The sequence below is a fragment of the Schistocerca serialis genome, chromosome 2, assembly GCF_023864345.2.
Source record: "Schistocerca serialis cubense isolate TAMUIC-IGC-003099 chromosome 2, iqSchSeri2.2, whole genome shotgun sequence".
Taxonomy (NCBI): Eukaryota; Metazoa; Arthropoda; class Insecta; order Orthoptera; family Acrididae; genus Schistocerca; species Schistocerca serialis.
This window is the reverse complement of record NC_064639.1, coordinates 743,434,727-743,506,815: the sequence shown is the minus strand read 5'-3', so window position 1 is coordinate 743,506,815 and position 72,089 is coordinate 743,434,727. Positions and strand designations below refer to the sequence as shown.

Sequence of the window (72,089 nt, the reverse complement as noted above, 5' to 3'; positions counted from 1 at the left end):
GTGATCGATCGTGTTGCAAGATACGATTGCCATCCCCGAATTTCTCTTCAACAGTGGGAAGAAAGAAGGTGCTTAAAACATTAATGTAGGGGTGTGCTGTGACAGTGCCACGTAAAACAACAGGGGTGCAAGCCCCCTCCATGAGAAATACGACCACACCATAACACCACCGCCTCTGAATTTTACTGTTGGCACTACAAACGCTGGCAGATGACGTTCACCGGGCAGTCGGCATATTCACACACTGCCACCGGATCGCCACATTGTGTACCGCGATTTGTCACTCCACACAACGTTTTCTCACTGTTCAATCGTCCAATGTTTACGCTCATTACACCAAGTGAGGCGTCGTTTGGCATTTACTGGCGTGATATGTGACTTATGAGCAGCCGCTTGACCATGAAATCCAAGTTTTCTCGTCTCCCACCTAACTGTCAGAGTACCTGCAGTAGATCCTGATGTAGTTTGGAATTCCTGTGTGATGGTCTGGATAGATGTCTGCCTATTAGACATTTCGACCATCGCCAACTATCGGCGGTCTCTGTCAGTCAACAGACGAGGTCGGCCTGTACGCTTTTCTGCTGTACGTGTTCCTTTACGTTTCCACTTCACTATCACATCGGAAACGGTGGATCTAGGGATGTTTAGGAGTGTGAAATCTCGCGTACAGACGTATGACGCAACTGACACCCAGTCACCTGTCCATGTTCGAAATCCATGAGTTCCGCGGAGGGCCCCATTCTGCTCTATCACGATGTTTAATGACTACTGAGGTCGCTGATATGGAGTATCAGGTAGTAGGTGACAGCACAATTCACCTTTGCATAAAAAAGGGATTTTTTTGAGGGTGTCCGGATACCTTTGATCACACAGCCTGTTTCTCCAAAAAGTAACAAGTAACAGGGCAGCTGAGGTCCTAATAATAATGGTGACAGTCACTTATGGTGTCCTTAGGATCTACGTCTTTTTCAGTACGTCACAGAGATAGTGCCATGAATAGGAAAACTTATCGCCAAATATCACTGAACGACTTTTGATGTTTGCTTGTAGAGTCATTACAAATGAAAATTGAACAGTTCCTTTCGTATTTCTGATAGTTTCGCCGGCCGTTGTGGCCGAGCGGTTCTAGGCACTTCAGTCTGGAACGCGCGACCGCTACGGTCGCAGGTTCGAATCCTGCCTCGGGCATGGATGTCTATGATGTCCTTAGGTTAGTTAGGTTTAAGTAGTTCTAAGTTCTAGGGGACTGATGACCTCAGATGTTAAGTACCATAGTGCTCAGAGCCATTTGAACCATTTGATAGTTTCCCGGCTGGAATTAAGATTTTGCTGGTCGCATGGTATTGTTAGTACCAGATAGAACGTTTCCCGGTAAGAGCTGCGGTGATACGGGTATTACTCCCTAGAATATTACTGATTACGCATCATGAAAATAGCTGGAAATGAGAAATCCAATATCTGCCAAGTTGTAATCATTGCAATGAAATCTTGACCTTACTGAGGTCTGCACTTGCAGCTAAGAAATGTTTATAACATTAATGTCGACTGCTGTAGTGAACTTAATTAACCATCCATCGGAACCGTGGTATGTCTTTTATGGTTGCACCTTGTCAGTCGTAATTTATCTACTTGTATCCGTAGCCCGCTTTCATGGCATAGTTAGTGTTAGCTAGCCTACACCAATAACAGAATGAGAAATTCTCGTATCGTAGCATAAAAAAGGTGAATATCTCCTCGGAAGAGTAATGATGTAACAGAAGCTAGCTTTCCGATTTATCTAGTAGCTTCAAAGCACCATTTGACGTATTAGCGCTTTTTTACTTGTTAGTACTTGTAGCATTGTCATGAATACAATGCATCCTGTCAAGCAAGGTAACATAGCACATGGTGTCATATCGCATAACATGGCACATCCCCTCATGTCATCCAACACGCCATTTGTCATGTCGTGCAATATGACACAACGTGTCAGTAAAGTTTAGGATGGCAGAATCCTGACTTGAGGTACTCCCTATTATGGAATATAGAATCAACTCCCCCCTCCGCCCCCCCCCCCCCCCGCGTCTCTCATACTTCTTATTGCGGATGTATCCCACTCTCTAAAAGCACATAAATATGTGACTGTTTGTTCTTTCACCGCTCCCGACACATGTAACAGGAGGAGGATTTGGGGCAAAAATCTTTCCCCCACTCTCACTCCCAGAGACAAGAACCCGCCACACCGCCCCCCTCCAGATATCAAAAATTTGTGTTAGCGTCCCCACGAAACTTTAGCGCACAGAAATAACTTTTTTAGCTATCGCATGTTTGTCGCCTTTCTTGTGCTACGACAGAAACGTTTTTCATTATTATTCCTGATTTTAAATCTACCATATGTTTGACATTAGGCCGCAACAGCCTGGCAACCACTTTAAAGTTTATTTTTAAATTATCGTTATTATTAAAATTATTATTATTTGGATGACCACAGATCGGTATATGTTTTTTTCTGTCTTTCAAACACGTTGCTTATATCGTAGCAAACGATAAACCTTTTACAAAACAACAGGAAGACCATTTGTCTACCTTCTAACAAAATTTTAACCGATTCGCACAAATTTGAAGTACAGAAGCGACGTGCGTGAAAAAATCGCAAAAACATGCTTTTGTGCTTAAACTCCGAATGAAACTAGAGTTTTGAAAGAAAGTTTTCCATTTTATCGCAAAAAAGAATTTTTTATTTGTCTCATTCAATTCCACAAATTCAGTTGAGGTAAGAAGGAATTTTACTTGTGCACGCGACTTAACACATCGTATTTACACAATGGATATATTAGAGCATTAAAAAATCGTTTTGACTTTATCCATTTTTCTACGTTCGTGCTAACTTTGAACCGAATCGTACAAGTTTAAAGTACAAAAGTGGCGTACTTCAAAAGCGCCCAGAAAAACGCGCGTAAAATCAGGCGTATATAAAAAAAAGTTAAAAATTTGCTTTTGGCACGTAAGATCCGAATGAAGCAAGATTTTTGAAATCTAGTTTTTAAATTTATCGTAATAATAATGCATTATTTATTTGTTTGACTCACCGTTATCGCGCATTCAATTCACGGAAGAACTAATCTTTGGTGCTACATTTAGCTAGACTTTAAACCGTCGTATCTCAACAACGGGTAAAGATTATTCCATGACAGACAGGTCACTATGACTTCACGCATTTATCTACCTCCGTGCAAAGTTTGAGTCAATTTGTACAAATTTAAAGAATAGAGACGGTGCGCTTCAGAAACCTCTCATAAAAAAGTGTTTTGCAGGTAAAAAGTGAAATATAGCTCTAATTTCAGGCCTATGGCTGCCAGTACATTAGGACTTTGTTTTTATGAAACAGATCTGATGATGGTCATTAAAGACCAAAACCGAAACCGGTAATCTGTTAACAAAAAGTTTGTGACCATAGACGTAAATTAAAGGAAACTTATTACATGTACGGTTCACAGCTTTTTAGCGACGATATAGCAGCTTGTGATATTAAATCTTTTGTAGAAGGAATTAATCGATTTGCACAATTTGCCTGGGCGTGAGCTCCGGTTCGTCGTACAAAACATTGCTTTATATACCGTAACATAGCTACAGTAAGACGAATTGTCGAGTGGCTATACAAATGGCTGCTGGTTCGGGGTAAACAAGAAACATAGCATCCCACACTCGTAGCTCAAATGGGAACCGAGTACCAATAACCTCCTACACGTGTCCTTTTCAGACATATTTGATGCAGCACTTCCGCGCTGTAGCCATAAATCTGTAAAACCTTCGTGTCTGTCTGTCTGTTTGATAACGCCAATCTCTTAAACTACCAGACGAATTTTCAAGAGGCTTTCACTGGTAAACTAAGCGTAGCTTGGGACAGCATTTAGGCTTTATTTCGTCGAAATTGTTTTATCTGACAAAGTTATGGAGCAAGATAGGTGTGCAACTATCCAGGCGAAAGTTTAAACTCTTTTAGTGCACCTGGTCTTTCATCATACAAAATTAATTTGAGAAATGGTGTCCTCATTATTCTGTTGTGAAATCTGTATGATCGAACGAGGCTTTAAGTTATTTCTCCTCCACGTAACATCACAGAAGCGAAAATTTTGACAGGAAGTGGTGCAGGCGAGCGAGTTTTAGAGTTATACCCCGAATCACTTTTATTCCTGTCAGTTTACCATGTCGTTTTAATTGTGTACAGTTACCGGTGAAGGAGACTTATGTCATGACTGTAAAGAAAGCACAAGAGCTGACGCTGCTTGTTGGGAGTTGGTTTTTCACGGCTAGATCAACATGACTCTCTCCCATGTTAGTGAAGCAAAAAAGATCTTTGTTCATGCTGCCAGTTGTACTAGATCAAACGTTGTATATAATGAGGCTTTAAAAGTCAAAAATTCCAGGCGAGCACAGCTATAAATAAATAACCGGCCGCGCTGGGTTTCTCAGATAGTTAAAAAATAAACCGATGTCTGGTTGCCCTGCAATCCTAATTCAATTTCGTCCACGTATAAAGTTTCTTGATACAAAGCAGTCAGTTCGCTTTTGTAGATGAGCTGTTATTGCGTCTGCCATGTAGAGGCCGAAGTTTCAGCTCATCGTAGTTCCAGGCATTTTCCCTCAGTAAGATAATTGGCATAGTGTGCACTCAGTATGGTGATGCCACCTGAGGACTTACTTGAACGATAAGCAGTGGCTCCAAACCAATAACGTCTGAGACAGTGGTATCCTGAGTCCACGCCTGCCCATGCCACGTGTTAACGAATCCGTATGCTAGAGGACAGCACAGCGGTAGGTTGGCAACACGTGGTCATGTGGGCCTCATCGCAGAGTTTAGCTTGTAATATTAAAGTCATGTCATTATCACAAACGATGCGGCCTTTCATCTATAAAGCGTGTTGCCGCGGTTCGTGTAGCATTTTTGCTTTTCGATTTGACAGATTCTGCAATAAATGGCTTTAGAAATATATTTTGCGCCGCCTCTCCCCACCCCCACCCCCCCACCCCCACCCCCTCGGCATGAAGCATGACGATTAAGGGGCTTAACATACCACAGTCCGATCCGGAGACTGTCAGTTTTTTCTTTCTCTTGATTACGACATACTCCTGAGTAGCCTCGTCCTGAGATTCGAATGGGAGATTATTTTATCTCCGGAACGTTTTACCAAAGAGGATGCCATCATCATTTAACTGCACAGCAGAGCAGCACGCCCTCGGTAAAAATTACGGCTGTAGTTTCCCCTTGCTTTCAGTCGTTCGCAGTACCAGCACAGCAAGACTGTTTTAGTGCGGTGGCTTGATGGCTTGCGCGCCTCAGTGATACAGATAGCAGAAATGTAGGTTCAACCACATCGGGGAGGTGTATGCCGAGACGATAGACAAACGTCCGGTTGTTGAAGAACTAGCCTTTTCAGTAGTTGCAGGGGCGCAGGGACAACCGTAAAGGTGTACTGTTTGAAAGGCAGAGTCAGGTACTGGAATTCGGTCTGAGTCACACTCTGCAAATGGCCCGCAGCGTCCCTGCGTGAGGGGTTGAACAGTTAGCACCTAGCGGCAGTAGCGCAGTCAGTTCTGGGCAAGGTGACATACGCAGCGGGAAGCAGAGGAGCGGACAAAGATCTTTACGCTCGCTGTCCCTATCGTCCGCTCTCACCTCCTATACGTAAGTGCCTGCATCTTTTATACTTGTATGTAACGGTCATTATTACGTCAGTTGAATTATTTTTCTTCACTACTGTAATAGACAACCGAATTGGCTCTGAGCACTATGGGACTCAACTTCTGAGGTCATCAGTCCCCTAGAACTTAGAACTACTTAAGCATTGTGGTGTCACCGCCAGACACCACACTTGCTAGGTGGTAGCCTTTAAATCGGCCGCGGTCCATTGGTATACGCCGGACCCGCGTGTCGCCACTGTCAGTGATAGGAGACCGAGCGCCACCACACGGCAGGTCTAGGGAGACGTACTAGCACTCGCCCCAGTTGTACAGCCGACTTTGCAAGGAACGGTTCACTGACAACTACGCTCTCATTTGCCGAGACGATAGTTAGCATAGCCTTAAGCTACGTCATTTGCTACGACCTAGCAAGGCCCCGTATTCAATTGATATTGAGATTCTATTAATGTATCATCAAGAGCGAAGTTATACAAATGTAGATTAAAGTTGAGTATTCCAGAAGCTACGTACTTTTCTTTATAGCATTCATTACGTATCCTGTTTCAGACCTCACGCCAGCTTGCGTGAGTTTAAGCGCGTGCCTTTCGGCTTCCTCTCATTGTGTCTAGGTTGTCTTGTCTAGACACAACAAGCATAACTAACCTAAGGACATCACACACATCCATGCCCGAGGCAGGATTCGAACCTGCGACCGTAGCGGTCTCGCGGGTCCAGACTGTACCGCCTAGAACCGCACGGCCACTCCGGCCGGCTCAACCGAACTGAATTTGGACTATCATCCTTTGAATTTTCATAGGGACTGGGACCATCTCTTCGTTATACACTGCAGACAGTTCTCCAGAGGCAGGTTTTTTTTATCACTATGAGTGTTACCCGACGCCGGGTATAGTGACATCGAAGGGCGCAGTGACAGTCGCAAATAGTTTATTAAAAATGTTGACCTAATATCGCTTCAACACTTCAAGCTGTTCACGTGATTAAATATATAATTCATATTGGTTCAAAATAACCTTACGTAAATAAGAAATGATTATAACTGCAGTTGTGCAGTTGGTGGTTATTGCCAAATTAATAGATTCTTTTTCAGAGAGAAATTAAACATCGAAAGACGTTCGCTTGCAATAGGATGAAAAGATTACTAGTAGTACCTGTAGAAAGACAGCTAATGAATGTGTGGAGTTCTAGAGTTAAGTATGAAGATAAAACAAGAAGGTTTGCACCTTCGTTAGTTATTTCTTTTTTTTAGTAAGTTTAGACTTGGTGAATATACAGTGATCTGTCCGTATTGATATTGGCAGGAATGTATAGAAGATAGATTAACCGGCAAGACAGAATGTAGAATTATACACGGGTTGTTCTGTTGTCACTTTTCGATCTCTCGATTTCCTTTTTTTCTTTTTTTTTTAGCTTAAGGTTGTGAAAAATAAGAGTGGAAGAGTTAAAATCAACATAAATTAAAGCTTTGTTCGTTTTCAGTTAAGAGACTGTAGAACAAATTACAACAACTGCAGGCAGAGTATTACAAAAAGGAACACATTTCAGGTGGCGAATCAGCACATAGGACCCCTTGCAGACAGAAAACGTAGCAGAAACTGAACATGGGTCTGTGACAATATCGGATGATTCAGAACTAACAGAAGTGAAAAATCATTTATTCTGAAAGTATTGGTAGTACCACGACACAGTTTCCTAGGAACGATACAAAAGCAAGAGCAATTTATTTTAGAAATGAAATAACCTGTACTGTAACGGTTGTAGAGACGTGGGGCGCTATAGTACTCTTAATTATTGTATACACAGATCACGTAGTTGCCGTTATTCATATCGTGTGTGACAGCGACCATCGGTTACGTTCTAGTAACAGGGATTTAAGCTTCGGTTATGGTGTATAGTGATGCTAAAGTTTGCCTCTCAACATTTTTCACGCAAGTTATATGCTATGTTCAGGTGATGTATGCTATTTTTGCCGAATAAAGTTCTTTTAATGAAAGTCTAATAAACTGCAATCAATTAGTCCGCAATCATATCAAATAACATACCTCTCTCGAACACTTTTTTAAGTTTTTATGTATCGATTAATCAGCAAATCTGCAGAAAAATGGTTTCTTATATTGGAAACTTCTTCCATATTCACAGTATCTCTTCTTATAAATTTGGTGGAATGATGAGCTAAACTGACTCTTGTTGCGGAAAGTGACATAACAATTGCACTGGAAAAGTAAACGAGTTTACAGTCTATCGGAAACAACAATAATTATACTGGAACTTCGGATCATTATTGTATTTTCTGGATAGAAGTACTGTAAAAGTCCCATGTTTTAATGAACTGTGAATTTTCGAAACTGACTTATGGCAAGTGGCATACAAAATTATCAGAAGAAAGAGATGCAGTTTATGCCACTAATAACTAACTATATAGTAATGTAGGATATCGTGTACATCGCTTCAGCAACCTATAAGGAGCATAACCAAACACAGAAGTTAGCATACACGTTGAATCAAATTCCAGATACCCCTGATGTGTTTCTATAGAAATGTCTGTCAGGCTTCTCCGATTCAACTCTTATTCCATTTAGTAAGTGACACTAAACAATCAAATCACATGTATATCTAGATATTCAGTCAATGTACGAAACATAGTGATGAACCTGTGCCTCTCACTGTGTACTCTAAATACAGCTCCAGATACGCTCCTGTAGAGAACTTTAAAACAACGGCGCTCTGCAAAACTAATGGTGTTAATTGTCCTGTATGACACAAGATACGGGCTGCAATATTACAATGACCAGTCAACGATTCACAATAAAATGGGAACTCTAAATCAGTCTTACGCGAAAGGAGTCATCAGATGATTCATATCCAGAAAATTCATACTCTTACTGTGTTCTAAATTTTTCGCGACTTTTAAGTGGTTCAGTGTGCCATATACATTTACAATGCATACTTGTTTCTTTGCCTGAATACAAACTGACGTTTTCTTTTTTTAAGTTATGTGGTGAATGCGAATGGTGAAAATTTATTTCTGACGCTATCGCTTGTTCGTGTTTCCAGTCATTTAGTGTCAATAATTTAATGAAACAGGACTGGATCTTTTCACCTATTTTCGCGCAATATGTCACATTTGTTTACGTCCAGGGTCAACCTCCAATTCCTGCACCAGTCATCGATCCCCTACAGGTCTTTCTTTTTCTTCTCTGCAGTGTTCTGTCGTTGAATCTTCCCTACAGAAAACAGTACTGTCCGCAACAGATTCACGGAGCTGTCAATGTGATATCCCAGATCATTTATGTACATCGTTTGTCCAGAAAATCTGAATTAGTAATTAAAGTAAAAAGGCCTGTACTATCTTTATACGTAAATCCTACCATTTTATAAACTTTTGTAATAGCGTCACATATAATTACAAACTATGTAGGAAAACTAATCCAACGGCAATAGAGAGTTTCTTAAACCTCGTTAAGGAACAAGAGTGGTAGGATGTTTATAGCGCCGATAACGTAGATGACAATTATAATGCTTTCCTTAACACATTTTTTATGCTCTTTGAGAGTTGATTTCCATTAGAACGTTCTAAACGTGATACTAGCAGTAAACGGCAGCCTGGGTGGCTTACTAATGGGATTAGGATATCATGTAGAACAAAGCGGGAATTATATCAACATGTTAGAAGTAGTCATAATAAAACTACAGTACCCTATTACAAAGAATATTGTAAGCTACTTAAAAAATGTTATTTGGAAGGCAAAGAGTATGTGGTACACAAACAGAATAGCTAATTCACAGGACAGAATTAAAACCTTATGGTCAGTTGTGAACGAAGTGTCTGGTCAGCAGCACGATATATATTTCTGTTACTGATAAGTCAGATATAGTCAGAAATATGTACAGTGTTTAGCAATCATTATCACAGCATTACTGGTGAATTAAATAAAAATTTAGTTTCTTCAGGGAATCATACAACTCTCTTGGCAAATCGAAATCGATGTCTGAAATGCTCCACTGTGATACTGACAAGAGGGAGATTGAGTCAGTTATTAAATCACTGAAGACTAAGGACTCTCATGGATATGGTGGAGTGCCTAGCAGAACATTATAGTAGTGTACTGCACATTTTAGCCCTGTACTTAGCCGTATTTGTTACTTTTCCATTAAGAATGGTGAGTTTCCTGAACGGTTAAAATAGCAGTAAAGCCGTTTTATAAAAAGCGAGAAAATGTAGACAATTTTAGACCTATTTCTATGCCATCAATGTTTGCTAAAGTTATTGAAAAATCTGTGTATACAAGGACAAGTGATCATTTTAAAACACATAACTTGCTATCAAATATACAGTTTGGATATAGAAGTCGTTTAACAATTGAAAATGCTATATTCTCTTTTCTCTGTGCGGTACTGGATGGGTTAAACAAAAAGTTTCGAAAGATAGGCATAGTTTTCGATTTAACTATGGATTTGATTGTGTTGATCACAAAATATTGCTCCAGAAGATGGACCACTACGGAATACGAGGAGTAGCTCACAACTGGTTCATCTCTTTCTTTTGCAACAGATAGCATAAGGCCGTTATTCACAGGGTTGAGAATGGCTGTGATGTGGGCTCTGAGTGTGGTATGATCAAATGAGGAGTGCCCAAGGGATCAGTGTTGGAGCCACTCCTGTTCCATATTTATATAAATGATACGCCCTCTAGTATTAAGGGTAATTATAAAATATTTTTGTTTGCTGATGACACTAGCTTGGTAGTAAAGGATGTTGTGTGCAGCATTGGCTAGGTTTCAAATAGTGCAGTTCATGACATAAGTTCATAGCTTGTTGAAAATAAACTAACGCTAAATCACAGTAAGACCCAGTTTTTCCATTTTGTAACACACAATTCAACAAAACCCGACGTTTTCATTTCACAGAATGGGTATATGATTAGTGAAACTGAACAGTTAAAATTTCTAACTGTCCAGATAGTAAATGTGTGCAGTATACTGCTCCAACCATTTTCGATTAGTTACCACAAGATTTAAAAATCTTAGCAATAGTGCACGTGCTTTCAAATCGGTCACTCCTATTCTGTTGAGTTCCTTGAAAAATTATGCGGATTCTTCTTTTATATTGTTCATTGCATTTATTTAAACTGATGGCTTGGCTTTTTTTGGGTTCATAAACATTTTAATTTTATCTCTTATTACTTTTATGTTGTAATTTCATTTACTGGCAAGTTCCATAACCTTGGAGATTTGCTCCTCAATTTGGACCCATGGAAATAGACGTGTAAATAAATAAAAAAAAACAATTAAAACGTTTTTGTACGCTTTACTCACAGAACGTCACCGCCTGTGTTGTAAATCATGTGGTAACATGTTCTTCGAGTTCGTCATCGATTTATTCTGAAGGCAGGTTTTCAGGTGCAAAAAGAATAGATGTCGCTATAGGTGAGGTCAGGGTTGTATTGAATGTCGTCATGTTGGCTCCAGCCAAAGTCATGTAAAAATTATTATATCGTGTTCACAGTGGGTGGTCGGGTATTGACCTGTATCAACGCTGTACCCTATGTAGGTTTGTCGGCAATGCTTATTCTGTATTGTGCGACGCAGTTCCATAAGCCTATCAAATGTTTGAGTTGACTGTTTCACACCACGGTAGAAATTGCACCAGAAGAATGAGATGTATGTGCTAAAATATTGCACACATGGCTCTTTGAGGTGCCAAGAGATGCTTGTCGATAGTCTAAAGGTGACGCAGTGTGTCTTCACTCCACTGATTGTCTTTTCGAGTGAGGCGTTTCATTATCATATCAAATTTCACCCCCAGATCAGTATCTTGCACCTTTGTTGTAATATGTCAAAAAGTCCAGTGCACTGCCAGGCGCTGTTTTTGCGTTGCTCTATAACCCTTTCTTCCACACAATAGGCACACATTTGTTGACAATTCAGCAGATGTCAACATGAAAATCTCAGAAATTTGTTAGAAAGATCGGATACTATAAATTTAAGGTATATCTCTGCGAGTTGTTCGACTGCATGAACCTATTCTCATTAAAGAACCATGAACACCAACTTCGTTCACAATTGCGCGCTTGATCACGGACCTCATTAAATTGCTGGACACATCTCCTTAACACAGAATCACTCACTGAACTTTCTCCGTACATCTTGCAAAATTGTCGATTAATGCAGACTAGATTAGTGTTCTTCACATTCAGAAAACGAATTACTGGTCAAATGTCACAAGCAGTGGCATTTTCAGTCATCTTCGCCATTCTAAACAAGCGCTATACAGAATAAACAGGTCACAGAGAACTCAAAATGTTAGCAACTCCTTCTCTTTGACTAAAAGAGACAAACTGCAATTTTGGCGCATCTGTGGAAACAAATACGCATGAAACTTACATTAAGGACGTGCCTAGTATATGGTAAACAGAAAGGAACCAATAACGCTCTACTTGGGTGCCACTGAAATTACTGAAGCAACTTCGGATTGAGTCCTATTAAGGGCGAGATTTTGAGTTCTGTTTGTTAGCAGGTACTGAATCCAATCACAAACAGTATTCAGTTGTTTCTTTTATTATATTCACTACCAGCCCCTAGGAAACATGCCATAATAGTTTTGCTGAAATCACGAATCTGTATCAAATATTTGTGATAGTTCCCTTGAAACCCATGGTTTCCCATTAACATCTTCCACTTGGGAATTTTTCTTTTGGCCTCTACGTACCAATAACATCTTTTCTTGTTTGACAAATACTTTCCTTAAATAAAACGTATACCTGAATTTCTTCTTTGCTCTACAGCTCCCAATTTACTTTCGTCATTGGTTTCCCTGCTCTTTTCACATAAATCCATTACATTCTATCTGATGTTCTTAATTCCTTTTCCATGTACTCTTATCTATCTTCAGAACCTACACTCTTCAATGTATTGTCCTCGAATAAAATATGTGGCATGCATTTAGGTTCCTGAGGCCCATATTATTATTTTTGCACAGTTTGTACAGCAAGGTGTTTGTGCAGAAGTAGGTAGTCTTTCTTCGCAGCTTAAAGACACTGACAGAGTTTTAGGGCACTCAAGCAACTCCATTTCTCTCACAGTTTTTCTCTCGATCTGGAATAATGACGCTCCAGACATTTTCAGGTGCTAGTCCCTACCTATGGTAAACTAGACTGTCAAGACCTCATGACTGTCAACGGTACGCGAACAGTGCTGAATCCTAACTGAACAAGCCTTACAGAACTCGCAGCTCGCATCTGGGTGCTTCAGAAACTCGACCAGCGACCTGCATCCTGATCACGTGACTGCTCAGCCCTCCAGTCACCAGTGAGAATCGTCATTTAACAGCTGCTCAGTATTTCTGTCCCAAGTAACGCGTTTTGTGGAGATTGTATTGAACTTAGTTAACGCCTCGCTTCTTCGATGCAGGTGGAAGGGCAACTAATTCATAGCTCCTCCACGTAAACTGATCCAGTAGCATTGTTACTTGATGGATTCTAAGAACTGCATGGAGTGGAAGTCTAACCTGAGTGGCTCCATTAATCTTCATCAAGAGTAATTAAGGAATTATTACCCCCTCCCCCAACCACCAACCCCCACTCCGAACCACATCTCCCTAAGCTTTCAGTGGAATAAGCGAAAACCTCACTTTGTTTAGCATCATTTAACTTCTGTGTTCTTGATTTCACTTTTGAGCGCGCTGTCATATAAATGACAATTGTGATATGCTCTCCATTTAAAATCGTAGTTAATATAGAGTGAAATTAATTGTGGGTATTCTACAATGCAATGATTTGCCTTGGACTTCATACAAAAAATGAGAAACTTTCCGTTCAGTTTTCTTCTTCAAATACTGGTTCGTAACTAATAAAACCACTATCAAACGGATTGGGTCAGGTTGATTAATACATATTTTTACTGTCTTTGGTAGCTGTAGTCTAATGGTGAGACGACTGCTGAAGCAGAAGACAGATTCTGAGCCTGAAAATCAGATGGGAAGATTATATGGAGGTCACATATTCATGATCAGTTTCGAAAGTAAGATGTCGGCCCCTACACGATTTGAATATTGTCCTCATTGAATCACTGATGCTACAATTGACATGGTTTACTTCAAATACTTTTACACACGATGGTCGCTTGTGTTCACTACTGTTTTGACGAGCCATCTGGGCCGCAGATGGCTTTAGTTCCCTAACCTGATATAATTTCTTACCCGAACGCTGGCGATTCTTATAGTAACGGCGTAACACAACTGCTCGTTCGGAGGGGGGGGGGGGGGACAAGAAATACTTGTTTAATAGTAACTGTAACTTCTATTCAGCGTGCAATAGGTGAAGCACTAGTTGCTAAAATGTTCAATGAAATATGTTGCACTTAGCGACATACATTTTCGATGTGTTCCGCATAAAGTTAATCGCCGTGAGTGTCAAACACGACTACTTCAAACACGTGTAAAAGGCCTCTAACCCGGAAATTTATTGTGTTCCCTGCCAGAATATTTAGTTATTTTACGGTAAAAAAAAGATGTGGGATTTTCGTGGTTTTCCCAGATACTTCATAAGTAGTACTGTAATGGTTCTTTGTACGAATCCCTGACTATCACCTTTCACCTTAGCTTCCAATTATTTAGATTTATAAAATAACTAATTATTTGGACGCTCATTAGTATTACTGTAGTGATTGTTGTTGTGAAAAGTCCCCTTTTTGAAGAATTATACAAGACTGTGCTTTAACTGACACACAATATTTTTTTAGCGCAACCCAATCTGACTTTCAGAAATCCCTACAAAAGAATGGCCCTGACTAACATTAACCTATACGTTTCACAAGTCGCTTACCTCACAAAAATCTTGGTTACTCGAACTACTGCAAGACAGCGAGCGCCACTACTGCCAGCTAAACAAAAGATTCAAACTACGGAAGGCACTAACTACTAATAGGCGTAGTTAGCAAATGAAAGATTTTAATAGAGAACAAACAATGTATTTACCTTAATAGTCATCATATATATAGCAGTTCATGACAAATTACAAAACTCCGCCATCTCTCTCCCCACATCCACCACTGCTGACGGCTCATCTCCAACTGCGCAACGCTACGGGCTGTTCACATCCAGCTGCCGCTGCCCAACACTACAATGGCAGACAACAGTGCAAACTAGACACAGACAGCACACACCACAGCCGGTGATTTTTATGCAGAGGTGGCGTTACCAATAAAAAAACCTAAACAGCCTACTTACAGTTGTTCTGTTGTTATTCTTGTTTCTTTACCTGTTCTGAAGTTCATAGTTAAACGACTTAGCCCTTTAATATCGAATATTTTATCACTCGTTCTTGTTAAATGTAAGTACAATCCAGTAAAGATAAAATGGACGATTAAAAACTATTGTTTGCACCCAAGAACGCTGAAGGTCTCTGTTCTATCCTAGGAGTCTGACATACCATAACCAATGCGTCAAAATGTTGATGAGCTAAGTAAAATTATCCAGAAAATTCTAGTAACAGTGGGTGGCGTACCCGAATTTAAAGAGTGTGACAGGCAGTAGTTCAGAAAAATGTCACGTTTCTCTATGGTACCATGACAGAAAGCAAATAGTACAGAAGCTCCAATAGACAGGAATGTAACTATATTAAAGTGAAACTGTAATCGTTCATTTGTGTCACGTTTAGAGCTGTGAAGCCTTAGCTTGCGCTTTCTGGCTGCTAAAGAGTGTAAATGTTATAAAGAGTTGCAGAGGCGGATAGCTGGAGATGTGGACGTGGTCGCTGCTACTGTTGACGGTGGCTGTCTGGGGTGCGGCTGGGGAGGTGCTGCTACACTGCGACTGCGCGCTGCGCGGCACCAACAACCAGCACGTCAGCATACAGTGCCTCTCGCAGGTATGCCACAGAACGCCCTCCCTCTCACGGGTGCACTACATCACACCACAGCAAAACACACAGCGCCTCTCGCAGGTGAATCACGAAATAGCACAGCACACGGTGCCTCTGACAGATACACTGCATAGTGCCTCACTGGCACATCACATAATAGCACGAAGTTCCTCTCCTAAGTACCCACATCACACCATAGCCCACGATGCCTCTCACAGGTACACCACGGCATACAGTGCCCTTCACAGGTACAACGTATCACACCATAGCAAAAATCACAGTACCATGTCACAGGGAAAATCACGAAACAGCACAGTACACAATTCCTCTCACAAATACACCACAGCACAGTGTCTCTGACAGGTAGATAGAATCATGGCACAGACAATCACACAGCGCCTCTCACAAGTGAATAACAGCACAGCACACAGTGCCTGTCACACAAAATGAACTGATCGTGTGGCGCTGTTGGCCGCCAGGCCCAATCTGGGAAAGTTCGGCCGCCGAGTGCAGGTCTTATTTCAGTCGACGCCACATTGCCCGACTTGCTTTCTAGTGATGAGGATGAAATGATGATAAGGACAACACAACACCCAGTTCACGAGCGGTGAAAACCTGCAGCTCGGCCGGGAATCGGCCCTGGGGCGTTGCATGGTAGGCAAGCACGTTACCACTCGGCTAAGGTGGCGGACATATAGCACACAGCTAGGATGTGTATAGTGCCTGATAAAACAAAAACAGGGGGTGAAAAGACACAGCCGGAGTAAAATTAGAGTGCAGCACATAAATCACATTCAACACACAATTTCTTAGGATTACACTGGTAAGACATAGAAGAGGAATTATTACTTGAAGTATTATGCAAAAACTGTCCTGCCTGTAATGTAGACCTATTCCTAGGAGAATTGTGAATTGTGAATTGTGGTTTATTAGTCTCATAACGTACATAATCTAGATCATTTCATTCAGGTTTAGGAGACAAGTAAAAATTTTGGTAAAGTTTTACCATATACATACAACACCTGATTTTAACAAATGGTAACATAACTATAATACAATATAAAAATACACATACAATAAAAACTAACAATTAATTACAACAACTGATTTTAACAAATGGTATCATAATAATAATACAATTTTGTTACACATACAATAAAAGACTAACAATTAATTACCCCTTGCTCAAATTATCATGTCATCCTCTATGAATTCTTCCACTGAATAGTAGCATTTCTCCAACAGAATCTGCTGTAGCCTTATTTTTAGACTCTCTGGCTTCATATCAAATACATTTTTGCCCATTAGCTTGTTATATATTGTCATCCCCATATATTGTGGAGTTCGTGTATATAATTTCAAATGGTGTGTGGATAACATAAAATTATTTTTATTTCTTGGGTTGTATGTGTGGTTAAAATGATTTTCCTCAAATAATTTTTGTATGCTGTGTACAAAGATTATGATTTCATAAATGTATATGGAGGGAACTGTTAGTATTTGCAGGTTCCGAAATAATGGGCGACAAGATTCTGTTAGTTGTGCACTACACATGTATCTTATAATTTTCGTTTGCAGTTTCAGTATTCGAGATACACTACTTGAATTTCCCCAGAAAATGATACCATACCTAATGACAGATTCAAAATAACTATGATATGCTATTTTTCGTGTACTCATGTCAGTAAAGTTTGCCAGTATTTGCATTGCAAATGCAAAGCTGCACGAAGCCTTTCATGCAAATAAAATACGCTGTCATTCATTATACATCCAAAGGATACACCCGTAACTGGAGACATATTACTCTCACTTAGTTGAATGGTCAGTCAGTAGGCTTTCTATATAAGGGGTCAGATGTTCGATTTCGTGTTAAGTTGCAACCGTTTTTTTTCCTCATTTTTTGTGTGCAAATCTTGAGGGTCAATTGAGGTGCAACTGGCGGTAATATTTGCTGTAAGCTGATCCATATGGGATGACTCTGACATCTGCGGAAAGTTATGATAAAATAAAGTAATAATAAATTAATACTAGGACAGCTGAGCATAGGAACAGTCACAATGAACAGTACTAATATATTATGTAGAACAGTCTTGACAGGATAAAAACCTTCTTTTCAGAAATGGCGTGAGGTTTATATCCAATGTCGATCATCGTCAGTACCATACTCCACTGACAACGTGTGGAGACGATAGCATGGAGCATGAACTGTTGATACCGCTTGCTTATGTAACTGCACCGGAGTATGGTCCGAAAATGATCAACATCAGGTCGAAACCAATCACCGCTCATGAATAAAAGTGTTTTCATGCAGTGCAGACAGTTTTGCATAATATTTTACTAACGCCATGACAGTACACCAGAAGGGTGTAGACTGTCAAATTGCGGTAGCGTGAGTACTGACATTACTTATGATTACGCGAGTATTACTGAATTCTAGTAACATATGATTACAAATAAAGATTCGCCTATTTCGCTGACCGGTGTGGCCGAGCGGATCTAGGCGCGTCAGTCTGGAAGCGCGCGACCGCCTCGGGCAAGGATGTGTCTGATGTCCTTAGGTTAGTTAGGTTTCAGTAGTTCTAAGTTCTAGGGGACTGATGACCTCGGATGTTGAGTCCCATAGTGCTCAGAGCCATTTGAACCATTTGATTCGCCTATTTCGATATGCTTTAATATGTAATTGCTCACCAACTACATTTTCTTTGGTTCAAAGGGCTCTGAGCACTATGGGACTAAACATCTGAGGTCATGAGTCCCCTAGAACTTAGAACTACTTAAACCTAACAAACCTATGAACATCACACACATCCATGCCCGAGTCAGGATTCGAACCTGCGACCGTAGCGGTCGCGCGTCTCAAGACTGAAGAGCCTAGAACCGCTCGGCCACACTGGCGGCCCACATTTTCTTTCTGGATTCTTTCTCATACGCAGATGATATGTTAAAGACTAGATTAAAAATTGTACACAGCTAGGATGTGTATAGTATTAATTTGTCAGTTTCGTGTTCATGTATGTGTAGTAGCAGTCACAAAACGCACTAAACGCAACGAGAATACAGCCTCAGTCGCTGATTATTAATGGTACTTCATATATGACTCAATAACAGGACTACCCCAAACGAACACTGTACACAATCTTCCAGAATAACGCTAATCATCCTAAAAACTAACAGAATAATCGTTTCCATTTTGAATACCGCGCCTAGGTCATTACGATGCCATTTGTCAATGCTATGCTTTCTTCTGAACGTGCAAGTCCATTGAGGTATGCAGTAGATAACAAGTCTCCATCTCTACTCACTTTAAATTAAATTACAACCACGTCATTCCCCCCTTTTTTTTCCAAGGATGAATGTTTATCCTGTGCGAGAATGTAAATAACCAGGCAAAAAAATGTTCAAATGTGTGTGAAATCTTATGGGACTTAACAGCTAAGGTCATCAGTCCCTAAGCTTACACACCACTTAACCTAAATTATCCTAAGGTCAAACACACACCCATTCCCGAGGGAGGACTCGAACCTCCGCCGGGACCAGCCGCACAGTCCATGACTGCAGCGCCTCTGACCGCTCGGCAAATTCCGCGCGGCCGTCATTCCCTCTCTTTTTTTAAGGTTCTTTCCATTATCAAGTACAAAGAGACTTTTCTGTAGGCACGTTTACCTTTTAAGGAATGAAGCTCATCTTCATCCATTATCTCTCCACTTATTCTTTCTGACGTTATATATAGCGTTTAGACTTCAGATGCATCATGTGCATCTTGTACTTTTCATATTAATCCACTTGCGCTCTCTTCAGTAACGAGATACTGAAACCTTCCTTTCACTGGTTTTTTCATCTAGTCGAGTCACTTTATAATTCCTCTGTCTGCCACAAGTTCCGCTGCCACTTGGGTGTATCATCGACTCCTGCTGGTTTGTCTGAACACATATCACTCAGCACTCTACCAAATTGTGTTCATGTCAGTGTTTCACTTACATTATCATATCCTGTATTTCTTTCGCATCACCCTCATTCTTGTCTTTCGTTACAGTTCCGAATGTACTAATGTACTCAGACCATTTACATGTCCTAATTCGCACAGTTAACAGAGCTCTCTTATCCTTACCTCGTGGATTGATACCTTTAGTTTATACTTGTTCGAGGTTATGTTTAACGTTCCTGTATGGCCCATCGAGTTTTGCTGTTGTCATCTCTATACGATCCTTGCTTGTTAGGGCCTTGGCTCGATGCTCAGCAGGATAATCTGATCACTAACCTCGTAACGTTCTCCTCATGGCAAGCCCAACATCTGTAATACCATTCGCTGATACTGGTACTGCCCAGTTACCAGCTTACCGGAAATCTCTCGCTCTCTTCCAAATAACTTCCGGGAATTCAGCCAGGTAACACTTTCAGCGACCGCCGATATTTCGGCGGGAGAACACCCCGCCATTTTCAAGGCAAACTGCTTGAAAATGGCGGGGTGTTCTCCCGCCGAAATATCGGCGGTCGCTGAAAGTGTTACCTGGCTGAATTCCCGGAAGTTATTTGAAAGTTGTATACGCCAGGAGAAACTCAGGTCTCATCTCGCTCTCTTGTTTGCATTTCACTTAATTAATTTAACTACAGCCTGCCCACCTCTTTTTTTTCCTGTTTGCACACAACAATCAGATTTATAACACTCCACACTCTGATCATAGAACGTTAGTGATATCTTTTCTTGAAGAAGTAATGTACATTAAAATAACAGAAAAGCCTCTTCTCAGGTGGATAAACTTTTGTGTCTTTAATTCCCTAGTGTAAATTGCTTTCTGCTTCTTACCATACATTACTGATGACTCATTTGCCTTCAGAGGCAGGTTGTGTAGCACTGCATTTGTCGATTATGACAACGATACAGAGTAAGTATACATCGAGTGAACGAATCACCATCGATAGAGTTACGACTTCTTACTCCCTGACAGTTAACTTCATCACTTCCTACCATTACCAATCATTTGAAAATATTGTTTAATCTCGGTAAGTATATTTAATAAGGGATGTAAAAAGGAAGTAGGTTGCAGTTTCTCCCTGAACATGAGAAACCTATCTCACTGAAAGGCTATGCATGAGTGTGTGGACGCCTACAAAACAAAGGAAAAATTAATTCGTGAGCTGCAACAATGAGCTGCAAGTTGCAGTTGAGCAAAACTTTCATTCTTGAAATCCGGAATTCACATCCCTAACTGAGAAGCTACATATGTATTATTTATGTGAATAATAAGAAATTCTCGTCAGGAATTATTTACTGTACGACTGGCATTAAGTTTCGAAGAAAATATGGAACTTGTCATTAACTTAGTTCCCTTTCATGAATTATATTTTAGCTCACAGACCACACAAAGTAAGTTTCTATTACGAATACCAAAGAATTCGACATTATCTGGATATATTTTTGCATTCACTTTATCACGGAATTTTGCATATCTGTTTAAACACGAGTCACGCTACATGAAAGATGTAAAACAGGTCCCAAACCACGTTCCTACAATGTGAGTGCGAGGTCGCTAAATTATATTGTCTCGTTAAGACAGCGACATTTCGAGACGAATAAAGTTTATGACTGGATTACTAGACGGATAGTCGTGAAAATTCTTTACTTTATTGCCTTCAGTTCTCGTGACATATTCGAGAGAAGGAAACAGCACATGAGAACAGAATCCAGACGCGGCTATAAATTTTGTTATACCTTTATGGTGTCACAAAAGAGAAGGTAATTGACACAGGTAGTAAAAACTGGAATGTGGTATTTTCAGAAGTCGTGAAACGAAATAGCTCAGTCTGATAACTCATCTCACCGAGTACACTGCTATGTCCTTGTGACCCAAGTTGGCACCATTGTCCAAAAACGTAGTTTCGCCCAGCAGATAGAGATCAGTTGGGATTTTGCTGAATATCTTGTCTGGATTAGGAACATCCAGTGATTAAGTCAAATATAAGTGATCTTTTAAGATTCCAAGTATGCTTTCTCTCTCTCTCTGTCTCTGTCTCTGTCTGTCTCTCTCTCTCTCTCTCTCTCTTTCTCTCTCTCTCTTTCTGTCACATACGTGTATTTTTGTGAGAGAGTACGCGTCTTACGATGAGTAATGAGATGTATCTCCCATTTGCTTTTAGACAGTAAGCCTTATACACTTTTCTTCAGCTCACTAGAAGCGACAAAATAATCAATTCATTTTATGTGCCATTATTTAATTTTGTAAATATTAGATAACGGTTTAGTTATTCGACTGAAGCACATAAGTAGCTTGCGTTATTGAAATCAGCTACCTACCGTCACAACTATAACAACCAGTTACTTCATAATGTTATTAAAAAAAATCAGTGCTCTACTTTGCTACTAGTAGGTTATGTGTAACTAGCTAAAAATTTTTCTTTAGTGATAACATTTTTAAGGGTAGAGATATTGTCTAAGAGAATTAAAATTTCGGTTTACGAAGAAGAACTGATTATTTACTACAGCGACAACTGGCGCTTAATTAAGACGGACAGTACCACTTCTGGGACCCGTATCCTGACGCGTTCTTCATGGTTACAACTTATATAAAATCTAAAACTTCAATAATTACGATCCACAATTCTGTAAACTTTCTTTCGCAAAAACAAAATACTTTAACGAACAGCGCTGTGGGTTTTCTTCCTTTTCTACTGTTCGGAAAATCTCACCTAGTTACTGATGCCCTGCTGTCATAAAACTCTACTGTTGTCTATCGCTCTGGAACACCATTCAGAAGTTTCCTTTGCGTCAGGCAGTACGCGTTCCAAGTAACTGTTTATAATAAAATAAATGAACCAATGGAAGAACATTGTTTACAGAAGACGAACTCGTATTGTCTCTTGTGAGATAGTTACTTGAATAGTACAGCAACAGGTAACACAATTTTAATACCTTCTACATTAATTTTCCTTTTAGTGATCACGAACGGAGAAACAGGACTAATTCAAAAATAACTACGACGAGGAAGAAAACAGTAGCAGCTATATGTGAATGCAGGATTTTGAACAGACTTTCACGATTGCGAGCCAAGCGTGCATTCTTTCGGTATATTTCTGATGTTGACTTATACAGTAAATCAGGTTCTCCGCAATTTCACTTTAGTGGTGTCTACAAACTACTCTTTGTTGCTCTATTTTTTTCCATCGTTATATGAGTTCACCTTGGTTCACCCTCCCCAATTCTTATCTGATGGTCTGGTGATCAGCTAGACACTGACGTGAGCTACTCTGTTTACTGCTGTGGGTATGCCACGCAGACGCTGTATTGTGTGCTATAGCATGACCTTCTGCACTGTAATATACACACATCACGCTGCAGCGGAGCAGTACAACTATTTACTTGTGGGCACAGAAGAAGGAAGATCCCCACTGCCCCTACAAATTTATGATACAATATCTTAGCTTGACGTCTATCGTTCAAAGTACATTTATGTTCAGTTAATTAGACGATCATATTTCCTACCTCGTCTTTCTTTTACGGGTGGTAACTGCAAAGAAATATTACACTCACAAATATATCAGTATTCGTGACTTACATAAAGAAATGTTTAGTTTTTTTCACATTTGTGAGTCCTCTTGTTCACTTATTTTTCAAAAACATTACTTGTGATAGTTCTAGATTAAATAAGGAATAACTGAAATTTATGAAAGTGCTGAGTCTAAATGAAAACGATTTGTGACGAAAGTATTGTGAATCACTTCGTTTAGTCAATATAATTTTTCTGAATTTCACCTGCCGTGAAGGCTCAATTATATTTCCTTACTAATTTGTTTATAGTTATTAGCTACTAGCTTTTATCGTGTACGCTTCTAAGTTTGGGAAGGAGAAACACCGCCTGTTTGATACATCTACAGCTCACTTTCTGGTGGACTCAGGTAAAGGATCAGCGGCAGATTGTCATCCAGGGTTACCTAGTAGCTCTTTCGGGTCGTTCTCTTGCTTCGTTAGTGCGCTGCGTATAGACCGTAGAAATTAGTGATATGTTTTGCAGTCAGCTTTTGCGTTCAGCTGACTCACATGCGAAGCAAGTGTACATCGCGGCACCTTTTACTTTTCATCCAATAAAAATGATCGCGGAGAGTTGACAACTTTCTCTTACGATTGCAGGTTACTTCTAGGAGATGAACAGGTGCATCTACAAGGAGAACAAAATTAAAACACCAGTCCATCCACTTTTCCATTGAGCACAGTTAGAGCTTTTGGTCAATGTGGAACACTTGTATATGTACTTCTAATGTAGAAATAGTACTAAGTGTTCAACTTATCGTTCGTTTAAGAATAATAGTATATAATTGAATAGCAAATATACGTTGCAGCGTGTGTATATTTACAATAGCATACAGATGCAGTGGAGCAGATTACAAGGCAGCTTGTATTCTAAAATTCATTAAAACTGAAGCATGTCGACACATTCACTATACTTATGATTAAGATTACTGAATATCATGTTGTTTGAAGCGTGCAGCTGCCTCAACCAAAGCCTCCAGACACGTGGTCGTCAAACTATTTTACTCAAGACCAAATATTGACATTTGAGGGGGGGGGGGGGGGGTCGTCATCTCAGGCCGAATGACTAACTGTAGTAAGGTGTGTGGTATGTTGGTCGCCGACTCGCAAGTACTGATCGTTAAAAGTGGACACCGTTCAGAACGCTCCCTGTCGACACTTCTCTGTTTCGGATCGCCGCCACCCTCAGGAACCCAGAAGTTGCGACATTGTAATTGCATGATGAAGTGTTGTTGTGTCGTCTGTGCGGGCGGACAACTAACAGAGTGACAACATTAATTTTAGCTTCATTTAAATGCATTGTGCAGTGTGAGACACGCACGAGGAGAGAATCCATGGTTGCAGGGAACTGGGCTCCAAACCAGAGCACTTGATTATCTCGTTATGCTGTTCAGCTACACTGAATGAATTGCGCTCATAATACATGCGCACAACGCTGTAGGGCACGTCCAAAAAACCCAATAAATCTGAAATGGCTTCACAGGAAGATAACAGATTGTTGCGTTTCCATATTCTTGAGAATGAAAACTCACGCAATAGTATGTGATCCACCTGCCCTGCAACCAACTGACTGTGTCAAACCGTCGTAGGCCAACTGCACAGCCACTACTGAGATATTGTAGCTCGTCATTACAGTGGACGAAACTGAGAATTTATCAGGTCCTGCGGACAATATAACAGTCTTGGAGCTTCCTGATGGATTGAAACACTGCGCGGGACCGGACAACTTACGGAATCTTGCACCTCAGGGGCAACGGTCTCAATGATTGAGCTATCCTGTCACAATTCAAAACCCATCCTTACAGCAATTACTTTCTCCTACTTTCGAAATTTCACACAAGGTCTACAGCATGTGTCCCCCGCCTTACGCTCCCACAAGGAAGAATACCACAGAGAAAATGGTTTAGTAACAGCTCAAGTGTTGCTTTCAGAAGAGAAAAGATTTTTTCTGACGGGCACCTTTATTGAATATGTCCGTTATCTAGTGCAGTCTTCACGTACAGTGGTTCCGTTGTCATCTGCTATTAAAGGCTCACGTAAATGATACCAAACATGTCTGAAATGTATTGCAAAAGCTAATGGTGATGCTATAATCGAATGTAACAAATTATCCATGCCCTTAGTTGTTACATTAACGTACCTGACTGGCCGAAAACCGTAACTGTTTATATTAACTTATTTTTTAATCTCAATGATATTTCCACCATTTGACTGGACAACTTCTTCATTTTGTATTACTGTTACGACTTCGGCGATAATCCATTATCAAACACAAAGATGTTGAACAAAATCAGACTTTATTAAGTGAAGACAAGCTCTACTGAACTGGGTATCCCAGCATGTAGATAAGTACAAAATCACCAAATTCACTTAACAGAGCTTAATTCTACGCAACACTGTTGTACTCGATAATGGCTTAATATAAAATACACAGTTGTTCAGTCAAATGGTGGAGATAGCATTGAAACATTATTATATAACTGTGGCCCAAAGGTATTTAGAGACTATTGTTTTTACGTTCTGATATGGAATCGCAAGAAAAACATCGGGAAGCTGTGAAACTGCATTGCATTCATTCAGTACTTCAGTTTTTGTGACCTTGTGTATTTCAGCTCGGTAGGTGACGTTATGTGCAAGATCTTGTGCTGCCCACGGGTCCAAACCCACATCACGCCTGGGAGCATGCCCCGAACGTTTCTGTCACGGGACGACACGGAGGATTTTCCCGATACTGATTTTTCTGCTCCATTGGACCACACTCACATACCGATTTCGCGAATGTTAACGGTGAAAGGCACAGTAATACCATCATTCATCTTTCCACTTCGTTTGATATTTGTTCGGTGAATGCATTTGTCGTAGCACTGACTTTCCCAGAAGTACAAGAGGGGAAGCGGATAGCTTCACGTGTACCCATCTCCCTACACTGTAATTCATTCTATGCTGTTGTTAAGCACTGCTGCAACAGTAATGTTGTATGTACGTCCCATATGGGGAACTATCTGTGTGATAGTTTTTCCTTATTGGTACAAATAATTTTGGTTCCAGTCCGTAAAAATGAGTTGTGTGAACTTGGGTCAACCACATTAAGAGAAAAAATTAAAAAAAGTCTAATGTTTAATGAAAAGCAATACTTAGAAACAGGTGTTTAGCCAGTAACTTTGAATTATATAAAATTACTATGAAAGATATTTGTGAGGCAAGTACCATGAACAAGAGCCACATTTTCTTCTAAAAATTCATATGTTTTGATAAAATATTCGTTCGTGCACTGAAAACTTATGCCGAACATGAGACAGAAGTTGAAATTCCTGGTACTTCCTCTCATCGTTTTCTGTTAATAACTTATTGCAGCATTCCATAAGCTGCACCTCTTTCGATTTGATCATTTATAGGGTGTACAGTGACAAAGTTTCCTTTTTTATTTCTCTCAGAAGAATCTATCTTGAGGAACTCGACACACGATTCAATTCCTGTGAAAAATACTCTCAATTTTTTTAGGAAGGAAATGTTGAATCACATTATCGGTAATGTCTGGGATTTTATCGATATTACTACGTGAGCCTTTTAATATACTTTTCTGGTGGTTCCGTTTCACGATTCAACCCAGAGGTGGTATTGAATCATACTTTGACATACACAATGTACGGAAGATACAAACATGACAAATTGCATTCTCATCTTGAAACGATAATTCAAGTAAATCGCAAGCATAAACTGTTTCAAGCAGTAAATAGTCTTCGACATACACGTTGCATGATGGACAGCCTATGGAACATGGAACAGTGCTTCGCAAGATGGCGCTTCGACAGGAGAATCGCAGTTATTTCTAAAAAATGAATATAATGCTACTGCTGTTCCCTGGGAACAAAGTTGAGGATTCTATACACACCGACGTGATCCAAGTGCTCGTCACTTTTCATTGCTGAATTCTAGTTCAGAATTTATTGACTCCAGACGCAGCGTGTTGAAACTTCTACAGTGTTTCTGTAGTTGGATCTGTGTTTCTACAGCTTATTTTGTCCCAAAAGCCGCTTCTGAGAAATATTTAGTATATCTGACGCCTGCTAGTCATAAGAATGTTCGGTTTGAAAGCATTGCTGTAGCGTACATGCAATGTAGCGCGACTCCGATGCGGGTATACAAGTATTCTCATGTACTCAAGAGAGTAGTGCGACATTATTTCCTTTTCGACGTTAGTGCGGCAAATGCGAAAAAATGAACTATGGCGACTTTATTACCAAATACGCTCAAAGAGCACCAACGGGCTGATATTCTTTCCTTGGATGCCGAAGGATGAAGAGCGGTAGACGTCCATCAGAGAATGAAGAATTTTTACGGGGCTTCATGATAACGCACGTCCCATTTCGCTAATGCCTTACGCAGAAGTTATGCCATTTCAAGTAGGAAACAATAGAGCACCCGCCCTGTAGTTCCAGTCTCTCCCCACACAACTATGACGCCTTTGATCTCTTAAAAAAGGGCCTTGAAGGGTCGACCCTTCGAGGTCCTTTTTTAAGGGACCAAAGGCGAGATAGTTGCGTGGGGAGGCAGCAGGCAGTTATGTACTTTCTCACGCCTGCGGGCACTGTATGTTTCCGAACAGGTATCTTCAACCTGGCGCGTCGGTGGAACGGCTGTATAAAAGTTCTCGTCGATTTTGCACGATTTTAATACCGATTCTGGACTGTACGGCCTTCGAATAGAAACTTTTTGATAGCCCCTTATAAATACACTCCTGGAAATGGAAAAAAGAACACATTGACACCGGTGTGTCAGACCCACCATACTTGCTCCGGACACTGCGAGAGGGCTGTACAAGCAATGATCACACGCGCGGCACAGCGGACACACCAGGAACCGTGGTGTTGGCCGTCGAATGGCGCTAGCTGCGCAGCATTTGTGCACCGCCGCCGTCAGTGTCAGCCAGTTTGCCGTGGCATACGGAGCTCCATCGCAGTCTTTAACATTGGTAGCATACCGCGACAGCGTGGACGTGAACCGTATGTGGAGTTGACGGACTTTGAGCGAGGGCGTATAGTGGGCATGCGGGAGGCCGGGTGGACGTACCGCCGAATTGCTCAACACGTGGGGCGTGAGGTCTCCACAGTACATCGATGTTGTCGCCAGTGGTCGGCGGAAGGTGCACGTGCCCGTCGACCTGGGACCGGACCGCAGCGACGCACGGATGCACGCCAAGACCGTAGGATCCTACGCAGTGCCGTAGGGGACCGCACCGCCACTTCCCAGCAAATTAGGGACACTGTTGCTCCTGGGGTATCGGTGAGGACCATTCGCAACCGTCTCCATGAAGCTGGGCTACGGTCCCGCACACCGTTAGGCCGTCTTCCACTCACGCCCCAACATCGTGCAGCCCGCCTCCAGTGGTGTCGCGACAGGCGTGAATGGAGGGACGAATGGAGACGTGTCGTCTTCAGCGATGAGAGTCGCTTCTGCCTTGGTGCCAATGATGGTCGTTTGCGTGTTTGGCGCCGTGCAGGTGAGCGCCACAATCAGGACTGCATACGACCGAGGCACACAGGGCCAACACCCGGCATCATGGTGTGGGGAGCGATCTCCTACACTGGCCGTACACCACTGGTGATCGTCGAGGGGACACTGAATAGTGCACGGTACATCCAAACCGTCATCGAACCCATCGTTCTACCATTCGTAGACCGGCAAGGGAACTTGCTGTTCCAACAGGACAATGCGCGTCCGCATGCATCCCGTGCCACCCAACGTGCTCTAGAAGGTGTAAGTCAACTACCCTGGCCAGCAAGATCTCCGGATCTGTCCCCCATTGAGCATGTTTGGGACTGGATGAAGCGTCGTCTCACGCGGTCTGCACGTCCAGCACGAACGCTGGTCCAACTGAGGCGCCAGGTGGAAATGGCATGGCAAGCCGTTCCACAGGACTACATCCAGCATCTCTACGATCGTCTCCATGGGAGAATAGCAGCCTGCTTTCCTGCGAAAGGTGGATATACACTGTACTAGTGCTGACATTGTGCATGCTCTGTTGCCTGTGTCTGTGTGCCTGTGGTTCTGTCAGTGTGATCATGTGATGTATCTGACCCCAGGAATGTGTCAATAAAGTTTCCCCTTCCTGGGACAATGGCTCAAAAATGGCTCTGAGCACTATGGGACTCAACTGCTGAGGTCATTAGTCCCCTAGAACTTAGAACTAGTTAAACCTAACTAACCTAAGGACATCACAAACATCCATGCCCGAGGCAGGATTCGAACCTGCGACCGTAGCGGTCTTGCGGTTCCAGACTGCAGCGCCTTTAACCGCACGGCCACTTCGGCCGGCTTCTGGGACAATGAATTCACGGTGTTCTTATTTCAATTTCCAGGAGTGTACATGACGTCTTTTACGAAGAAGCTTTCAGTCAAAAGATGCGCTGCTTGAAGGGTACTTAATTTGATGTTGGCCCGTCTGAAACTGAACTTGGACGTAGTACTGAAAACCTCGTTTGGCGTGAGTTCCCTAGACAATTTTTGACATTTTTCTTTCCATGCGTTTTCAAATACGTTTATGTGAAGATTTATATTGTAAGTACAGAATCTTACTCGAGAGTAGAATTTCATATTTGCTTCGCTCTTGCCTCTTCATCGCTGACACTGCTCGCCCAGCTCTCTTTGCCAAATCACTGGTCATTGTGGTCATTGCCTGAATGCATCAACATTTACTCTTCTGTCTTCCACTGACTGACCAAATCTTCTTCAATAGTGATGACACTTCAAACAATGGTAGCAGCCCTCTGCTCGAGGTTCTGAGAGTGGGAATTCGGAATTTTTCCCACTTCACGCAATTTATTATGCATAGTTAAGTCACATTTTACTTAACTGTAAATAGAAACCATTTACCCTTGACAGGTGGAAGTTTTGTTAGAGTTAATCATGTGAATAATATGCGAGTAAATAAAATATATCCTATAAATGAAGTGAGGATGAAGGCATTGTACTTAATTACTGCTACCGTCTCTCCGAAATGACACGTAAGTAGCACGTTCCGGGTACCGACGTGAAAAGTACCGCCTTTGTTTGCTGTGCCTACTGTCTGCCAGTCTTAGCTTAGCTGCATCACTGACCCATCACTTCATCTGACCTTTGTGATCCGTCAGGTACTTAATGAATTTATCGTGAAGGTGAAATATTTTAGTTATTAGCAGTCTTTTCCTGGAATTTACAACTTTGAAGGACCAGGCACAATTTTCCCACACCCAGTCTACCTCATGTTTCACACGTTCATTTTTGCATGGAATGGAAGAAAGTGGAGAGGAGCCCAAGAATTTTTTTAAAGTGGCATAGAGCAGCCACCGTAGCTGATGTCCTGCACCTACACACATTAACATACTCCAAACTGTCGAAAGTAAGGCACTGCTAATAACTTTATGGTTTGATAGAAGCTCAATAATCCACAATGGCCTTAAACATAAAATACGTTCAAAAGAGACTCAATCGACATCCGAAACATTTTACGGCAAACTAGTTTACTTGTATAATATACTATAAATATGTGACATCTACCAGTAACACAAGCATGAACGTCCAAAGATAGTACTGTTACCACATCAGTAATAAAAAGGAGAGGTTAAAGTACCGTAATATAATTATCTTTTAATCTTTAATCTGTAATTCATTCATAATATTTAAGAATGTTGTCTAGTAAGTGTAATAGTGCTTTTAAAATCAGCATGTTCAAAATTAAATACGATCTCTTAAAACTGTAACACTATTGCTTGAGTCTGCGGTTGTATATTCATTATTATGCCTTTATTGTGTTGCATATAGGATTTAAGCATCCTTCCATTGAAATCCTGGAAGGAGAAATAAAAAATACAGTTCTGCAATTACCCCACATTAGAAAAATTTAGTCCTTTCCCCCTGATCAACGCAATTAACACAAACTTTACTATGACTTACTTTATGTTCGTAGAAAAGAATTTTCAGCAACCAATTACTTGTCCCAATAGTCAATTGCGAATTAGGAAAACCCCAGAAAAATTATATTAACAACAGGATAAACATGCAGGTTTAGTTTGATGATAAGTCCACGCTAAGAAAATACTTCCATGTTTCAGGAGCCCGAACATCGCGCTCACTTACAACATCCGCTGTTTCCCTACGTGCAGAAGAAGACGACATGTGAACAAGGTTCGTTAGCTTTTAGTTCAAAGTCGCTACAGACTCAGATATTTCCTGGATGATTATATTTCGGTAACGGCGAAATGCGTTTGTTGTAAATGCATATATATATATTGCATATGCATAAATATATTTTTATGTAAAATCAGAGTGGTGAAATTCGGAGGACTTAACTAGATGGTAACACAAACAATGCAAAGCCTTTCCACGCCTTACATTTTTCATACATTCTCCATGGGCAAAATGTTTCCATTAATAAATGTCACACAACGCCAAAGCAACTATTAAGGAAGTTCCTCTATGGTGACGCAGATAACAACAAACAGCGTTACTCAAAGTTCTAATAATACGAGGTGTATCTTATGCAAGAGCAGATATTTCTACTGATGTTTGGGGACAGTATACTGAAAAACGTTACATCAATATTTACCTCAATTGCACAACAATAATTATAACTATTACAAGTCATACATTTTTAGGTTTGTTAATACCTTCAAGTATGTGTACCAAGAGCAAGCCGATAATGCTTATTTTCCCCTGGACACCATTTCAAGTGTTGAAGTGTGGAGGCGTGGACGTGGAACAGTTAGTGTATACCTATAGGCATAGACCACTCACCGGTGCAGCTACAGCCATGCATAAATCAACAGGTCATAAAGTTTGTGACGTATTTGCGCGAAGACTCTTCGATGGAGAGAACAAACAAGTAATATACAGTTTTTTGTGCATATCATGGTACCACAGATAAAACTAACTACATTTACACACGTACACCCTGTATAGTACAAATTGGTTTATGTAGAATGTCGACCAATTCCGGTATCGAAACTGAATATAACAGTTCTAGCAGGGAACCGTGCTTTTAAAATTTATTCACAACGTAATTACTATTTACCAATATCTGAACTGTGCATTGACTCGTAAAATGAAAGGTATTGCATTGTACACTCCCAGCATTAAAAATGATTTAACAGTAACCAAAACGAAGAAGGCGACTGCCCTGATATAATTATTTTTGCACTCAATGCACTGCGGTAACAGACCGTCCCCTAGCTCACATTTACCGAGCATATGTTGCACGTGGAATACTGTCGCGTGGCTTGAAATTACTGTCCTCTCATTTTTATAAAAGATATTTACGGTCGAATATCGCTGTTGTCAGTCTGTTTCGCATTATATTTCATGCCCGAACATTATGACGTTCCAAAAGGAAAACAATATTCTGTCAACGAATCTACTGGGGATCTACAAAAACTACTTGTGTGAAACCAAGCTTCTTTAATTCACAAAGGATATCTTGCATATAGCGAAATAAGAGATGACGTAGATTTTCGAAAAGTGTTTGACAATGTACCTCATTGTCAACAAGTACCCCCCTCCTCAAAAAGAAAAGATGGCACCTAGTTTCATCACAACATCTATGAGAACAGCATCGTTAACGAACAGTGAAACAGTTCTGTTTACTTTATATGACAATGACCGAAAATCAACGGAGCGAGAAAAAGGCAATCTCTGGACACGGGATATTTGCAGGTTGTGAAGCAAATGAAGGTTGCCATAGCGAAGGACTGCTTTCAGAAACAAACTTTCTTCGTGAATGTGTGTCCCTTTTTTGCTGTGGGAAAAGTGGGTGCAACACAAGAGCTGGGAAAGACGCTGGTAAAAAATTCGGCTGACTGAGTAAGCATCCGTTGAAAACTACGCAGGGTGCTAGAAGAGTGGTCCTCCTAGAGTGTGACATTTAGAGACTTGGATGGGAGCTATCAGATGTAGCATTTCACTAAAACCTTTAAGTCGCTCAGTACATTTATTGGGAGTGTTATGAGAGTCAGCAAGTCTTGCGCAGCAATGACCTCTCCAATAAGGCTCCGTCTCTCCTCTGGATGCCGCCACGTAAGACGAAGAGACAACGCCCGAGAATGCTGCGGAAACGCGTCAGTCACCGCAAGCCTCATGGCAGCCACCTGCCACTCACCACTTGTTGAATCACACTCACTTAACAACTACCGTCGACACAGCACCTGACCAGATTCTCGTTCTCTCATAATAACAGTAACTACAGACTCAATCTGACTCTGAGGGATTTTCATAAAAATAATGAGCTTATAAGTGTTTCCTTTATAATTTTGATTAATTACTAGGTTTTGTGAGTATATGCGTCATTTTGACCAATGGTGTTATTTCTACAGCGGTTTGAAAGTTTACCTTTAATTACAATCACCCTCTATTTAAAACCCAGGGCGTATTATAATGCTAAATTGTGTCAAAATTTCAAATCAATCCGTAGCGTTACAATGCACTCCAGGTACGACAGGTGATTAATAAATCAAAGGTCCACCACGAACTGCTGCCCAACATCCCCCCCCCCCCCTCCTCCAGTACACCTCTTGCAATATGCCGATGACACCGCATTCCTCGCCCACGCTCCTACCCTCCAACGGCCCCAACGCCTTCTCCGGAACCACCTTGACCTTTTTGCCGCATGGTTCAACCAGTGTCTCCTGAAACTCAATCCTTCCAAGACCCAGGCAATCATCGTCGCTCGTACCACTCGCTGCTTCTGGCTCCTGGATTTCTCCCTTACCGTCTGCACCCGTCCTGTCTGCTCACCCCCACCATCACCTACCTTGGCCTCACCATTGACCTCACCTCACCTGGATCCCTCATCTCCACTCCATCCAATCCAAAGCCCACAACCGCCTCCGACTCCTCAACCCTCCTCCACACATACAAATCCTTAATCCGCCCCATCCTCTGTTATGCCAGTCCCGCCTGAATATCTGCCCCCCCCCCCCCCCGAAATACAATAAAGAAAAAAAAAAAAACAAAAACACGAAATGCTGCTGAAGAGGCAGCAGTGTGAGCGGTGTCCTCGTCCACTTCGCCCCCCCCCCCCCCCCCTGTTCCAACCTGTGCTGCATGCAGCGTGACGTGTGCGCAGTGGCGGCCCGCCGCCTTCTGCCGGGCTACCAGCTGGTGGCGGGCGTGGGCCTGTACCGCGTCTACCGCACGCAGCGCGGCTTCATCGACGCGGAGAACCGCTGCCTCCGCGACGGCGCGCACCTCGCCGTGCCGGAGACGCCGGCCGAGGCAAGGGCCATCGCAGGCCTGCTGGCCGCGCACCGCCTGCACCACGCCTGGGTCGGCATCCGGCGGCACGCGCCCTTCATGCCCAAGTTCACCACCCTGCTGGGTAAGTCGCACCGCCTAACGAAGAGCGCGCGCTGCTGTCTTAAGGTTGGCTGATATAAAAGTTACACACGGTCAGTTTCAAACTAAAATTTGTAGTACCACTTTACTGTTACATTTTTAATATTCTCGAATACTCCGACAGATTTGCTACAAATACACTACTAGCCATTAAAATTACTACACCACGAAGATAACGTTCTACAGACGTGAAATTTAACCGACGGGAAGAAGATCCTGTGATATGCAAATGACTAGCTTTTCAGAGCATTCACACAAGGCTGGTGCCGGTGGCGACACCTACAACGTGCTGATGTGAGGAAAGTAACCAACCGATTTCTCATACACAAACAGCAGTTGACCAGCGTTGCCTGGTGAAATGTTGTTGTTATGCCTCTTGTAAGGAGGAGAAATGCCTACCATCAGGTTTACGACTTTGATAAAGGTCGGATTGTTGCCTATCGCGATTGCGGTTTATCGTATAGCGACATTGCTGCTCGCGTTAGTCGAGATCCAATGACTGTTAGCAGAATATGGAATCGGTGGGTTCAGGAGGGTAATACGGAGCGCCGTGCTGGATGCCAACGGCCTCCTATCACTAGCAGTCGAGATGACAGGCATCTTATCCGCATGGCTGTAACGGATCGTGCAGCCACGTCTCGATCCCTGAGTCAACAGATGGGGACGTTTGCAAGACAACAACCATCTGCACGAACAGTTCGACGACGTTTGCAGCAGCATGGACTATCAGCTCGGAGACCATGGCAGCGGTTACCCTTGACGCTGCATCATAGACAGGAGCGCCTGCGATGGTGTACTCAACGACGAACCTGGGTGCACGAATGGCAAAATGTCATTTTTTCGGATGAATCCAGGTTCTGTTTACAGCATCATGATGGTCGCATCCGTGTTTGGCGACATCGCACATTGGAAGCGTGTATTCGTCGTCGCCATACTGGCGTATCACCCTGCGTGATGGTATGGGGTGCCATTGGTTACACCTCTTGTTCGCATTGACGGCGGTTTGAGTAGTGGACGTTACATTTCAGATGTGTTACGACCCGCGGCTCTACCCTTCATTCTATCGCGACAAAACCCTACATTTCAGCAGGATAATGCACGACCGCATGTTGCAGGTCCTGTACGGGCCTTTCTGGATACAGAAAATGTTCGACTGCTGCCCTGGCCAGCACATTCTTCAGATCCCTCACCAATTGAAAACGTCTGGTGAATGGAGGCCGAGCAACTGGCTCGTCACAATACGCCAGTCACTACTCTTGATGAACTGTGGTATCATGTTGAAGCTGCATGGGCAGTTGTACCTGTACACGCCATCCAAGCTCTGTTTGACTCAATGCCCAGGCGTATCAAGTCCGTTATAACGGCCAGACGTTTTTGTTCTGGTTACTGTTTTTTCAAGATCTATGCAGCCAAACTGCGTGAAAAAGTAATCACATGTCAGTTCTAGTGTAATATATTTGTCCAATGAACACCGGTTTATCATCTTGGTGTAGCAATTTTAATGGCCAGCAGTGTACATGTCGTTCGTATAAGAGAGAACAGGTAGCCACTTTTACTTTTTGGTCGCCATTGAAGATGATATTGTCTTTGTTAGGTAGTACTTCCTCGTAGCTAGCCGTGCCCTCTGCTGCACGGATACTGTAAATGAAATACGACTCCAAGTGCACACAGTGTCTTATAGATTTAGCTGTAAGGGCTCAGCATGTCGTGGTAAGAGTAAAGTGCCGCAGTCGCGGTGCGGTTTGGTGACGAGTGCTTGTCGGCAGGCGACGACGTGAAGAAGCTGGCGTTCCACGAGTGGGAGGAGGAGGGCGTGGTGCCGCTGGAGGACTGCTGCACGCTGAGCGGCCCGCGCGGCGGCCGCGGCGTCGGGCTGTCGGTGTGGCCGTGTTCGCGGCCGCTCACCTTTGTCTGCGAGCAGCCGGCGGGCGCCGCGCTGCCCCGCGGCTACTGGCTGGCCGGCGACGGCAGCGCGCTGCGCCTGCACCCGCTGTCCGAGGGCCGCGACGACGCCGCCGCCGCCTGCCGCGGGGAGGCCGCCCTGCTGGCCGTGCCGCGCACAGACTCCCACGCCGAGGAGCTGCTGGCCGCCTTGCACCGGCACAACGTCACCAGCGACGTCTTCGTCGGCATACAAGCCGACGCCGGAAGCGGCTTCCACACTGATGCGGGTCAGTTTCCATTTCTTCTGTGCCATCGTTTAAACCGTCGGTGTTTGTAAAATGATGCATCGTGTCCAAAGGGACAGTGTTCGTACAACAATCCTCTGGACTGAAGGACTTGAAATGATACAGTAGTTCCCGCTCCATAAACAGCAGGTTTCGCTGCTCGCTCGCACCGGGAATTACAAACGGAAGCGGCTCCGCCGCTAATTTTTATTGCACGACGCGGCCGGCCGCGGGTGCAACAGAACCGATGTGGACGGGTGGAAAGAAATGTGTCAGTCTTCATGTTGTTGTACTTGTGGTCTTCAGTCCTGAGACTGGTATGATGCAGCTCTCCATGCTACTCTATCCTGTGCAAGCTTCTTCATCTCCCAGTACCTACTGCAACCTACGTCCTTCTGAATCTGTTTAGTGTATTCATCTCTTGGTCTCCCTCTACGATTTTCACCCTCCACGCTGCCCTCCAATACTAAATTGATGCCTCAGAACATGTCCTACCAACCGATCCCTTCTTCTAGTCAAGTTTTGCCACAAACTTCTCTTCTCCCCAATCCTGTTCAATACCTCCTCATTAGTCATATGATCTACCTATCTAATCTTCAGCATTCTTCTATAGCACCACATTTCGAAAGCTTCTATTCTCTTCTTGTCCAAACTAGTTATCGTCCATGTTTCACTTCCATACATGGCTACGCTCCATACAATTACTTTCAGAAACGACTTCCTGACACTTAAATCTATACTCAACAAATTTCTCTTCTTCAGAAACGTTTTCCTTGCCATTGCCAGTCTACATTTGATATCCTCTCTACTTCGACCATCATCAGTTATTTTGCTCCCCAAATAGCAAAACTCCTGTACTACTTTAAGTGTCTCATTTCCTAATCCAATTCCTTCAGCATCACCCGACTTAATTCGACTACATTCCATTACCCTCGTTTTGTTTTAGTTGATGTTCATCTTATACCCTCCTTTCAAGACACTGTCCATTCCGTTCAACTGCTCCTCCAAGTCCTTTGCTGTCTCTGACTGAATTACAATGTCATCGGCGAATGCATATTTATATGTGTCGTGTATTACGCATTTCTTGTACGAGAATGTGAATCTGCACATGAACTTTCCTAAACCTCCTCACACCTTTCCATAAAGCATGGCTAAATCTTGGAAAGTAGTTCTGTTGTATAGTAGTGTCAACCTTACTCCTCGGTAATGGATCAGAGAGACAGCACAGGCAGGTAAAAGTCAAAGACGTTCGAGTGTCACAAGATTTGGGGTGGAGAGGTTGGTCACGGCCAAGTGGTTCGACCATCCCTTCCACCGGGGCCCAGGAAGACCTCTGGGTGCCCGCGATATTCTGGGAGTGTTAGAGAAGACGGGTAAGTGAGCAGACATGCCCTCAGTGCGGCTGTCTCCATGTTCACGCGTGGTAGAGAGGTATTTGAATGTTTGCAACAATTCTTTCATTCCCAGCTTCGGATTGTGTAAGGAAATGAATGTTCTCGTTTAATTTCGGAAATTTGATCTCCTATGTTAATGTATCTGGTCCCGGTTTTCCCGTTATCCTCATCACATAGTGGATGTCCCATGTAAAATATTTGGAGAATTTGGTGGTATACATTTGGCCAACGCAAGTCCTTCTTGCCCGTAGAATTGTGCGTGCAGATTAGTATACAATATACCAGAGCTATAAGGTGTAAAATTGTAATATCTGTAAACTGGATCAATTGCTCCATTCGTTGCAAAGTTCAGTGATAATGTTTAAAATAAATAATCAGTTGTCATCAGTGTTTAACATTCCCTAAAAATCACAAAGGAGTCAAGTTAAAGAAATTCAATTAAAATAAAAGATATACTGTAGAATGCAGGGACCCACATATCAGCGTGTGAGCCCTCCAGCCCCTTGCCTAGTATCGTACAGAATAGGGCACGCTCTCTAGGTAGTGCTCTCAAACTTTCCTCCCCCGTTATCCGTTGCGCAATTTTCATTCAGGGCTTGACGACATCAGCTTTCATCTGGCGTCCCTAGGCAAGGAGGGTTGACCGTAACCTTTAAAACTGAAGCGTTAAGGAAACTGTTATAGGCATGCGTGTTCAAATACAGAGATACGTAGGCAGACAGAATACGCTCCTGCAGTAGGCAACTCCTACATAAGACAACAAGTGTCTGGTGCAGTTGTTAGATCGGTTACTGCTGCTACAATGGCAGGTTATCAAGATTTAACTGACTTTTGACATGGTGTAATAGTCGACGAACGAGCGGTGGAACACAGCATCTGCATGGTTGCGATGAAGTGGGAATTTTCCCGGACGACCATTTCATAAGTGCACCGTGAATATCACAAATCAGGTAACACATCAAATCTCCGACGTCGCTGCGGCCGAAAGGAGATCCTGCAAGAACGACACTAACAACGACTGAAGAGAATTGTTCAACGTGACAGAAGTGCAACCCTGCAAATTCCTGCTCATATCAATGCTGGGCCGTCAAAAAATGTCAGCGTGCGAACCATTCAACAAAAGATCAACGACATGGGCTTTCGGAGCCAAAGGCCCACTCGTGTGCCCTTGATGACTGCTCGACACAAAGCTTTATGCCTCGCCTGCGCACGTCAACACCGACATTGGACGTTGATGACTCGAAATATGTTGCCTGGTCGGACCAGTCTCCTTTCAAACTGTGTCGTGTACGGGTATTGAGACGGCCCGATGGATCCATGGACCCTGCATGTCAACAGGGCACTGTTCAATCTGGTAGGGGCTCTGTAATGGTGTGGGGTGTGTGCAGTTGGAGTGATATGGAACCCTTGATAAGCATCATATCTGATCACTTGCATCCATTTATGTCCATTGTAACTTACAACGTATATGGGCAATTCCAGCAGGACAATGGGACACCCCACACTTCCAGAATTGCTACAGAGTGGCTCCAGGAACACCCTTCTGAGTTCAGACACTCCCGCCGGCCACCAAACTCCCCAAACACGAACATTATCGAACATATCTGAGGTGCCTTGCAACGCGGTCTTCACAAGAGATCTACACACCCTCGCTCTCTTTCGATTGATGGACAGCTCTGCAAGATTCGTGTTGTCAGTTCCCCCTAGCACTACTTCAGACTTTAATCGAGTGCATACCACGGCGTTTTGTGACACTTCTGTGTCCTCGCGTGGGACCTGCACTATATTAGGCAGGTGTACCAGTTTCTTTGGCTCTTCAGCGTCTTTTTTTTTTTTTTTTGGTCATCAGTCTGCTGACTGGTTTGATGCGGCCCGCCACGAATTCCTTTCCTGTGCTAACCTCTTCATCTCAGAGAAGCACTTGCAACCTACGTCCTCAATTATTTGCTTGACGTATTCCAATCTCTGTCTTCCTCTACAGTTTTTGCCCTCTACAGCTTCCTCTAGTACCATGGAAGTCATTCTCTCATATCTTAGCAGATGTCCTATCATCCTGTCCCTTCTTCTTATCAGTGTTTTCCACATATTCCTTTCGTCTCCGATTCTGCGTAGAACTTCCTCATTCCTTACCTTATCAGTACACCTAATTTTCAACATTCGTCTATAGCACCACATCCCAAATGCTTCGATTCTCTTCTGTTCCGGTTTTCCCACAGTCCATGTTTCACTACTATACAATGCTGTACTCCAGACGTACATCCTCAGAAATTTCATCCTCAAATTAAGGCCGGTATTTGATATTAGTAGACTTATCTTGGCCAGAAATGCCTTTTTTGCCATAGCTAGTCTGCTACGGCAGTGTTTATCTGTGGGGAACTTCGAGGTCGTGGTGAAAAGTAATGCCTCCAGTTTTACATGTGAAAACTCTTACAGCTTTTTATATAAAACGGACTTTATTAAAAAATTTCTTCTGTGTTTCACTCGCAGCTTCCGTAAGATCAAGGTATGGCATCTTGTGTAAGCTTTTGACAAAATTGTTTATTTCTGGTTGATCACTTAAGCTCAGGACAAACAAGTTTTGCCATATGTTCCATTATCAACTGTTCCTACCGACATTACGTCTATACATCACTTTGTTCTACGTCTATGTAATAGTTCTCTGAGATTTTATCTTATACTTACGTCGAGATCGGATGACCTCCCTTAATCATCTTCGAACGTAATTTCTTTTGTGAACTATGTTGTTAAGACAGATCGCGTATTTAGTTTCTATAGAATTTTCCTGTTACTTCTGGATAGTTGTAAAGTGACAGAGCGTTCCAATGATGCTTCATGTTTATAAGTAAATTATATCGTATGTAGTAAGATAATTTTTGCCACAAGTATTGTGCATTATGTAAAAGTCCGATCTTATTATCGTCTATTGTTTATTGTTTATGGTGTTGTGTTCCTCCCATTTGTCTTTCTATTGGGTCGGTAAAGTTTCACAGATAATTTTTAAGTCCGAGGTTGGTCTGTTCGTTTGGGATATTATTCGGATATGTATTTGCGTGCGCATAAGTTTCCGGTTCTTCCAAATTGTTCATGGTCTCATCTTTTAGTATATTATGTAGAGTTTTCAAAGCGTTTTCGATTGTGTTCGGTCTCTGATATTTGTTTTTTAAGTGTAGATAAAAACTGGACTGTTCTTTAAATCTGAGACTAAAACTTAGTGCTCTTTGTTCGATCTAAAAACTGTTCCAGTCATCCCAGTAAATTTTATATACACCTAGATCAGTGATGACAGGGACGTCACTTTTTCCTGCTACCGTCTTTGTAACATATTGGTAGTGCGAAATGCTAGTCGTACTTTCGTATTTCTTAAAAACAAAGCCGAGACCAGGGAAAGCGACGTCCAGATCTTTTCTAATCCAGTTTTACACAAAATTTTCTGTGACGACTGCAACAGTTTTACATCGGACACACAGGACAGAGTTTTAGTATCGAGTTTAAAGAACACACAAGAGTGTGTGAAAGCAACCAATCAAGTTTCTATCTACACTTAAAAAATAAAAACCTTAGAGCGAACACAGCTGATAACATTTCGAAAATTCCGCATAGGATACTAAAAGGCCAAACCATAAACATTTCGGAATAACTGGAAATTTGTTATCGGAACGACATCCTAAACAAACAGACGGACTCCGCACATACATGTAATCTGGAACGCTTTACTGACGCAGTAGAAAAATAAAAGGGATGAAGACTATAAAACAAATAAAAAACGATAGACAACACTTAGATGGCATATCTACATAAAGCACAATATCGCCGGCAAAAAATCTCTAAATACTTAAGATATAATTTACTTGTAAACAAAAATGCTTCAAATGGCTCTGAGCACTATGGGACTTAACTTCTGAGGTCATCTGTCCCCTAGAACTTAGAACTACTTAAAGCTAATTAACCTAAGGACATCACAGACATCCATGCCCGAGGCAGGATTCGAACCTGCGACCGTAGCGGTCGCGCGGTTACGGACTGAAGCGCCTAGAACTGCTCGGCCATCCCGGCTGGCACTTGTAAACAAAAAGCATCGCTAGAACGATCCATTATTTTACAACTATCAAAACATAAAACGAAATTTCTACAGAAAGTGACCCATTATAACAATAAGGTACATAAAATAACTTCCATTCTAAGATGATTTATGGATGACACTCGATTTAGACCTAAGTGCCGTATAAGATATAATCTCATGGTTATACTGCGTTGACGTTGGAACGAATGAGCAATTTTGCTACAATTCTTCTACACAGAGTAAATACGTTACCAATATGGTGCCTAAAAGAAATTATGTTCCCAAACGATTCTTTCACGTGACTCCATCTAGACGTAAGTATGACATAAAATGTCATTATATTATAACATAGATGTAGAATAAAATGATATATAAATGCAATATCGACAGGAACATTTGACAATGGCACTTATGCGCAAACGAGCTTGTCGCGAAGTTACGTAATCAACAAGCAACAGATAATTTACAGTTAATTTTGCCAAAAGTATTAGCATTCCACATCATCATTAATTATGCCTACATTTTTATTTCTCACCATAATCACCCTGGTGACAAATATATTTCTCCAAACGGGCGACCAGTTTGTTGACACCATCATTGTAGAATGTTTATCCTTATTGACGGAGCCACAGCCCCACCCCGCCTCTCTTTGCGCCACTTCGTCACTATCAAGGTGAAGTCCGCGATGGTCTTCTGTTAGTTATGCAACCAGATGAAGACCGGATGGGGCCAAGTCGGGACTGTATGTAGGATTATCGATGACAGTGAACCTAAGGCGTCAGATTGCTGTAGATGTCGCAGCGCTCCGGTCTGGTCTAGCGTTGTCATCCTGAACGAGAGGTAGCTTCGTGTCTAGACGAACTCTTCGAATTCATGCTTCAGTTTTCTGTGGATCTCGCACTATCCTCTAGGTTATGGTGGTGTCTGTTAGCATGAATTCCAAGTGCACCACATCTTGAACATCCGAAGAGACTGCGACCATGACTTTGCCTGCTGATGAAATGGTCTTGACTTTATTTGGCGTCTGTGATCCTTTGTGGCGGAACTGCACTATTACTCTCTTGTTTCCGTGGTCAAAATGGGGAACGTAGCTTTCATCACCTGTCACAGGGTTCTTAAGGGAGACATCATCCTCAGGCTTAAAATTCAAATAAAATAATTGACAGACGTCCGGTATCCCCTCTCTCATGTCAAGAAAGAGAATTCTGTACACCCACTGTGCACACGGTTGTCTGTACCGACGCTCTGCGATGACGACCTGCAAACCCTCTCCCCACATTAACTGAGAGCTGTGTCTCCGATAACCTACGATTTTTCCCGACAAGTTCATCATGATGTCGATACAATTATCACCGTGTACAGCTTCCATTCTCCCATGTTTATCAAATGGAGGCACCTTTTTTGCGGTTAGGAACTCGATTAAACGGCCCCTTGTCACGGTTCGCGCGGATCCCGCCGTAGGAGCTTCGACTCCTCCCTCGGGCATGGGTGTGTGTGTTGTCCTTAGCGTAAGTTACTATAAGTTAGATTGTGTGTAAACTTAGGGACCGATGAACTCAGCAGTTCGGCCCCATAAGACCTTACCAAAAATTTCCAAATTTCAGCTTGTTTTAAGAACAGAATAAAAACATAGTGACGACGTCATGGTAATATTTTTCAGCCGGCCGCTGTGACCGAGCGGTTCCAAGCGCTTCAGTCCGAAACCGCGCTTCTGCTACGGTCGCTGGTTCGAATCCTGCCTCGGGCATGGATGTGTGTGATGCCCTTAGTTATGTTTAAGTAGTTCTTAGTCTAGGGGACTGACGACCTCAGGAGATACATATCTCGCCTTTCTACTAAATTAGGAGTTCGTGTACCGTTACTGAAGCCTCCATATGCTGCTGATCAAATATACACTCCTGGAAATTGAAATAAGAACACCGTGAATTCATTGTCCCAGGAAGGGGAAACTTTATTGACACATTCCTGGGGTCAGATACATCACATGATCACACTGACAGAACCACAGGCACATAGACACAGGCAACAGAGCATGCACAATGTCGGCACTAGTACAGTGTATATCCACCTTTCGCAGCAATGCAGGCTGCTATTCTCCCATGGAGACGATCGTAGAGATGCTGGATGTAGTCCTGTGGAACGGCTTGCCATGCCATTTCCACCTGGCGCCTCAGTTGGACCAGCGTTCGTGCTGGACGTGCAGACCGCGTGAGACGACGCTTCATCCAGTCCCAAACATGCTCAATGGGGGACAGATCCGGAGATCTTGCTGGCCAGGGTAGTTGACTTACACCTTCTAGAGCACGTTGGGTGGCACGGGATGCATGCGGACGCGCATTGTCCTGTTGGAACAGCAAGTTCCCTTGCCGGTCTACGAATGGTAGAACGATGGGTTCGATGACGGTTTGGATGTACCGTGCACTATTCAGTGTCCCCTCGACGATCACCAGTGGTGTACGGCCAGTGTAGGAGATCGCTCCCCACACCATGATGCCGGGTGTTGGCCCTGTGTGCCTCGGTCGTATGCAGTCCTGATTGTGGCGCTCACCTGCACGGCGCCAAACACGCATACGACTATCATTGGCACCAAGGCAGAAGCGACTCTCATCGCTGAAGACGACACGTCTCCATTCGTCCGTCCATTCACGCCTGTCGCGACACCACTGGAGGCGGGCTGCACGATGTTGGGGCGTGAGCGGAAGACGGCCTAACGGTGTGCTGGACCGTAGCCCAGCTTCATGGAGACGGTTGCGAATGGTCCTCGTCGATACCCCCGGAGCAACAGTGTCCCTAATTTGCTGGGAAGTGGCGGTGCGGTCCCCTACGGCACTGCGTAGGATCCTACGGTCTTGGCGTGCATCCGTGCATCGCTGCGGTCCGGTCCCAGGTCGACGGGCACGTGCACCTTCCGCCGACCACTGGCGACAACATCGATGTACTGTGGAGACCTCACGCCCCACGTGTTGAGCAATTCGGCGGTTTCCACCCGGCCTCCCGCATGCCCACTATACGCCCTCGCTCAAAGTCCGTCAACTGCACATACGGTTCACGTCCACGCTGTCGCGGCATGCTACCAGTGTTAAAGACTGCGATGGAGCTCCGTATGCCACGGCAAACTGGCTGACACTGACGGCGGCGGTGCACAAATGCTGCGCAGCTAGCGCCATTCGACGGCCAACACCGCGGTTCCTGGTGTGTCAGCTGTGCCGTGCGTGTGATCATTGCTTGTACAGCCCTCTCGCAGTGTCCGGAGCAAGTATGGTGGGTCTGACACACCGGTGTCAATGTGTTCTTTTTTCCATTTCCAGGAGTGTATTTGCTACCTTGGTTTCTGGACCAAGACATGGAACTCAGCGTGGATTGTGTGTTGCTCTTTACGACGATATTATTGTTTTTCATCTTTATTCATCTGAGCTCACTTTACATCCATTTGTAACATTCACTTTCCGCTATCTGGTTCGTGACAGTGATCATAGGTTCTGTCGTTTATCACACAAAAGCACGTTTGAGAATTTGACAATTTGTTCATCAGCTTTACCTTATCACGTTATTAAAAAACTATTAAAATTTTACCTCATCCAGCCCTCACTATGAAACTTGGATTAGAATTACCAATGAACTCTTATCTCTTACCCAAGCAATAAGTTACCATCAAGAAGATCCATCTTTGGAACGATTAACTGCAGTAATTCCGCGTTGACTGGTGTTTTAAAATGCGTGAATATAGATCAGATCCATGTGAAATTACTCTACTATCATTTGTCTCTAAACTTTCAAGACGGTTCTGTCTTTGAACCTGTTGGTTATGGTAATGCCACCGATCATATGTAGGAGTGAACCATGAGCTTTCAACTTCCTGCAGCAACTTCCCGAGGTCCACTCAAACCCGTCGTTGACACTTCTCAGTAGATCCGGACAGTTACTTCTGTGCACTACTGACGCTTGTAAGTTGCTAGCGTATTTGAGATGTTGCACGGTCTCAACACGACAATAACTACACTAATACAAGTAACTATCAAGCATTCTATGACTGAGTGATTGGAACATCCCCACAAGATTACAGTTCCGCCACCAAAGTGGCACATTATCGTCTTGCAGCCTGGAAAGATCTCTTCGCGTTTGTATAATTATTTATTACGTTAGCAAAAAGTATATCATGAGACGATATGATGTATGTTCATTGAAATATTTTAGCTGAATTCATTCAAGCTGTCCGAATTGCCTAACTGTATTTTTGTTATATATCTCAAGACTTTGCAAAAACAGACATAATGTCTGATGGGATAACTGCAATCACTGGTTTTTCCAGTGTTATTTGTAATCCGTCTTGATTGCAAAAAACGTTTATTCACATGACCAGTTTCGGTTCCTCTAGAACCATCTTCAGTTCTGCAAAATGGCGCAAATGGCTCTGAGCACTGTGTGACTAAACTTCTGAGGTCAGCAGTATTCTAGAACTTAGAACTACTCAAACCTAACTAGCCTAAGGACACCACACACATCCATGCCCGAGGCAGGATTCGAACCTGCGACCCTAGCGGTCGCGCGGTTCCAGACCGAAGCGCCTAGAACCGCTCTGCCACATAGGCTCAGTTCTGCAATTTCGGTTACAGGAGTAACCCGTCCATACACAGCAACCTTCACATGTTACGTCGAGTGACATGCTGCGTGATGTGACGCAGCATGTGAAGGTTGCTGTGAATGGACGGGTTGCTACTGTAACTGAAATTGCACATCTGAAGATGGTTCTAGAGGAACCGAAACCGGCCATGTGAATAAACATTTTTTTGCAGTCAAGACGGATTATAAATAACATTGGAACATCTCAAAGCGGTAGCTGCTTGCCGAAACCGGTAATGTGAATATTTTGTACATTTTGAAGCTATCGCTAACGTGACACATTATTATACAAGCATTTACAAAGGTCGTATACTTCCAGGTGACATTATGGCAATTTTCAAAATTTCGTGTGGTCAACGAACGTCGCTCATCATACAATAGACCATTTTCTTTCCAATAGGTTGAAAGTATGTGGCAGCAGCGTTCCTTCCTGAGGAACTGCGTCTGTTAATGTTAAGGAGCTCTAGTCAGAAATTTTAGTTTATTGGTATGTTTCTTCGAACAAAATTGTATCTGATCAGTATCTTTCGCTATTGGCGATATAGCGTCCACAGTGTTTGTCTCCACACCAGCGTGGAAGGTGCATTAGAAAAAAGCGAGCCACGGGTTGTAATATTAAAATCGCTGAGGTGATCGCCTAAGAAAGTTCAAAATGGTTCAAATGGCTCTGAGCACTATGGGACTTAACATCTATGGTCATCAGTCCCCTAGAACTTAGAACTACTTAAGCCTAACTAACCTAAGGACAGCACACAACACCCAGTCATCACGAGGCAGAGAAAATCCCTGAATCCGCCGGGAATCGAACCCGGGAACCCGGGCGTGGGAAGCGAGAACGCTACCGCACGACCACGAGCTGCGGAAGCCTAACAAAGAAGCTGGAGTCCCTACATGAGCGCTGAGAACTCATATTTGCTGTTAGAGGGACATGGGCGCACATCCATGTTACGACAGAGCGGGCATCATGTGCAAGCGTCGACAATTCACCAAAGTCTGTAGCGCTGAAAACAGAGAAATGGAGACTTCGAAAGAAGCGCAAAGGGATTTATGCGTTACCTTATAGCGGAAGGAGTGTGGAGAAAGGAAATCAATCGAAGAATGGCACTGTCTGTCTGTTGCAATTCCAATGCTCAACCCGACTTCTGGGCCGGAGTGGCCGAGCGGTTCTAGGCACTACAGTCTGGAACAGCGCAACCATTACGGTCGTAGGTTCGAATCCTGCCTCGGGCATGGATGTGTGGTATGACCTTAGGTTACTTAGGTTTAAGTAGTTCTAAGTTCTAGGGGACTGATGACCTCAGAAGTTACGTCTCATGGTGTTCAGAGTCTTTTTTTTTTTTTTTTTTGGGCCAACACCCACCGCCGTAGCTCGCCGCGCCGATCTTTAATAATGAAGGCATCCACTGGCTGGAAAATGGCACCAGTAATATTACGTATCGATCCAGAACATGCGTCGTCGGCTAAAGACATCCGTCCTTCCTTGAATCGGTTGTGCCACGCCTTACAGCGGATATGCAGTGCTCTTCATTTACTTGTGCCATTCTTCGAGGAATTTCTGTTTCCTGCACTCCTTCGGAGGTCAGAAAACGCGCTGCACCCCCTTGCTCTTCTTTTGAAGTCACCATTCCACCGTTTACAGCGCAACTGTGTGCAGTGGACGTTCTCCGTGAGCGCGTGCTCGCTTTGTAGTCTCGAGGGTGTGCGGCCATGTCCATCTAGGGGCGAGTTTTGGGCCTCGGCGCTCTTGTAGGGACCACACCTTGCTCTTGTTCCGTAGACAGTGGCATTACGAGCCCTTCCTCCGTTTCCAGTCTACAACCTCTTGTTGGTTTCTTACAAATAACAGACTCATCTACCGCTGACTTCTTTACCTCCATTATGCTGTAGCCCATTTTTCGCAGTCAGTGATATGTTTCCGGGAATCGGTTTTTTATGGTCCACTGATTCCCTTAACGCGATCGGGACGGTCTCATAGCGGACACGTTTGAGCTTTCTTCGCTTTACTGTCAGTATTTTGTCCTGTCGTGTGTCCTACAGGTGAGCCCTTGGAACTGCTGGCCTTCAAGAACTGGCTGCCAGGCCACCCGCAGCGGTCACGGGAGACTCGGCGGTGTGTCTGCATGGAGACCAGGGGCGTTCTCAAGGTCTGCGACTGCGAGCTGCCGCTGCCATTCTTCTGCGAGATACACTTCTGACCCACAGCTCTGCCGCTGTTGCTTCTGCTATTGTCTCCTGTAGATGCGTCGTGCTACGGTCTACTGTACTTTAAACTACTATGAAACACTAGTTGCACTTCGAGACTCCATTTTGTACTCCATGACCGCGGAGCGAGATATTAAGCTTACATTCACAGAGAAAGTTTATTCCAGACTTTCAATTACAAGTAATGTTTCTGTACGAAGTTGTAATAAACAGATGATCACAATACGAACATATATTTTTCTGTTAATTTTATTAATATGAAGCGGTTATCACAAAAGAGACATCTCTGTCAAAAACTTCTCCTTACCTTTTAATGATTTCAAGTGTTCTAGTTTGCTTTTCAGAACCCACAAAAAGCAGAAAAGGATTATCTACCTTGATTTGAAAATCTATTAGTAAGCAATAGAAGAATTTTGATTATATTTGCTGTCATGAAACGAAATAAATTTCTATTCTATAGTCTAGTATTACTAACAATTGTACATTGGACAGTTAACTGTTATTTGCTCGAAAGACCAGGAATAATCGATATTTTGTCTCATTCTCTTGGGAGAAGTACAAGACTATTTAAGAAGAAGAACCGATTTTAATGTTCATAATTAAAGTTAGAAACCGCGACTGTAACGTCACTGTATAGAGACAGGTTCAATGATTCCACCAAACGTCACGCGAAACGTGAATGGCTCGACAAATATCAAAACCTTAGCAACATTTCGCATCTCACACAAGTCTGCTGGTCAATAGTTCTTGAATTCTAAGGTTCAACAAGTAATTTTGGGCTGATCTTAATGAGTGAAAGGCTGATATGGGAAAGCAGCATTGTCTTTTATGTATGCATAATATTCATGTGCCTGTGGTCCGTCGTTCCCACATCTTCGAATACAAGGCCCTGTAATGCGAACTCCGTGCGAAATTGAGATAAGAAGCCGTCTTGCGTGTAGATGAAGTCGTTCGAGCTGTTGAATATAAGAGAACAGGAACGCAGATGTTCAATTAACAGAATTATTTCTGATAAGCAAAGGTCGATAAACTCCGTGTGTTCTGTTAATAAGCATAGAGAAGATAGTAACCTTTGTCGAATCTCTCATGTTCAAAAGCCTACTCCCCCCCCCTCCCCCCCCTCCCTCCCCCCCCCTCCCCACCATTCTAGCTAGTAATATTATGTTGAACATCTTTATGGTAAAGTAGTGATTTATCCTAAAATAGTAATCGTACATAAAACTACCCTCTTCGATGTTTTCTTAACATGTCATCCAGAATTCTAAGCATATGTTGAGTTCATCCCATTTGCGTTTAACAGAACATCGTGTACATATGGACGTCTATTTGGAATACAGTCTCGCTGGAAAAACGTTATAAGGCTGCACCTCTTGCAGGCATCTGGGAGTAATGTCAAGAACCGTTATTTCCCGCAATCTTTCAAGTGACTAACAGGGGGCTGTGCTGTCATAGTCACACCTGAAACAGAGCCGTGACACCTGAACAGCTTCGCAAATTGCGAAGAGAAGTATCACTGTTGAGTCTCTAAAATTAAGCACTCATAATCCACTGATAAGTCTCTGGAAAACTCATGAACGAAGGTCTGCAGTTTGGAATATCTTGCGACTTCCTACTTGTATGTGCCTCAGTGGTTAACAAGAGAACAGATTTACTTTTATTTTGCTATTGAAAAACAAAGAAATACGAGCAGCTAATTTCTTGTTGGTTGAACGAAGCCTTATTTGAATATAATTATTCCTACTGCTTACTATTCTAGGAACAACATGATGAAGATCGCAAAGTTTAGCTCTTCATCGGACGGATTGATCATACCTAACAAACATTATCACACATCCTCATATTGAAGTATAGATATGAAACTATGTTTAACGTCCTGCTTTAATTAGTTAAATAAAAAAGATGCTGCCGCCTTCCTTCGCGAGGTGGTTGTGACATAATCCGCATGTGTCCATTATCGAACATCAATAGGTCCTGAGACAGCAGGAGAATTTACGTGCTAGCCCGATATGAATGCGTAATATTCGTCTTATCCGGATAGAAGAGCGTAGTGAAAAGGAATATTGCTCCAGATCTACATCTACATCTACGTGGATACTCTGCAGATCACATTTAAGTGCGTTACAGAGCTTTCATCGAACCACTTTCACAATTCTCTATTATTCCAATCTCGTATAGCGAGCGGAAAGAATGAACACCTATATCTTTCCATACGAGCTCTGATTTTCCTTATTTTATGGTGGTGATCGCTCCTCCCTATAAAGGTCCGTGTCAAGAAAATATTTTCGCATTCGGAGAAGAAAGTTAGTGATTGGAATTTCGTGAGAAGATTCCGTCGCAACGAAAACCTCCTTTCTTTAATGATGTCCAGCCCAAATCCTGTATCATTTCTGTGACACTCTCTCCGATATTTCGTGACAATACAAAACGTGCTGCCTTTCTTTGAAATATTTCGATGTACTCTGAACAGTCCTAACTGGTAAGGTTCCCACATCACGCAGCAGTATTCTAAAAGAGGACGGACAAGCGTACTGTAGGCAGCCTCCTTGGTAGGTCTGTTAAATTTTCTAAGTGTCCTGCCAATAAAACGCAGTCTTTGGTTAGCCTTGCCTACAACATTTTCTATGTGTTCCTTCCACTTTTAGTTGTTCGTAATTGTAATACCTAGGTATTTAGTTGAATTTACGGCTTTTAGATTAGACTGATTTACCGTGTAACCGAAGTTTAACGAGTTCCTTTTAGCACTCATGTGGATGACCTCACACCTTTCGTTATTTAGCGTCAACGGCCACTTTTCGCACCATTCAGATATCTCTTCTAAACCGTTTTACAGTTTGTTTTGATCTTCTAATGATTTTATTAGTCGATAAACAACAGATTAATCTGCAAAGAACCGAAGACGGCTGCTCAGATTGTCTCCCAAATTGTTTATATAGGTAAGGAACAGCAAAGGGCCTGTAACACTACCTTGGGGAACGCCAGGAATCACTTCTGTTGTACTCGATAACTTTCAGCCAATTACTAAGAACCGTGACTCTCTGACAGGAAACACAAATCCAGTCACATAACTGAGACGATATTCCATAAGAACGCCATTTCACTACGAGTCGCTTGTGTGGTACAGTGTCAAAAGCCTTCAGGAAATCCAGAAATACGGAATCGGTCTGAAATCCCTTGTCCATATCACTCAACATTTCATGCGAATAAAGAGCTAGTTGTGTTTCAGAGGAAAGATGTATTCTAAACCCATGTTGACTGTGTGTCAATAGGCCTTTTTTTTTCGAGGTAATTCATTATGTTCGAATACAATATACAGGGTGATTCAAAAAGAATACCACAACTTTAAAAATGTGTATTTAATGAAAGAAACATAATATAACCTTCTGTTATACATAATTACAAAGATTATTTAAAAAGGTTTATTTTTCACTCAAAAACAAGTTCAGAGATGTTCAATATAGCCCCCTCCAGACACTCGAGCAATATCAACCCGATACTCCAACTCGTTCCACACTCTCTGGAGATGTTAGAGAATTGGCTGTTCCCTCAGCTCGAACAAGAAGCACAACAATTCATATTTCAGCAGGATGGAGCGCCACCACATTGACACTTATCTGTCCACAACTACCTGAACGTCAACTACCCGAGGCGATGGATCGGCCGCCAGGCAGTCCGTGACAGAGCACTTCATCACTGGCCTCCAAGAAGCCCTGATCTTACCCCCTGCGATTTTTTCTTATGGGGGTATGTTAAGGATATGGTGTTTCGGCCACCTCTCCCAGCCACCATTGATGATTTGAAACGAGAAATAACAGCAGCTATCCAAACTGTTACGCCTGATATGCTACAGAGAGTGTGGAACGAGTTGAAGTATCGGGTTGATATTGCTCGAGTGTCTGGAGGGGACCATATTGAACATCTCTGAACTTGTTTTTGAGTGAAAAAAACCTTTTTAAATACTCTTTGTAATGATGTATAACAGAAGGTTATATTATGTTTCTTTCATTAAATACACATTTTTAAAGTTGTGGTATTCTTTTTGAATCCCCCTGTCCAAATTCCTGATGCTTACGACGTTAACGATATGGGCTCGTAATTTAGTGGATTACTTCTACTACCTTTCTTGAATATTGGTGTGACCTGTGCAACTTTCCAGTCTTTTGGTACGGATCTTTCGTCGAGCGAATGGTTGTATATGATTGTTAACTATGGAGCTAACGCAGCAGCATACTCCGAAAGGACCCTAATTGGTTTACAGTCTGGACCAGAATAGTTGCTTCTATTACGTGATTTAAGTTGCTTCACTACTCCCAGGATATTTACTACTACGTTACTCATGTTGGCAGCTGTTCTCGATTCGAATTCTGGAATATTTATTTCATCTTTTTCTGGTGAAGGCATTTCGGAAGGCTGTGTTTAGTGACTCTGCTTTAGCAGCACTATCTTCGATAGTATCTCCATTGATGAGTGGCAGTTTATTTATCATTTCCTGTTATCAAAGTAGATCATAGAGCCCTTCTTGCTGTGTATCGTGTATCTGACCAGTCAGACAGTTTGCAGTTTGTATGCGGCGTATTGACAATGACGTCTCACGCATTTGGCAAAGTTATGTACGTGGTTTATCGAACAAGTTCAGGATTCGTTGCTTGTCTTAGTCGCAAAGCCGTAAGACACAAACAAAACACCACTTTCACTTCAGAGATAGTAAATAGTAAGGAAATTAACGTTGATTAGTCTTTGCTATCGCACGGACGAACGGATCATTAAACTTGGAGCACAGTCTATGGCTGACGAAGGAAATGTGACGTGCCTTTCATACAAACAATCCTAGTATTTTCCTTAAGCCGGCCGCGGTGGCAGAGCGGTTATAGGCGCTTCAGTCTGGAACCGCGCGACAGCAACGGTCGCAGGTTCGAATCCTGCCTCGGGCATGGATGTGTGTGATGTCCTTAGGTTAGTTAGGTTTAGGTAGTTCTAAGTTCTAGGGGACTGATGACGTCAGATGTTAACTCCCATAGTACTCAGAGCCATTTGAACCGTTTGCCTTAAGCGATTTATAAAAACTACGGCTGGCAAACTGAACCGTCGTCATCCCGAATGAGAATCGGAAAAGAAAAAGAGTTGAATATGAAACAGCAGGAAGAGAGTTACTGTAAATCTACATTTAATCCCCGCAAGCCACCCAACGGTGTGTGGCGGAGGGCACTTTACGTGCCACTATCGTTACCTTCCTTTCCTGTTCCTGTCGCGTATGGTTCGCGGGAAGAACGCCTCTCTTGCAGAGTCTGCCACTTGAGTTTGCTAAACATCTCCGTAACGCTGTCACGCTTACCAAATAACCCTGTGACGAAACGTGCCGCCCTTCTTTGGATCTTCTCTATCTCCTCCGTCAACCCGATCTGGTACGGATCCCACACTGATGAGCAATACTCAAGTATAGGTCGAACGAGTGTTTTGTAAGCCACCTCCTTTGTTGACGGACTACATTTTCTAAGGACTCTCCCAATGAATCTCAACCTGGTACCCGCCTTACCAACAATTAATTTTGTATGATCATTCCGCTTCAAATCAACCTCTGAGCCAGATTTCGTTAATACCAACCGTGAAAAGTGAAAGAGGAAATTAGACACTTTTATAAATTCGGTTTATCTGTTTTGCAATAAGAAGACTACCGAAGTTCACGTCATTATATGAGAAGCCAGCTGGTAATGAAAGTGCCCAGGGCCTAGTCACGCGGTGCTGGCAGGCAGCCGGTGGGATGCAGTCAGGTCTGCACTCTGCCCACCCGATGGCCGGAGCCGCGGCGGCCGGCCACATTAGCAGTGCGGCTGTTCCGGGCCGGCCGTGGCGCCAACGAGCGCAGCGGCCCCTCCGATTAGCGTCGTTACATTCTCATTAGGGCGCGCGCGGCCGGTGCAGCCTGCGTCTGCGGCGCAGCCCGCCCCTACAGCCGCGTCCGCCGCACCGGCCTGACCCCGCGCCGGCGTGTGTCCTGCAAGCGCCGACCTAATGACACGCGAGCGGGGAGGAGGGAGTCCACTCGGCCACAAAATGGTGATTCTCACCATATTAGGTTCTCTTTACTGCAGCTCACACACCGACACAAAAGGAGGTCAGAAACATTTTGAAAAGCCTGTGTTTGGGTTGAAGGGGAGGTTGGACTGAGAAACACTTGTTGAGAGAAAAATTCGACACGATGCGCCTTTTCCGAGTTATTTAACTTTGAAGTTAGCCAATCAGATCGTCGGGCGTGCAGTTTCAAGCAGCTGCCGCAGACAGTATCGCCGGACATTTTCTTGGTTTCGCTCCGAACAAACGTAGCTTTTGCTCACCGCGGGCAGGGCGGTTCTAGGCGCATCAGTCCGGAACCGCGCTGCTGCTACGGTCGCAGGTTCGAATCCTGCCTCGGGCATGGATGTGTGTGATGTCCTTAGGGTAGTTATCGTGACAAAAAATAAAAGCACCTACAGCCGTCCTTATGATTTTATTTTATTTTGTCGCTACCCGTTTCGACGCTTCATTGCGTCATCTTCAGGCTGTTTTTATGCGGTACAGGTTGATACGATCCCCATGCATAACCCATCAGTTGCCAGCATTACTGGATTCGCAGATAATGAGTCAGCACTCCAACAATGAATTGTCAACCTACCAACTTGATTGTTGGAGTGCTGACACATTTTCTGAGAATCCAGTAATGCTAGCAACTGATGGGTTGTGCATGGGGATCGTATCAACCTGTAATGCCGCGCGGGATTAGCCGAGCGGTCTGATGCGCTGCAGTCATGGACTGTGCGGCTGATCCCGGCGGAGGTTCGAGTCCTCCCTCGGGCAAGGGTGTGTGTTTGTCCTTAAGATAATTTACGTTAAGTATTGTGTAAGCTCAGGGACTGATGACCTTAGCAGTTACGTCCAATAAGATTTCACACACATTTGAACATCAACATGTACCGCACCAAAACATCCTGAAGATTACGCAATGAAGCGTCGAAACTGGTAGGGACAAAATAAAATAAAATCATAAGGACGGCTGTAGGTGTTTTTATTTTTTGTCACGATAGTAAACGGCCGTCGTCCCAGAGACATCCTGCTAAATGGATGGAGATACAAAAGCTTAGGTTGGTTAGGTAGGTTTAAGTAGTTCTAAGTCTAGGAGACTGGTGACTTCAGATGTTAAGTGCCATTGTGCTTAGAGCCATTTGAACCATTTTTTGCTCACCTAGAGTAAATGTATCACTTCCGAAAAAAGCACATTTTTAACTAGTACTCTTCATAGAACAAGGAATAATTCACGGACCTTTAGATGTCTGTGCATTACCGCATTTTAGTGCGTGCAAGGGCTTGAAACTGCGCACACGACGACTCGATTGGATAACTCTACTGATAAATACGAGGGTGAGTCAAATTAAAACCTCAAATATTTTGGCCGGCCGAAGTGGCCGTGCGGTTAAAGGCGCTGCAGTCTGGAACCGCAAGACCGCTACGCTCGCAGGTTCGAATCCTGCCTCGGGCATGGATGTTTGTGATGTCCTTAGGTTAGTTAGGTTTAACTACTTCTAAGTTCTAGGGGACTAATGACCTCAGCAGTTGAGTCCCATAGTGCTCAGAGCCATTTGAACCATTTGAACCTCAAATATTTTTTCAAATATTGTTTATTGTGCAGAAGTGGTACAAAGCCTTTTCACTTTTCAACATAATCTCCCCCACGCACAATGCAGGTCCTCCAGCGCTTACAAAGTGCATAAATTCCTTTAGAAAAAAATTCTTTTGGTAGACCGCACAACCACTCATGCACCGAGTGGCGTACCTCTGCATCAAAACGGAACATCTTTCCTCCCATTGTGTCTTTGAGTGGTCCAAACATATGGAAATCACTTGGGGCAAAATCTGGTGAGTATGGTGGATGAGGAAGGCACTCAAAATGCAGGTCTGTGATTGTTGCAACTGTTGTACCGGCAGTGTGGGGCCTTGCATTGTCATGTTGCAAAAGGACACCTGCTGACACCAACCTGCATAAACATGCTGCAATGTCATTCAGTGTCACTCGGCTGCTTTCCTTCACTATGGCTTCACCTGTTGCAATGTTCTGTGGAGTCACAACTCGTTGTGCCGGACCTGGACGAGGAGCATCTTCCACTGAAGTCACACCATTTGCTAACTTCCTACTCCATTCGTAGACTTGCTGCTGTGACAAACATGCATCACCGTACTGAACCTCCATTCTTCGATGAATTTCAATAGGTTTCACACCCTCACTACGCAAAAACCGAATAACGGAACGCTGTTCTTCCCTGATGCAAGTCGCAAGTGGGGCGGCCATCTTTATACTGTTACTGCGACGGTATATGTGCATCTGCACTATGCTGCCACCTAAAGGCCATTCTGCACGCTGTTTGTTGCACGCTTAACAGCTTACAAGATAAGGGCGCGAATTTTCGATTTGTTATTACAAATTTAAGGTTTTCATTTGACTCACCCTCGTAACTCGGAAATGGCGCAACGTATCGAAGTTTTTTCTTAATAATCATTTCCGGCGCAACCTCCCAAGATGGTTTCTGACTACCCTGTACAGGCAGGAACCACTATAGAACGTTACACGTCACGTAACTCCGAGAGCCAGTTCCATTTCAGTTGGATTTTTATGTCCAGATAAGCTCTTAGGTGGCATGATTTATGTAAATGTTTGTTCAGCTATCAGTACTTCACAAACGATGTGACTGTCACAAAACGTTAAGCATCCATCTGATCAAAAGTATCCAGAGACCTATTGGTGGACATTAATTTGGGGGCGCCCAGCCTTCACCTTTCTTACGGCATAAACAGCGCTGGGGACACTTTCAACGAGGTGTCTGAATATCTGAGGAGGAATGCAGCCACTCTTCTTCAAAAGACGAAACCACAGAAGACAGTGAAGTAGAGCGGTGAGTTGTCGGGCGACGTAACGCACGACAAATGTGTTACAATGGATTCAGGTATGGCCTCTGGGAAGGCGACTACACTTCACGAATGTTACTGCCCACAGACGATCGCCTGTCACATGCTTCTTCATGACAGTGTGCGTTGTCATGCCTATACAAACCATCAGCGCCTCCGAACTGTTCGACTGTTATACACAGCCCAAAATGCTGTAAAATGTATTCATTCTTCCGCATTTAGTGTTTTCTTAAGCTCAATAAGGGCGCCACAACCTAACCACTAAAAATACCCTGATAGTCTAACACCAAATTCCGTTTACTTCAGGGCTGGCACTGCATATGATGCGTGTAAAGTTCTCCATGCATACGCTGACTCAAACCCTTCCATAGGAATGCCACAGTGTATAGATTCATTCATCGCTCCGAATCACTCATTTCCAATCATCCACTGCCAGTGGCGTCGAACAACCAGTCCACGTTCCAAGTCGCCGACCTCTCTTGATCGACCTATTCTGCACTTCCTGCTTTTCTGCTAACAGCGCAAAATTCCCCACCTCTTTTATACCGGGGAGTCCACCACTCCTGAGATGTACTGGTCAGTTCCGTATTACATGGTCCCCGGATACTTCCGATCAGATAGTCGACCTATGTGGCTTTGTTTCAATCTCATACTCATGATTTATTATTTTCATATTAACGAAATTCCCTCATAATTTTAATTTCGATGGAATTGGAACCGTTTAATATGCCAGTGTTTGAGTGGTGTCCGCTACTGGTACCATCTCGATGCACTTTTCCCGGACATTTCTGCAGGTCTCAGTTGTCCCTTCCAATTTCTCTTTACAAGAATTATGAATACATACCATCATAGAACTCAGTGTCGTGACAGTACTTGAGAACCTGTAACAGAACAAAGCGTACCTGACGCCATTTAACATTGTTGTGTGATAAAATTTTTAGTACAGGATATTATCGGCAACGCATTCCGTATATGAATGGCGTGAACATACTGGTCGAGAGACAGTAAATGGAGTAAACCTGTTATCATGTTTCAGAAATGTAAATCACCCGACTACGTAAAACTGCTCCCGTTGCAAGTCACTAGCGTTTCGACACCCATGACTGAGCTGTATTAAGGAATCCTCCGGCCACAACTCTCTCGAGTCCTTCTGGTGGATCGCATGGTGGTTCTGCAGTTTGGGACTGTGGGTAGTTTCCCTGAGCCAGCCGGAAAAATGTCCACTCATTACGGAAGTACACTTTGTGAGGCTTCGCTCCAGGTCGGTTACGGAATCACAAATCCATCACTCAATTTTTTCGAAGCAGCAAGTAAAATAACGTCTCATTTTTCAAAGCCGCCGAGTTTATTTTCCAGTACAATATGTTCAGAAATTCCTATCACTTACAACATTGTAACTAGAGTGAGAACTGATTCTCCAGGCTAACGATTACTAATTTCATTTTACGAGAATGAATGTGAACTTTTGGGTAGAGTTCCACAGCATATGGTACGCAGAGTTTACAGTTTCTTAATTACAATTATTGCTCTCGTGGCCTTGATCGGTATTGCTGCGGTTTTTACTACTAATTTTAGCTTTCCTTACTTCTTTGCCAATTACGAGCACCTAAGTATACAGCACTTCAATTGTTGCGGTTTCTTCTGAAACCTAATTTTTTACCAGTTAGCTTTCCGGCTAGGCCAACACGCCACGACAAAAATATATAAAAGAGCTTCTGAGACACATACTCATGGGTTAGAAAACGTGTCAACGATGGTGGACTATAATCGTGAGAGAGCGAAACTTTGAATAACATCATAGCTTCCGAATGATGATCTACAGACATAAAATTGTCTGGTATACCGGGTGATCATAAAGTCAGTACAAATTTGAAAAATTAATAAACCACGTAATAATGTAGATAGAGAGGTAAAAAATGACATACATGCTTGGAATGACATGGGGTTTTATTAGAACAAAAAAAAACCAGAATTGTTAGACGCGTGAAAGACCTCTTGCGCGCGTCGATTGGTGATGATCGTGTGCTCAGCCGCCACTTTCACCATGCTTGGCCTCCCAGGTCACCAGACCTCAGTCTGGGCGATTATTGGCTTTGGGGTTACCTGAAGTCACAGGTATTTCGTGATCGACCGACATCTGTAGGGATGCTGAAAGAAAAATCCGACGCCAATCCCTCACCATAACTCCGGACGTGCTTTAGAGTGCTGTTCACAACATTATTCCTCGACTACAGCTATTGTTGAGGAATGGTGGTGGACATATTAAGCATTTACTATAAAGAACATCACCTTTGCTTTGTCTTACTTTGTTATGCTAATTATTGCTATTCCGATCACATGAAGCGCCATCTGTCGGACATTTTTTGAACGTTTATATTTTTTTGGTTCTGATAAAACCCTATGTCATTCCAAGCATTTGTTTCAATTTGTATCTCTCTATCTACATTATTCCGTGGTTTACTCAGTTTTCAATTTTATACTGACTTTTTGGTCACCCGGTATGTCGGAAATGCAGTTATGACATGAAATATTTACACCGCTTAAACACTACTTGTACCGGAGTTGGAGGATAGGGTTGTGTTCGCAGAGAATGAGAGAAAGACTGCCACTAACTAGGAACGGAAACAAACGATATATCGAGAAAGACAAAGAACTCGAGTCGAATTCCAGTTTACCACACGGATTCATTATGTCAGAGGGACGAAATACGGTCAAAATTCTATCAGTAGATTACTCGTTCCTTCCAGTAATGCGTCACCATGGCTCCAACAGAAATTTCGCCGCTGAGAAGTTTTGAAGTCATAACTTGCCGTCTTTGTGATGATTGTAAAAATTGGGAAACAGAAAGGAAATTTGCATACGGCCACGATGCAATTGGGATGTCCACGTTAGAGCTAGAAGTACAAGGAGAGCTTGGTGCGTGACTGCTACAGCACTGATCGGAGAACCCGAGGGCGACACAAAGGGAATAAATCCCGCTATCGGCGCCAAGTGACGCAGCTACACATCCCGTATCTGGCAGTGGGAAAAGTGCAGCGGCGATACAGGAAACCCATTTCCGGGAGCTTCAATAGCCAATAAACCATTCGCCATCACGCTAAGCTCCCCAAATGGCTCCGTCATTGCTGTGATAACGACTTGAATGGCCCGCTCGTTGCCTCTACTGACGAACTGAACGCCCATCGATGATACAATCTCAAATGTACTGAATAACGGTGATGCTACAGTTCCCCAGTTCCGGGCTCTCACGATTACTCCAGCGGCATTAATGTACAGCAGCGTTGCAATGAAACGATTGAGCATGTAGAATCTTCGGTGCACGGCAAGACCATTTGATACTATTTCTGCAAGTCGCATATTAGTGAAGCAGGGATTATCAGAGAAAAAGAGGTTTTAAACTTGGAGTAGATGTGGCATCTCAGCCTCAATGAACAAAGCAAAAATAAATAACGTTAGTTCAGTGGTCTGACTAAGGAATAAAACAGAAGTGAGGACACAAGGATGCAATTACAGGTAGAAGAAATGGTCAGAGTCCAAAAGTACCATTCGAAATGGCAGTGGGGTTCCGGAGAATAAGCTGCAACATAAACCACTTCGATTCCGTGAAAGGAGAGCTATAAACAAGAGTAGATATTAGATTAATTGAGTGGCCGTAACACAGAACGTCACCCGGTACTACTAATTCATTCCTGATGACAATCAGTGTACCTTGTAGCGGCAACGGTTGATGTTTTCGGTAATATCTAAATGTCACATCCAACACTAGTTGCTTACATATTCCCTCAGTTTATATAAATTAAAGTTACTTTCAAGAAGACTGTACTTCTGATTACAGAGCTGTCATAACAAGAAAACGATCATATACAAGTTTTCTGAACCAAATCATATTTTAGTCAGTACAAGAGTGTTACTGATAACATTCCCAAACCAAGGATCTAGATTCTCTTAACGTGCATTTTGCCATTCACATGTACTTTACCATTTTGGTTATTTTCCTTGCCCTCCAAAAATTGTGGAGATACTTTTATATTTAGTTCAGGAGGGAAAACATATCAAAAATATAGTTCAAAGATATTATAATTTAGTGAGCTTGATGTATTGTCCCACAGTTCTTGACGGAATAATTGTAGAGTTAGAAATACACTGCGGATTATTTTCAGTCTTTCTGTATATTTCAACCATTCTGGTTAGTTTAACTAGCTGTATGCTATTAAGAGGTACTTCTTTAATTCATTGTTAGTTGCTATATAGGATGTACTATAACTCGAAAGTTACTTCATGGCCTAATACAAAGGAATAACAACGTTTGATATATAGATGCAATGAAGGAGATTGCGGAATTATACACAGGAATTTAAAGTAATTTTACCTCGCTCAGAATCAGTACAGGAAATGAATAAAGATTGCTAACAATGCTATAAAGATTCCTCTACAAAGCACTGTACAGTGGCGAGTGAAATATGCATGAAAATTGTGATATCTAATTGAACAAAGCATTAAAAGTGTTCTATATGCACCTAACGTGGATCTCAGTAACGTTATTGAATGTTACCGAGCTATAGAGCTCCTAAAATTATTTATGACATCAACTTTCTTGGGGGAAACAATCCAGCTGCATTTCACAACAAAGAAATTTGCGTATTTTAGCACTTGAATAAGATGCAACGATCATAAAAATGTTATTGCTGAATCACTTTGATGTTTTCATAGCTCCTTCGTAATTCGATACTCACATATTGCGCTGATTTTATTTTATTTTATATATTAACCAAGGGAGACAAAACAACAGTGGTCATAGCCCCACGTTCCCCTCCCAGAAACTAAGTTTGTAGTGCTGTATTTCTCCGTATCATTCAATAAAAGTCAAATATACCCTTAAGGGCATCGGATAACACATGACGAAAAATAGCGTTCTGAGATTCCAGCGTAAAAAAATCTCAATTCTTTTCTGTGCTAGATAATGTCCACTTTATTGCGCCTATTTTCATAACTAACAACATAATTTTTATTGTTGTGCATCTTAAGGAAGAGAGGTGGCGTTATAAATATTTTAACATACAATCACTAACATCAGGAACATAATCCCTGTTCCTAATACACTACTGGCCACTAAAGTTGCTACACCAAGAAGAAATGCAGATGATAAACGAGTATTCATTGGACAAATAAATTATACTAGAACTGACATGTGGTTACACTTTCAAGCAATTTGAGTGCATAGATCCTGAGAAATCAGTACCCAGAATAACCACCTCAGGCCGTAATAACGGCCTTGATACGCCTGGGCATTGAGTCAAACAGAGCTTGGATGGCGTGTACAGGTACAGCTGCCCATGCAGCTTCAACACGATACCACAGTTAATCAAGAGTAGTGACTGGCGTATTGTGACAAGCTAGTTGCTTGGCCACCAATGATCAGACGTTTTCAATGTATGGCGATGACGAATACACGCTTCCAATGTGCGTTCACCGCGATGTCGCCAAACACGGATGCGACCATTCGACCATTATGATGCTGTAAAAAGAACATGGATTCATCCGAAAAAATGACGTTTTGCCATTCGTGCACCCAGGTTCGTCGTTGAGTACACCATCGCAGGCGCTCCTGTCTGTGATGCAGCGTCAAGGGTAGCCGCAGCCATGGTGTCCGAGCTGATAGTCCATGCTGCTGCAAACGTCGTCGAACTGTTCGTGCAAATGGTTGTTGTCTTGCAAACGTCCCCATCTGTTGACTCAGGGATCGAGACGTGGCTGCACTATCCGTTACAACCATGCGGATAAGATGCCTGTCGTCTCGACTGCTAATGATACGAGGCCGTTGGGATCCGTATTACCTTCCGGAAACCACCGATTCCATATTCTGCTAACAGTCATTGCATCTCGACCAACGCGAGCAGCAATGTCGTGATACGATAATCCGCAATCGCGATAGGCTACAATCCGACATTTATCAAAGTCAGAAACGTGATGGTACGCATTTCTCCTCCTTACACGAGGCTTGACAACAAAGTTTCACCAGGCAACGCCGGTCGACCGCTGTTTGTGTATGAGGAATCGGCTGGAAACTTTCGTCATGTCAGCACGTTGTAAGTGTCGCCACCGACACCAACCTCGTGTGAATGCTCTGAAAAGCTAATCATTTGCATATCACAGCATCTTCTTCCTGTCAAATATCGCGTCTGTAGCACGTCATCTACATGGTGCAGCTATATTAATGGCCAGGAGTGTATTAGTGGTCTTATGCTAAAATCTTTATCACGAAAACAATAACTTAATTACGAAGGCATCCCTTTTTAATCACCCATTTTCCAGGACTCTTCCTTTAAAGTGGAAGATCACCGCCGGTAAATGGTGGAAATTTTGTTTATATGTGAGACGTGGGGCTATCTTGTTTTACGCATCACGATGTTCATTTGTTTCAGTGTGGCATCTTCAACCTCTTTTCCAGCTCGTAAAGAGAAGGTTGTTGTGTTTGAAGTAGTGCTGTGATCTATGTTTTCCGTGTGGCCTTATTTTGTCTTTCATAGTGCCACGGCTAAGAAAGGGCTTCCAAAACGAAAATTTCCAGGTAATACGCACCCGAAAACTAAAGAAGAGGCAGCATCTAGTCAAGGTAAATGAAATAAAAATACTACTGTGTTACCAGAAATACTAGGTTCACATGATCTTGCTTCGCCATCTAGCACGTGAAAAAACAAGCTTCGTAATTTGAATGAAAACGTAAATAGGGCTATCGTTGAACCCCAGTCAGTAAATAGTAGTAATGTCATTAATAGTATTAATCTTGATTCTACATTTGTAAACAATAATAATAGTTGTAAATACCGTTCAGCTGCAAATTCTTGGGACATAATAGAGAATAAAAGTGTTAAGTTAGGATTCTGTAGCAAGCTGCTGACTAATTGTAAAATTTTCAGTTCATCTAATTCAATAAGAACTTCAGAGCCTACAAGACACAGATACTGTGATTTAAATTTAAGAATGGTTTGCGACATGAGGTGCTTTGACAAAGGACAGTGTAGTACGGAGCTGCTGTGTAGAATTCTGGATTTCTCATCACGATCATCCAAGTTTTCTGATTACTGTGATATAATTTTAAGAAATTGAAAGATAAGTGAAGGTAGTATAAGAATTGCTGCATAAGAAGGCGTGTCAAGGAATGATGGAGTCAAAGATCTTGGCGTAGTTGTCGATGGGACGTGCAGAAATGTAGGCATCCCTCTCTTCATGGTGTTGCTGGTGCCACATAATTTGATGCCGGTAGAGTTATTCATGTAGAGGTCTTGGAAAACACCTGTCGAGGTTGTAGTAATAACGTAATCATAAATGTGACACAAAATGTGTTGGATTTAGTGGAGCTACGGAGCTCCAGGATGCTGTGGAAATTTTCAGACGATTGATACGTGTACGTAGTATACATTACTTACAATACCTCGGCTGACACAAAGGGCAATGAGTCAAAGCCCTATGGTGATGGAGCCGAAATAGTAAAATTTGAGAGTCTAGAGCAAGCCCAAAAATGAATGGTAACAAAGCTATTAAATCTGAGGCCACAGCTACACAACTAAGAGTGCAAAAATTTAGAGAAAACGAGGTACTTAGTGCGGCTAGGCAACTTACAGACAAATAAATAAATTCAGAAGCCAGGAAAGCTCTAATATGGGCTTCCTTGTTGCAGAGTTCTTCAGCAGATGCAAAACCTCAACACTCTCTACGAATTAAAGGAAGTGAATTTTGGTGTGGTTTTCAATGAACAGCAGTTACTTTCGAAGCGTACTAGCATAATCACTCACATCAGTATGCTGGCGTTCAGACAATGAAACCTCTGTATAAGGAACTGAGTTAAGAGAAGTTGATGCAAAACTGCCTTTACTTATGAAGCCAGAGCTTGAGTGGAAGCTTCAGCAACTGTATACGGCAGCGTCTGCCAAGAACTGTGTTGGTTGAAGTGAAAGATACGCAGGCTGGAGTGTATGATGCAACTTTGTGCTTCTATAGTGGTGCTACAAACAGGACAGAAGTTTCCTTTGAACTTGGAATAAAGTCAGGAACGAACACTACCGGAGTTCTTCGCTAGATTGATAAGCAGCGAGTCTTTTATGCAGATCGAGCAGCAGCGGCCTTTTCAAAGGTGGCCAGAATTAAGGAAGGACTCCAATGCAGCCAAGAACGGCATCAGGGTCCAAATCAGACGTTAAAACGTTCAAAGGTGTGTGAATTCCTAAGGGACGAACTGCCGAGGTCATCGGTCCTTAGTCATATACACTACTTAAACTAACTTATGCTACGAACAACGCACACACCCGTGCCCGCGGGAGGACTCGAACCTCCGGCGGAGGGGGCCACGCAATCCGTGACATGGCGCCTCAAACGGCGCGGCCACTCCGCGTGTCTAGGTCCAAATCAAAATAATTATTGAACTGCAGTGATCTGATTGTTTTTGTTACCAACAGCAATAAGAATATTTCTTTAAATGAGTATTGCCAAAACCTACATTTTGTTGTTGTCAAAAACAACTATGATATTTGGCAAAATTACTTTAGTCAATTCACACCATATGTCCCCCAACTTAAGGATTGTATGATGCTTCGTGTGAGCGAAACAATAAAATACTTCAAATAATTTATCAAACAAAATTATTATAACGATGAACAATTTGTGCTGCAAACATTATTCTTTCCAGGCCTCTCAAGGATATAACATACACTAACCACATTTTCATATGAATAGCATTTATACTTTTTGAGAAAATGGTACCTAAAGAGGACTATATTTTTTATCTCAAAAATTTATATATATTAACTAATTATTTTTATATTCTGTATGCGAAGTGTTGTATGAGATATATACTATGTGTATCAAAATATTTATTGAACTGAAGGGAGAATTTTAAGTGGTATGAGATTTATGTCCAAAACCGCAAGTTCGTGTATCCCGCCAGGTTTCCTTAAAGGGTAGCCTATTAGTTACCCAAATATTTTGTGTCCTTTGACCCTCAGTGCTCCACCCCGCAAGTTTAAATATGGTGTCATTACATTTCCCGTACCACATGGTCTGCATTTACACTATTTCTATCGCGTTGAAGTTTCCATGGCCAGTCTGTAGGACTGCCATAAGTTTAACCTGCTTCCTGTTCAAGCCCAGGATTGTGTAACACCACTTCAAACATGGTTTCGGCATCATTAGCCCATTAACCTACCGTGATTTTCTTTCTGGGTTTTATTCCAGTGTTCTATATGCTGCCTCCTAATCCAGCTATGTAGTTTAGATTTTCGCGCCGCCTTGGTGATAGGGTCTATAACGTTTAGCTTCCCCCCCCCCCCCCTCCCCCCTAGCACTCCGTCTTCAGGCCACAAGGGGCCCATCGGTACCATCCGAGGGCCGTGTCATCCTCGGTTGAGGATGCGGCGTGTGGTCAGCACACAGCTCTACCGGTCGTTATGATGGTTTTCTTTGACCGGAGACGCTACTATTCGGTCGAGTAGCTCCTCAGTTAGCTTCACGAGGTTCAGTGCACCCCGAAAAATGGAAACAGCACAGGGCGGCTTGGATGCCCGACGCCCGACAGCGCTTAACTTCGGTGATCTCACGCGAACCAGTGTATCCACTGCGGCAGGGCCGTTGCCTGCAGTCGGGATTTGCTAGTAAATTATTCTGTTTTATTAAAACATGTGAGCGTGAATTCATCGGACTACACAACGACGTATTAGAACAAATTTATAGGAACACATGCCAATGAAATTTTACTTTTGTGCCCACTAAATGTTAACCTTAAGTCAGAAAGAAAGAAAACATTCTCGACAGTTGAAAGGCTGATGTACTAGTAGGTATTGATAATGATGTAATTTAACGTAATTTGCTGTAGCACTCAATCACATAATAATAAAGCCACTCAAATGCATTTATCCGACTATCCTGCTAATCATACACTAAACTACTCTGCTAATCATACAATAAACAACACTAATATTATTACAGATCATGCTCCGCAGTTAATATACATTTTAGTTTATAGAAACGACTGAAATGGATGTTTGCATAGTGGCGAACCTCAACTAATAACCAATATAATTTGTGACAATGGGCTATAAATACACTGCCATTTGTGAGAAGTGCAACACCGAAAAGGGATTACCCGCATAGCACCACACTTGGAGGAAGTGGCGACGGGTGTGCAAGCAATACGTGATACTTTTTGCAGCGAGAAGGGGTACACGTAGGCCGAGCAGAACCCTCTCGTGTTGGTCCGACTGGGTCGCTGTTGCACCAAGTGTAGTCGATGCAGAGCTGTCACACAAGGTGGAAACAGTACAGTGAGTGCCAGTATGCCTCGTCGACGTCAAAGGGAGCTATATCGGCAAGTGAGCGAGTTCGAACGGGGCAAAATGATCGGTCTCCGGGAAACGGGGTTGTCATGCCGTGACATTTCGGTTCGCACAGGGAATGCTGCGACGACAGTGATACGTGTGTGGAAGCAGTGGAAAGAAGAAGGTCGTACGCAGCGCCGGGAACTGGACCATGGAAAATGACCACAGCACGGGGTGACCGACACCTTGTCCGTATGGCCATTACGGATCGTACAGAGTCATCCACAGTATTGGCTCGTTGCTGCAGCACTGCAACAGGTGTGAACTTGTCTGCATCGACGATTCGTCGCCGTCTGCTGCAGGTTGGGTTGGTTGCACGCATGCCATTACGTCGGCTTCTATTGTCCTGAAACCACAAGCTCCTCCGACTGCAACACCGTAACACCGTCACTGTAGTGCTGAGTGCTTGTCTTTTCGGATGAGTCCCGCTTCAACGTGTTCTACAGTGATGGCCGCATACCCGTCTGGTGGCACCATGGTGAGCGCACCTGCATTGTGGAGCGGCATAGCCGACAAATACCAGGTGTGATGGTCTGGAGCGCCATGGGTTACAGCAATCGATCTCGCCTCGTACGTATTGCGGGCACCTTGAACAGCAACCGGTACCTAACGGCGGGTGTGGAGCCTGAGATACTCCCCTCGCTTCAGGCATCTCAACAGGCCACATTTCAACAGGGCAATGCTCGGCCATGTATTGCGAGTAATGTACAGGCCTTCCTCGAAGAGTGACGGGTACCATTGCTTCCCGGTCCTGCACGTTCGCCAGACATGTCACCCATCGAACATGTCTGGGGTATAGTTGGTCGGCACCTGGTGCGTCACGGTCCTCCAGTAATTGGTGTCACGGATTTTTGGGCTCAGATACAAATTGCGTGGACGGAAATCCCTCAGACACGTATTTAGAACATTATTGATTCGATGCCACGGCGTACAGCAGTTCTATCTGCAGCGCATGGTGGCCACACGTCATACTGAATAGTAGGCTTCAAAGGTCATGCACAGATTTGCCACGTTCCTAACATGTGATACTAAACAAATTGAATTCATGCGTTTCGTTTTTGGCGTTGCAATTTCCACAAACGGTTGTGTAATAAATGACGATAGGTTGTAAAATAGTCAATAAAAGAAGCAAGTTCACTAGATCGTATATAATTTTCAAATTTCAAAACATAAACGAAAAGAGTAATCGAGAAACTACTCTTTACAAGAATGAGGAACTTAGGTGGACGTTGCGTATTTTAATGGCATCTCCATGGCCCACTTAATTTCGTCATCCAGGACAACGAATTTCTTCTTCCTCCTTGATAGACTCCCTCACCTGAGAATACCTTTTCATTCCAATGCAGCGAAGGAAACATATCGCCACATCGAAATGAGGCCAAAGGCATAATAAAATATTTTACCTAATGAACATTCTTTTTGTACACAGTCTACTGTTTTGTGTTATGTAACTTTTGAGAGAACTGATTAGAAGACTTATGATATCAGTAATTATTAGCTTGCTCTGACAGGAAAATGACAGGATTTACGCAAACAGTTTTCTATGCGGTAATGGATGTTCTTACTCGTTACATTCACAGAACACTGGCCCGTTCATCAAAATACCTCAGTCTGAATTATTAACTGATACTAACAGATATGCGAACGAAAATCATGCTTTGCCATCATGTTTCGAAAATGTGCTTTTTAAATGTGTGTTGATGTCTTGACTTAATTGTGTATTCCAAGTCATCGCCCAAGCCCTGACCAAACTACCACTTTGGTCGTTACCTCTAACTCCTGAGTAGTCAGGGACTCGCTGCATGTTCACCCTCTACTTTCCACTAGCATCACAAGAGTTTGATAGAATTCTGAAACTATCTTTGATATCGTTTCATTGGCCGACAGGTGTTTAAGAGCTTCTTTGTAGTCTGAGTGAATGTAGATGCTACGATCCTTGTAACACCTACGTGAATTCTCCTCTGTTCACACTCTGGCAGCACATGTCTCCACCTGGAATCTGAAATACCGTAGCCAGCTTCCCTAGAGAGATTTCGCCCTGCAGTCGAGACTACATCCCTTATAGGGGTTGCATACCACGAATCCTTCTGCAATATTACTTGTACATTGAAGCTTTTTAACACTGCGACCCTCTTGGAATTATCTTCTGAATTATGCTCTAAACATTAGGTTCAGTATGAGAAGAACTACAATCATCAATCAGACAGATCCTTTCTAGTACAAATAGTATTATAATTCATCTAAATTTGACCATGACATAACCCTAAAGCAGTGAAATACTTCTGCGTCAGTCCAGAGAAAAAGCAAAGGCGTAGTCTAACGTTACAGGAGAACACGTGAAAACGAATGTTCTGTCGGCATAATCTGAAGCAGAATGACAATTTTGCTCACAGTAACATTTACAAAATTTACTCATAGCTAAAGCGATAATGCAGGAAGTATGCTTCAAAGACAGAAAAAACGTAGAATGCCCAAACCTGAAAGCCAAGAACAGGCATGGAACTTAAATTATGACTTGGTTTCTTTTCCTGTATTGTTAGACCCTTCTTACCTGTCTTTTTTAGCCGAACCACATACTATAATGAAGTCAATGGCAAGCATCCTTTGTATCAATATTAGTGGAGTCCTTCAATCCACAACGCATCTCTGCGTGATGATCGTTCTAGATCGTGTATATTACAGAAACTGATATGCCGTTTGTGTGTGTAGTATTATTCAATAGTCAGTACACTTCACCTGATAAAAGATGCTAAAACGAGAACGCAAGAAAATGCAAATTTAGTGTAGAACTCTACTAACTTCAAAAGTAATACGGAGTCTGACTGAAAAATTATCCGGAAGGGTCATCCGGTCGACATGAAATCAGTTTAATCATTGGATGCTTTTACTGGCCACCCAAATCCGCTACATCAATTCTTTGAAGCGCTACACTCAGTAGTACGGAAATACTCAGACATAAGATATTAGTCGGAAGCAACAACAACCTAACAAGACTAGGACGTCTATGTGTTCGTTGCAAGTGATATTGGCAGACCTGTGAAGGACTTCTGAATTCTTCCTCCGAAAAGTGCCCTAAGCACCTAGTTCGCCAACCCACAAGAAATATAAATATTTTATAGCCAGCAGCTACATACGAGCCTGGTATTATCGACAGAGACAGTACAGAGAGAGGGATTACCTATCACAATGTCGTCACGGTCATACATTCTGACGAGTTTTTGGCCGCATTAAAGTTCAAGATTTTGAAGATTAGATTTAGCAGGGCTGAGCTTGAACTTCGCGGACAGCAATGGCAGGGCGGGGGAGGGGAGCCTTTTCCCACCGAAGCTGGCGGCCAGAGTGAATTACTGGCCAGCATCGTGAAAGAAGGCAATGTAGGAAACGTGTGGAATGGGGGTGTTAGCCTACTATTGGAATTACAACATTAAAAGACATTCATTATTCCGTTAATAATTCAAAGCAAAAATATCACAGTAACTACGGCACTGAGATGTACTTTTTGGAATATTTATACTGCATACATCTACAAAATTAACCTGTAGGAGTTAGACACCGGCAGAAAATGAATATGACCTCACTTATCAATGAAAATCAGTAACGGCTGAACTCCGCATGATATCTCAATAAAAATGTTATGAGTTGATAGCCTAGCACTGCAACGTCTCACATTTACACCTATTTTATTTACAGAGCTATTGCAATTTACATCTTTATTAATAAAGTTGTCAGAACATCGAAGCCGCCACAGTCACACAGTGTGTGAATCTAGGAGGCCAAGTGTCATATAATTCTATTAAAGAAAGGAAATATCGTGTGGCTGTGGCCTCTCGTCGGTTAGACCCGTCGCCTGGTGCAAGTGTTTTTAGTTGACGCCACTTCGGCGACTTGTGTGTCGATGGGGATGAGATGACGATGATGAGGACAAC

The 72,089-nt window shown here is 42.8% G+C and overlaps 1 protein-coding gene across 1 annotated transcript; it reads left to right on the top strand.

Annotated features, from left to right (window-relative positions):
• The first annotated feature begins 15,415 nt into the window (after positions 1 to 15,415).
• Positions 15,416 to 48,861, top strand: LOC126456379 (uncharacterized). The gene is made up of 5 exons (XM_050092133.1): positions 15,416 to 15,544; positions 25,673 to 25,676; positions 34,156 to 34,407; positions 36,191 to 36,595; positions 48,704 to 48,861. Exons 1-5 carry the CDS (start codon positions 15,416 to 15,418, stop codon positions 48,859 to 48,861), a joined length of 948 nt encoding a protein of 315 aa, XP_049948090.1.
• The last annotated feature ends 23,228 nt before the right edge of the window (positions 48,862 to 72,089 follow it).

What these genes read in the sequence shown, in the direction of transcription:
- LOC126456379 (XM_050092133.1), top strand. Translation starts at nt 15,416, where the DNA reads ATGTGGACGTGGTCGCTGCTACTGTTGACGGTGGCTGTCTGGGGTGCG. An exon ending in CAAGTTCACCACCCTGCTGG is followed by an intron (nt 34,408 to 36,190) that starts GTAAGTCGCACC and finishes GCTTGTCGGCAG; the next exon opens with GCGACGACGTGAAGAAGCTG. An exon ending in CGGCTTCCACACTGATGCGG is followed by an intron (nt 36,596 to 48,703) that starts GTCAGTTTCCAT and finishes TGTGTCCTACAG; the next exon opens with GTGAGCCCTTGGAACTGCTG.